At 44.5% G+C, this 72,089-nt stretch overlaps 1 protein-coding gene, 1 long non-coding RNA gene and 1 pseudogene across 3 annotated transcripts; 2 read left to right on the forward strand and 1 right to left on the reverse strand.

Moving 5' to 3' along the window:
* Positions 1 to 11,052: 11,052 nt before the first annotated feature.
* Positions 11,053 to 32,835, forward strand: LOC124046866 (annotated as a pseudogene).
* A 3,200-nt stretch (positions 32,836 to 36,035) lies between these two features.
* LOC124045083 lies at positions 36,036 to 38,144 on the reverse strand. The gene is made up of 3 exons (XR_006840780.1): positions 37,958 to 38,144; positions 37,297 to 37,436; positions 36,036 to 37,087 (listed from the first exon to the last, which is right to left on the reverse strand). It is a non-coding gene; the product is annotated as an uncharacterized LOC124045083 (long non-coding RNA).
* A 10,598-nt stretch (positions 38,145 to 48,742) lies between these two features.
* mad2l2 (mitotic arrest deficient 2 like 2) lies at positions 48,743 to 55,105 on the forward strand. Of its 2 annotated transcripts, XM_046364314.1 has the most exons (9): positions 48,743 to 48,845; positions 49,015 to 49,064; positions 49,175 to 49,293; positions 49,387 to 49,458; positions 49,600 to 49,700; positions 53,304 to 53,398; positions 53,699 to 53,772; positions 53,924 to 54,016; positions 54,155 to 55,105. In XM_046364314.1, exons 2-9 carry the CDS (start codon positions 49,025 to 49,027, stop codon positions 54,194 to 54,196), a joined length of 636 nt encoding a protein of 211 aa, XP_046220270.1. In that variant the 5' UTR covers positions 48,743 to 48,845; positions 49,015 to 49,024; the 3' UTR covers positions 54,197 to 55,105. The 2 variants fall into 2 exon arrangements, with proteins under 2 accessions (XP_046220270.1, XP_046220271.1); XM_046364315.1 differs by lacking the exon at positions 48,743 to 48,845 and having other exon boundaries at positions 48,852 to 49,064.
* Positions 55,106 to 72,089: the final 16,984 nt, after the last annotated feature.

Below are 72,089 nucleotides of genomic sequence, written 5' to 3' on the forward strand. Positions count from 1 at the left end.
CATGTCAATGAATGGACGACCAAAGGCCCAAATGTCAAACTATATCTTATGTTGTTCAACAGGACCGCATATGAAATAAAAAATAGTTAAGTTGTCATGTTTTGTCATTTATTATCTTGTCTTGTCCCTGTGCTTCCCATTCTATTCGTTTCCCTCTGCTGGTCTTATTAGGTTCTTTCCCTCTTTCTATCCCTCTCTCTCCCCCTCCCTCTCTCACTCTCTCGCTCTCTCTTCTCTCTATCGTTCCGTTCCTGCTCCCAGCTGTTCCTATTCCCCTAATCAATCATTTAGTCTTCCCACACCTGTTCCCGATCCTTTCCCCTGATTAGAGTCCCTATTTCTTCCTTTGTGTTCCGTTCCTGTCCTGTCGGTTCCTTGTCTAGAATTCACCGTGCTGTGTTTGTGTATCGCCCTGTCGTGTCGTGTTTTCCTCAGATGCTGCGTGGTGAGCAGGTGTCTGAGTCTGTCTGGTTCAAGTGCCTTCCCGAGGCAACCTGCTGTTCACCTGCTGTTCAAGATCGAGTCTCCAGTTTGTCCTCGTCATTTCGAGTGAAAGTTGTGTTTTTTTTGTATTTACTTTACTGGATTAAAGACTCTGTTTTCGCCAAGTCGCTTTTGGGTCCTCTTTCACCTGCATGACAGAAGGAACCGACCAAGGAATGGACCCAGCGACTTCAGACGCTCGTTACACTGCCGTCGAGATCCAAGGAGCCATGCTCGGCAGACACGAGCAGGAATTGTCTGCTGCTCGCCATGCCGTGGAGAACCTGGCCGCTCAGGTTTCCGACCTCTCTGGACAGTTCCAGAGTCTACGTCTCGTGCCACCTGTTACTTCCTGGCCTGCCGAGCCTCCAGAACCTAGGGTTAATAACCCACCTTGCTACTCCGGGCAGCCCACTGAGTGCCGCTCCTTTCTCACGCAGTGTGAGATTGTGTTCTCTCTCTCCAACCCAACACATACTCTAGAGAGAGAGCTCGGGTTGCTTACGTCATTTCACTCCTTACTGGCCGGGCTCGAGAATGGGGCACAGCTATCTGGGAGGCAAGGGCTGATTGCTCTAACAAGTTCCAGAACTTTAAAGAGGAGATGATTCGGGTTTTTGACCGTTCTGTTTTTGGTAGGGAGGCTTCTAGGGCCCTGGCTTCCTTATGCCAAGGTGAACGGTCCATAATGGATTATTCTATTGAGTTTTGCACTCTTGCTGCCTCTAGTGAGTGGAACGAGCCGGCGCTGCTCGCTCGTTTTCTGGAGGGACTCCACGCAGTGGTTAAGGATGAGATTCTCTCCCGGGAGGTTCCTTCAGATGTGGACTCTTTGATTGCTCTCGCCATCCGCATAGAACGACGGGTAGATCTTCGTCACCGGGCTCGTGGAAGAGAGCTCGCATCAACGGTGTTTCCCTGCTCCGCATCGCAACCATCTCCCTCCTCTGGCTCAGAGTCTGAGCCCATGCAGCTGGGAGGGATTCGCATCTCGACTAAGGAGAGGGAACGGAGGATCACCAACCGCCTGTGCCTCTATTGCGGAGTTGCTGGACATTTTGTTAATTCATGTCCAGTAAAAGCCAGAGCTCATCTGTAAGCGGAGGGCTACAGGTGAGCGCAACTACTCAAGTCTCTCCATCAAAATCCTGTACTACTTTGTCGGTCCATCTACGCTGGACCGGTTCGGGTGCTACATGTAGTGCCTTGATAGACTCTGGGGCTGAGGGTTGTTTCATGGACGAAGCATGGGTTCGGAAACATGACATTCCTTTCAGAGAGTTAGAGAAGCCTACGCCCATGTTCGCCTTAGATGGTAGTCATCTTCCCAGTATCAGATTTGAGACACTACCTTTAACCCTCACAGTATCTGGTAACCACAGTGAGACTATTTCTTTTTTGATTTTTCGTTCACCGTTTACACCTGTTGTTTTGGGTCATCCCTGGCTAGTATGTCATAATCCTTCTATTAATTGGTCTAGTAATTCTATCCTATCCTGGAACGTTTCTTGTCATGTGAAGTGTTTAATGTCTGCCATCCCTCCCGTTTCTTCTGTCCCTACTTCTCAGGAGGAACCTGGCGATTTGACAGGAGTGCCGGAGGAATATCATGATCTGCGCACGGTCTTCAGTCGGTCCCGAGCCAACTCCCTTCCTCCTCACCGGTCGTATGATTGTAGTATTGATCTCCTTCCGGGGACCACTCCTCCTCGGGGTAGACTATACTCTCTGTCGGCTCCCGAACGTAAGGCTCTCGAGGATTATTTGTCTGTGTCTCTTGACGCCGGTACCATAGTGCCTTCTTCCTCTCCGGCCGGGGCGGGGTTCTTTTTGTTAAGAAGAAGGACGGTACTCTGCGCCCCTGCGTGGATTATCGAGGGCTGAATGACATAACGGTTAAGAATCGTTATCCGCTTCCCCTTATGTCATCAGCCTTCGAGATTCTGCAGGGAGCCAGGTGCTTTACTAAGTTGGACCTTCGTAACGCTTACCATCTCGTGCGCATCAGAGAGGGGGACGAGTGGAAAACGGCGTTTAACACTCCGTTAGGGCATTTTGAGTACCGGGTTCTGCCGTTTGGTCTCGCCAATGCGCCAGCTGTTTTTCAGGCATTAGTTAATGATGTTCTGAGAGACATGCTGAACATCTTTGTTTTTGTCTATCTTGACGATATCCTGATTTTTCTCCGTCACTCGAGATTCATGTTCAGCACGTTCGACGTGTTCTACAGCGCCTTTTAGAGAATTGTCTCTACGTAAAGTCTGAGAAGTGCTCTTTTCATGTCTCCTCCGTTACTTTTCTCGGTTCCGTTATTTCCGCTGAAGGCATTCAGATGGATTCCGCTAAGGTCCAAGCTGTCAGTGATTGGCCCGTTCCAAGGTCACGTGTCGAGTTGCAGCGCTTTTTAGGTTTCGCTAATTTCTATCGGCGTTTCATTCGTAATTTCGGTCAAGTTGCTGCCCCTCTCACAGCTCTTACTTCTGTCAAGACGTGTTTTAAGTGGTCCGGTTCCGCCCAGGGAGCTTTTGATCTTCTAAAAGAACGTTTTACGTCCGCTCCTATCCTCGTTACTCCTGACGTCACTAGACAATTCATTGTCGAGGTTGACGCTTCAGAGGTAGGCGTGGGAGCCATTCTATCCCAGCGCTTCCAGTCTGACGATAAGGTTCATCCTTGCGCTTATTTTTCTCATCGCCTGTCGCCATCTGAGCGCAACTATGATGTGGGTAACCGTGAACTGCTCGCCATCCGCTTAGCCCTAGGCGAATGGCGACAGTGGTTGGAGGGGCGACCGTTCCTTTTGTCGTTTGGACAGACCATAAGAACCTTGAGTACATCCGTTCTGCCAAACGACTTAATGCCCGTCAAGCTCGTTGGGCGTTGTTTTTCGCTCGTTTCGAGTTTGTGATTTCTTACCGTCCGGGTAGCAAGAACACCAAGCCTGATGCCTTATCCCGTCTGTTTAGTTCTTCTGTGGCTTCTACTGATCCCGAGGGGATTCTTCCTTATGGGCGTGTTGTCGGGTTAACAGTCTGGGGAATTGAAAGACAGGTTAAGCAAGCACTCACGCACACTGCGTCGCGCGCGCTTGTCCTAGTAACCTCCTTTTCGTTCCTGTTTCCACTCGTCTGGCTGTTCTTCAGTGGGCTCACTCTGCCAAGTTAGCTGGTCATCCCGGTGTTCGAGGCACTCTTGCGTCTATTCGCCAGCGCTTTTGGTGGCCGACTCAGGAGCGTGACACGCGCCGTTTCGTGGCTGCTTGTTCGGACTGCGCGCAGACTAAGTCGGGTAACTCTCCTCCTGCCGGTTGTCTCAGACCGCTCCCCATTCCTTCTCGACCATGGTCTCACATCGCCCTAGACTTCATTACCGGTCTGCCTTTGTCTGCGGGGAAGACTGTGATTCTTACGGTTGTCGATAGGTTCTCTAAGGCGGCACATTTCATTCCCCTCGCTAAACTTCCTTCCGCTAAGGAGACGGCACAAATCATTATCGAGAATGTATTCAGAATTCATGGCCTCCCGTTAGACGCCGTTTCAGACAGAGGCCCGCAATTCACGTCACAGTTTTGGAGGGAGTTCTGTCGTTTGATTGGTGCGTCCGTCAGTCTCTCTTCCGGGTTTCATCCCCAGTCTAACGGTCAAGCAGAGAGGGCCAATCAGACGATTGGTCGCATACTACGCAGCCTTTCTTTCAGAAACCCTGCGTCTTGGGCAGAACAGCTCCCCTGGGCAGAATACGCTCACAATTCGCTTCCTTCGTCTGCTACCGGGTTATCTCCGTTTCAGAGTAGTCTGGGTTACCAGCCTCCTCTGTTCTCATCCCAGCTTGCCGAGTCCAGCGTTCCCTCCGCTCAAGCGTTTGTCCAACGTTGTGAGCGCACCTGGAGGAGGGTGAGGTCTGCACTTTGCCGTTACAGGGCACAGACTGTGAGAGCCGCCAATAAACGCAGGATTAAGAGTCCAAGGTATTGTTGCGGCCAGAGAGTGTGGCTTTCCACTCGCAACCTTCCTCTTACGACAGCTTCTCGTAAGTTGACTCCGCGGTTCATTGGTCCGTTCCGTGTCTCCCAGGTCGTCAATCCTGTCGCTGTGCGACTGCTTCTTCCGCGACATCTTCGTCGCGTCCATCCTGTCTTCCATGTCTCCTGTGTCAAGCCCTTTCTTCGCACCCCGTTCGTCTTCCCTCCCCCCTCCCGTCCTTGTCGAGAGCGCACCTATTTACAAGGTACATAAGATCATGGACATGCGTTCTCGGGGACGGGGTCACCAATACTTAGTGGATTGGGAGGGTTACGGTCCTGAGGAGAGGAGTTGGGTTCCGTCTCGGGACGTGCTGGACCGTTCACTCATTGATGATTTCCTCCGTTGCCGCCAGAATTCCTCCTCGAGTGCGCCAGGAGGCGCTCGGTGAGTGGGGGGGTACTGTCATGTTTTGTCATTTATTATCTTGTCTTGTCCCTGTGCTTCCCATTCTATTCGTTTCCCTCTGCTGGTCTTATTAGGTTCTTTCCCTCTTTCTATCCCTCTCTCCCCCTCCCTCTCTCACTCTCTCGCTCTCTCTTCTCTCTATCGTTCCGTTCCTGCTCCCAGCTGTTCCTATTCCCCTAATCAATCATTTAGTCTTCCCACACCTGTTCCCGATCCTTTCCCCTGATTAGAGTCCCTATTTCTTCCTTTGTGTTCCGTTCCTGTCCTGTCGGTTCCTTGTCTAGAATTCACCGTGCTGTGTTTGTGTATCGCCCTGTCGTGTCGTGTTTTCCTCAGATGCTGCGTGGTGAGCAGGTGTCTGAGTCTGTCTGGTTCAAGTGCCTTCCCGAGGCAACCTGCTGTTCACCTGCTGTTCAAGATCGAGTCTCCAGTTTGTCCTCGTCATTTCGAGTGAAAGTTGTGTTTTTTTTTGTATTTACTTTACTGGATTAAAGACTCTGTTTTCGCCAAGTCGCTTTTGGGTCCTCTTTCACCTGCATGACATAAGTCCTCCTTAAATTGTGGTTACTATGCAACAGTTCATTGCCATAACCCCAGAGCATCACGGTATTACATGGACGGAATTGTTAATGTTTACTAGCTGGTATCCCAAATGGCACCATATTTACTTTATAGTGCACTACTTTTGACCAGGGCCAATGGGGTAGTGCATTACATAGTGAATAGGATGCCATTTTTGACACAGGCCATAGGTTCCAGTAAGTCCAATGTGTAATTTTACTGGGAAATTTCATAGAACTGAGGGAGCTTGCTAGTCGGTGACTGGTAACACATATATTTATATAAGTTACTGGATTAGCTACTACTGTGACAGACAATTAGTAGTAGACATATTTCAAGTATGTGACAATATGAAGTAATATCTTTTTCTATCAATCCTGCATAGGTGTGAGTTAAGCCATCAACAAGCTATGGAGAGAGTTTCGGCTAGATCACCTTGGCAACAGCAGTGTATGTAATGCTAAGAGGCGTTTGGGTTGGAAAGAAACCGTTCTTTGGTTACAGGCTAGCGTCTGGTTTGTCACAACAAAGAAAAACACTCACTGGACTTCACCGCAGCTGGTGTGCTTATTAAGTATTCATGGTTGGTATGACGACCGAGTACACATAGGTGGTTGGTGACAGGAATCTGAACAATGTTTAATGACTACGATTACAGACACGGACAAAATCAGACTGCAAAATTGCAAATGAATAAGGAAGTGAAACAATCAAAAGATGAAGTGAAAGACTTGATATTGAGTATACTGTATGTGTACATTTGGAATGCAATGATAGTGTCTCTACACTACAGGATCAAAAGTATGTGGGCACCTGCTCATCAAATATCTCATTCCAGAATCGTGGGCATTAATATGGAGTTGGTCCCCCTTATGCTACTATAACTGCCTCCACTCTTCTGGGAAGGCTGTCCACTAGATGCTGGAACATTGCAGTGGGGACTTGCTTCCAGTCAGCCACAAGAGCATTAGTGAGGTCGGCCACTGATGTTGGGCTATTAGGCCTGGCTCACAGTCGGCGTTCCAATTCATCCCGAAGGGATGCGCTCTGCGCAGGCCAGTCAAATTCTTCCATACCGATCTCGACAAACCATTTCTTTGTGGACCTTGCTTGTGCACGGGGGCATTGTCATGCTGAAACAAGAAAGGGTCTTCCCCAAACTGTTGCCAGTTGGAAGCACAGAATCATCTATAATGTCATTGAACGCTGGTACGTTAAGATTTCCCTTCACTGGAACTAAGGGGCCATGAGAACCAGCCCCAGATCATTATTCCTCCTCCACCAAAACTGTACAGTTGGCAATATGCATTCGGGCAGGTAGCGTTCTCCTGGCATCCACCAAACCCAGATTCGTCTGTTGGACTGCCAGATGATGAAGTGTGATTCATCACTCTAGAGAATGTGTTTCCAGGGTCCAATGGCGGCGAGCTTTACACCCCTCCAGATGACACTTGGCATTGTGGATGGTGATCTTAGGCTTGTGTGTGGTTGCTCGGCCATGGAAACCCATTTCATGAAGCCCCCGACGAACAGTTATTACGCTGATGTTGCTTGCAGAGGCAGTTTGGAACTCGGTAGTGAGTGTTGCAACCGAGGACAGACGATTTGGACTTATCAGAGCAAAGGACAGATTTCCACCGGTCTAATGTCCATTGCTCGTGTTTCTTGGCCTTGCAAGTCTCTTCTTCATATTGGTGTCCTTTAGTAGTGGTTTCTTTGCAGGAATTCGACCATGAATGCATGATTCACGCAGTCTCCTCTGAATAGTTTATGATGAGATGTGTCTGTTATTTTGAACTCTGTGAAGCATTTATTTGGACTGCAATCTGAGGTGCAGTTCACTCTTAATGAACTCATCGTCTGGAGCAGAGGAAACTCTGAGTCTTCCTTTCCTGTGGCAGTCCTCATGAGAGCCAGTTTCATAATAGAGCTTGATGGTTTTTGCGACTGCACTTGAAGAAACGTTCAAAGTTCTTGAAATGTTCCATATTGACTGACCTTCATGTCTTAAAGCTATGATGGACTGTCGTTACTCTTTGTTTATTTGAGCTGTTCATGCCATAATATGGACTTGGTCTTTTGCCAAATAGGGCTATATTCTGTATACCACCCCTACCTTGTCATAACACAACTGACTGACTCAAATGCATTAAGAAAGAAATTCCACAAATTAACTTTTAACAATGCACACCTGTTAATTGAAATGTATTCCAGATGACTACCTAATGAAGCTGGATGAGAGAATGCCAAGAGTGTGCAAAGCTGTCATCAAGGCAAAGGGTGGCAACTTTGAAGAATATTAATTATAGAATACATTTTGTTAACAGTTTTTTGGTTACTACTTCATTCCATATTATTTCATAGTTTTGATTTCTTCACTAATATTCTACAATGTATATCTAACTATGCAATACATATTTTCAGATCTACACAAGTTCCATGGGGAAATGGGGTACTGGGTATTTTATTCCATTTCCACACAGAAAGACCCTAGAAGCACCTTCTGCAGGTCAGCGATTGCCTGTATGATTGTTTTGGCGAACTCTTATCTCTCCTGACGGACCATCCCCTGCTTCTTGTCATCCAGTAGGTGGATGATGTGGGCTACCTCGGGTCCTGGTACATGTCAAAAGCCAGGTCATCCAGAGGAGAGATGGACTCACACTTACTGAAAGAGACAATGGGATAGAGCTGCTTTTCATGCATAGAACATACTGTAGCCTCGTAGATTATTAGGTATTAGCCAAATTAGATATTCAAAATATTACCTGAAATTGTTTGATTAGGTAAACAAATATTCTGTACATTTGAAATGTACAGAGTCTTGTTAGTACAGTCATTTACATGTTGTTGATGTTTTTTATTTTTTATTTTTTTACCTCTATGGGATATTGCTATTTTTTTTATACATTTGAATGAGTCTCAGAGTAACTGTTTCACAACTGTTCAAATGTAAGTGTCATTTGTGTTTCTCTTTAGCCTGGATTCCTGGGCTTCTACGTTAGCCATTTCTATTAACAGACTGTAGCCCGAGCTAAAGAGAAAAACATAACAATCGAAATGGCAAACAGTGGTGATTTAGAGGTTTTCTCGTACCAAAAAACAATCTAGACCCGACTGACAATGTTTATACGCCATGTTGCTCTTCTGGTTAATGAAACTGTCTTTATATTTTGGCTAGCCCTTCTATAAGCTAATGAATTCACCTTATTAGCGTAAAATAAATATGCTACAGGCTATGCAGATCCGTGGTCGGGTCCATTCGGGTCTATCAGCTGTAGTCACATAGCTCCCGATGACAATCAAACCCGAGGGAAAAGTAACAATTTTGGACCCGGGCCTTGTGTCCCGGGGCGGGTCTCAGGTAGTTGGGTTCGGGTGGACCCGTGAAGACCTCTAGTAGCGATCATGTCAACTTCCAGGCTAATGTTTTTTATTTTTATTAAACAGCATTGTCACAAAGCACTTCACAGGCCAATGAGCTTTCAACCTTACCCCATGTATTCTGCAACCAAGGCTGTCACGTGCTGACTGCTGTTAAGGTAGTGCTCAATCAGCTTCTCTTTGCTTAGCTGTGGGCAAACAGAGGTACAATTAACCTCTCTCAATGACAGGTCTCAAAACACACAGCGAAAAGGTCATCTGCTCAGTAAAGCACAACAATCACAACCAACTGACTCATTATTATGGAAACCCAAATGGGGCATATTCCAAGTGGTAAATTAGAGAACTAACAGTAACATGGATGATATGAGGACTACTCAACTCTGTATATAATAGATGAGGCAAGTCATCAGAGCTAAGTGATCTACCACAAGTAGTCTCGTCAATTCACGTATATCTACACATCTCAATGATATGACCAGAACTAGTACTGCATGCAGCACTCAATATACTTCAATATGTCACTCTATAGGTTTCATGTGTACAATTACAACATACATGGAACAGTGAGAACACTAAAACCCTGAGAGATAACCAGGCCAGCTAACACTGTGGCCATGGTGGAGGTACTTATGCGTGGGTTTAGAGAGCAACAATGTGGAGCTTGTCCCGTGGAATCTGCCTTCCTGTGTGTTGGAGAGGTAAGGCTGGACCACTTGTTGTAGGGTGAAGTTACCCCTAGATGCTGATCTATAGTCAGTTTAGCATTTTCCTAATTAATGGTTAAGGTTAGGCTTGGGGGAGGGGAAGCTGATCTTGGATCTGCAGCTAGGGGAAACTTCAACCCTGAGCTGGGCCACTCTCCTCCAGGGGCTGTCCAATCCGCAGGTCTATCTGATTACACTGGCTAGGGCCTCCTCTGTGATTACTCTGCCCTCTGAGTCTGATTACCACATTCCTGTCCCATGTCCGTCAGGGCAAACACACACGCATACACACGGCAATACAGGCACACACAGTGACCACCATGGAACCAGGCAACATTCTAACAGAAGAAAAACTGTGTCTGTTTGCATACTGTAAACATACACTGACACACAGTTACATAAACAGTGGAACATTTATTTTTCTATCGTTTTTTTTTACATAAACACATTATGGATGCATATTATAACATCAATAATATTCAGAAATATCAACTATGATTATCTGCAGATCAATGTAGGCCTATAATGTGTATATGGTTATAGTTATATGAAACTCAAAATGTTTTTTGATTTTACTGTACCATAGACTAACACTTCATGTGCTATACTCACTGTCCTGGGTTAAATGCTTGTGGACAAGTCATGTAATCAGTCATGTCAATAAAAACATGTCTCATGTAAATGGCTGTGTCGGAATACACATACTAGAGTACGACATTTCTGTGTTTAATAATCACTTGTATTTTCCGACTTATGTACAGCTGATAATCAGATAAAGTTACGCGCTGTACCATAATGAACAAATGGTGAGAGTCAATGCAATCGCACATTAGATGATCCATTCAGATTACTATTTTCAAAATGTCAACATACTATAAAACATTATTTTTGGGAAAGTTGCACAAAAATACATTCAAACGAAATGTGTCTTCCGCATTTAACCCAACCATTCTGAATCAGAGAGGAGCGCGGGGGGGGGGGCTGACTTAATCAACGTCATCGGAGCCCGAGCCGTTGTTGTTGGGGGTTAACTGCCTTGCTCAAGGGTAGAACGGCAGATTTTTCCACCTTGCCGGCTCGGAACCAGCGACCTTTCGGTTACTGGCCCAACGCTGTTAACCGCTAGGCTACCTGCCACCCACTTAAGTACACTAGTATGGGTATTCGGACACAATAATGACTTCACATTGGCAACCTCACAAACACAGCAGCTCTATCTGGTGTGCCACAGTAGTACTGCACCTTAAATATCCAGTCAAATAAAACATGAAAGAACACGTACACACGTTAAAGAGCAGCCACTTACAATAGTGTCAATAGCATTGCCATCCACAAAATCTCCCAAAGCATTTATGGCAACCAATACAACCTGATAAACAAAAGCCTATGAAAAAATTGAATAAACAATGAAATTATATGAATGTGGTAGTACCTAAGTTCAATCAACAGGTTATGGGGAATTACTTCATGTGTAGTACTGGTAGGTAATGATTGACTGTGAGTGTGACATAGTGGAGTACCTGGTTGTGAAGGTTGTAGCGGTTGACATGGTTTCTGTGAAAGGTTACCTGGAGGTAAGTTCCAATGGCATCCATGTGAACAGACTATAGAGAAACATAGAGAAACATATGAAGAGAAACATACCTATGGCAACATGTGCATACCAATTCCTACTACTGTGAACATTTCTTGTAACAAAAATGCTGTAAATGATGAAAATGTAGACCTACACACTGAATGGACAAAACCTTTGGATAACCTGCGCTTTCCCATGACATAGACTAACCAGGTGAATCCAGGTGAAACTGTGGGAAGCATTGGAGTCAACATGGGCCAGCATCCCTCTGGAGCGCATTCGACACCTTGTAGTGTCCATGCCCTGATGAAATGAGGCTGTTCTGAGGGATAAAGGGTAGGAAGGTGTTCCTAATGTTTTGTACACCCAGTTACTTAGCAATAACCAATGCTGAAGTTCACCATGTTCAATCACTATATGTGCGTCAAGTGGGAATTGAACCTACAACCTTGGTGTTCCCACCACCATGCTCCATAGAATCATAACCACAACAACAACATAGAGAACAGCAGAAACAGACTGAAATCCAGGCTACATGTTCCATCCAAGTAAGCCAGACACATGTACATCAGGGGACACATTTTCTATGGGACAAGGTCAGGTAGTCCCTCCCTGTTTCAGTCAATTTTCTTCATTTTGGTACCTAATGGATATGACCCCTGTTCGTGTTGGTCAGACATCGCTGTTCGCTGATTCTACTGACTCACCCTAATCTACAGAGGGTTCCAAAGAGACTAGGTGAGTGGGCCTCTGGTAGCCTGTCACCGATGTGGAACTCTATCCTGCCTGAGATCAGGTACTGGTGGTCCAGCAGCTGCAACTTACGGACCCGACTCTGCCCTGCCAACTGCAGATTGACCTCCTGAGGACATGGACAGAACCTGTGGAAGAAACAAGTGAGGTTGGAACTTATTTTTATTTTTATTATTTTTTTAATTAAATAATACAAAACAACATACAGACGGGAAAAAAAAAATCAACACCACTCCTGCCCAGATCCACCTGTTCTCACCCGTATCTCCAGTGCGTCCGTATGACATCTCAAAATATACAGACAGATGGATTAAAAGTACATTTACATTGTAATACTTCTGACAGACAACTTTCGAACTCTGGCCAGAACTTTTCAACTTCATAACATTCCAAGAAGGCATGAATTATTGAGTCATTGTTAGTTTTACAATTACGACATGACTGTAGAATTTGTGAATTTTGTCTATTGTATAATACATTCATACATTAGTTTATACTGGATTAAGCATAGATTTTTGTTACCTGGTTTTTATTAGTTACTGTATGTTCAAGCATTCCCTCCATCTTGTGCTAATATCAGTTGTTTTTTATTCTTGGTTCCAATAGTTTATATTTTTTACTAAGAGATTGTCAGTTGGATAGGCTCTCTGCAAGGTTTTGTATATCTTACCTGTCATAGGAATATCCTTCTCTGACTCAAATAGGATTCCCTCAAGATTGCTCTGATGTCCAAAAGATTACAAATCAACATTTTGTGATATTAAAGTTTTCAGTTGCACGTATCTGAAAACATCTACAATGGTCAGTCCAAAATGTATTTTTAATTCTGCCGTGGAAATAATTGTATTTCCTGTTTCTATGCCTTTAGTTTTCCAAATGGACCAATTTATCAGGAACATTCTGAAAAGCTATGCAATGATTGTTCCATAGGGTTGTGTTCTTTGGGAGTGATATTGGTTCTTGTAGAATTCATTTTATTTTCTTCCATATTGTTAAAACCACCCTCAGACTTGGGGAGATGTAAAACTTCCCATTTTTATTCTGAGTTTTATTTTCCCATATAAAGTCTGTTATTTGCCCATAAATATTTGGAGGGGTAATTGGTATAAATATAAAACCTTTGGGAGCCAGGCCATTCTGAAGACGTTTATTCTACCTGTAAGATTTTTGGGAAGATTGCTCCATTTAAATAGATCTGCTTTCATATGGTTGAGTAATGGGATAAAGTTATCTTCATACACAGTGTACAAGACATTAGTGTCACGACTTCCACCGAAGGTGGCTCATCTTCCTGTTCGGGCGGCTCTCAGCGGTCTTCGTCACCGGTCTTGCCATAATCTGTAATAATATGAAGGCCTAAGCTTGTCGCCTGCATTCACGCCTTTGGGAGAAGGACTCTCATTGCTATGGCGGATAAATGAACATGTCATCATTATAGGCTTCTCCCAAAATAAATGAATGTTTTGACAAAATTATATAATTACTCCTGTCTAAATAAAATAATTCAAAATACCTTACAGGAGAGCTGGACTTAGCCACAGAAGATCATTAATTTCTTAAATGTATTTTCCTGTGGATTGTTTCAAATCACAAGTGCATAGGTCTATGCCTATTTGGGAAGCCAGCAATTTGGGCACCTCGCGTGGCAATAGGCCTAGCTGATTATTGAGTTGCAGCTGTCAGTGAAAAGCACCTTAAATGTGTTAAGATAATGTGTCTAGGGATATTATTATTATTTAATGTTGAGACAAGGAGGACTGTGTGGTGAAGATATGGGCGTCTCTCTCCAGAATGCATGCACGCAGCTCTCCAGAATGTGCTCCACTGTGGCACATTAATTGTTTAATAGTGAAATGTTTGCCCTTTTGATTATTAAAAAAAAAATAATAATCATTACGTGTGTAATCAGTGGGCCTAGTAAATATACCATTAAAACCCATCATTTTGTTACATTAATTTCTGGTATTCCAGCTCAGCCAAGCAGAATTGAGACAATTGTGTGTGTGTCTACCTGGCAGATCTCCAGCCATTGACAGTAGGTGCATGGACTATCAGCTCCTTGGCACTAAAGATATCTTTGTGATCGAAGGAGCTGACCACCGTGAATTCTATCTTCCGGGGCATCTTGCTGCTGCACACTATCAAATATGAAGAAACATTAACATAATCTACCACTGAATATCACCTGTGTTATCTGAAGCACCTTTCCCTATCAAATAGATAGGCTACACTTTAATTAGCTAGCTACTTAAACTCATAAACCATGGAAGTATAATCTTGCCATATTAAGTATATATCAAGTATATCTTGCCATGAACATTGAAATAAAAAAATACAGCTTGCTCATGTCCCATTTCATCTCTATAACCACCGCTAACAACAACTAGTCCACCTAGGTGCGTTTGGGACTGTAGTCCGTTGCATCTTCCAAAACATTTGGAGCGTCCAGTCTGCACGTGCCCTGTGCATTTTGATCTCCACTGCTGCTTTCATGTTTCACTGCGTCTTCCATTTGGCATATAAACGTTTTAAAGAGTCTGTGCACAAGTATTTCCGGGTGGCATGACTTCGCTTTCTTCCGGGTCTGGTATAGCATCATGGATGTTCAAGAGAGTTGACCAGAAATAGAGAAAGCCGCAAAAGAGAAGAGACGCGAACTGGTCCTGCAAGGTGCAGTTATCGATGAAAAGATATCCTCGAATGGAGGTCTGTGTTCCCCAATCTATTCTCTCAAGCTCCTAAATTACCTAGAAATCATCCAATGCCCGAGTTTGACAGAAATTCATGGAGACATAAAACATCTGACCACCCTTACAAGCTTGATTGTTTGTAGGAATAAGCTTTCCTCTATTCCAAAAATCATTGGAAATTTGAAGTGAATGAAAGTCCTCGACATTTCAGTCAACACCCTGAAAGCTTTGCCTGATGAGATAACCCAGCTAAGCGAGCTCAATACACTCAACGTGAGCTGCAACAATATCAGTCACTGCCAGGTGGACTGTGTCGTTGCACGGAGCTCTCCATCATCAACATATCAAAAAATGGCATCACTCGGTTCCCTGATGACTTCTATCGCCTGGATCTCCTCAGCACTGTCGTTGCCTCTGAGAATTGCATTGAAGACCTGAGTGGAAATGTTCACATGCTTTCTGCTCTAAATGTGTGTGACTAAAATAGATGGGTCATATATTGCACTGCTACCGAAAATATGCATTCTTGCATCTTGTCTATTCCTTCTCCATTATTATGGTCATGATTGACAAGGTACCTCTCAGTTCTACTCATCAACAATGCATTGAACGGATCTGAGACTGTTGTGACATTTCCTTGCACAAGGCCTTTCAGATGGTGAGACAACTGAGACCTGGATGAAGCACCGTTTGGTTATTCATCTTAGTTGAATGCAGTAACATGCATGTAACACTGAATGTAATAACATGAACTAAAAACAACAAAAATATTAAATGTTCCTCTCCAGGTGACATCCCATACGAGTTGAGCGACTGCTCCAGGCTGAAGGAGATCAACTTCAAGGGAAACAAACTAAAAGACAAGCGGCTGGAGAAGATGGTCAACGGTTGCCAGACCAAGTCCATCCTGGACTACCTTCGGGCTGGTGGCAGAGGCAAAGGTAGCAAGCAGGCCGACGGGGGCCGGAACGCAGAGAAGACCCAGACCAAAAAGCAGCACAAGCAGAAGAAGAAGAATGAGGAGGAGGACGAGGAGGAGGTGGATAAGTTGAACCGGCTGGTGGTGAAGGTGCTTCACATTTCTGACAACCCCGGGGTGTTCACTGTAAAGGTGGCCAACGAGCTGGGGGATGTGAGGCCATACTTGGTGTGGTCAGAGGCATGAACATCAGGTCCGGGAATGCGCTTAAGAGATTCCTGGCTGCTCAGGTAACGTTGTTTTGAGATGAGAACATGTTCATCTAGGAGCCAGTCTGTTTCTGCGTTAGCCGACTCTTACGTTGCTGTCTTTGACAGTCATATTTGGCAAGGTAACAATGTAGGCTCGAAGTTTCTTAGTGCAGTATGGGACCCAGATTAAGAAAAGTCTACAAAATAAACTCAAGCACATAAATGGACATAAACTCACCATCCTCAATAGCCTCTTTTGCATTATTCGCAACTCTTTCTCTCTTGTCTGTTGTGGTTCAGACCAAACTTCACGATGACCTATGTGGTAAAAGGACAACTGCAACCATCGCAACTCACGACATGCAGCTACTCAATGGACCTCTCATGTATGATGCCAGGCGTCCTCCCATATTAAAGGTATGATGCAACATTGCATGACATTTTCCTCATACCACGTTCGACAGCCACAAATATTCAAATCAACTCGCTTGAGCTATTTAGATATGCATTTCAAACTCTTTGCATTTGATTGGTTTATGATGACATTTCTCAGGACCTTGTCCCATGTCTTTGTTAAAGTAGTTTATGCAGACAGTCTTATAAAGGTGTCTAGAGAAGGCTGATTTTCTATTGGACATGGTAACTTGTTTTAGTAGAATCCAGTATTTTGAAGGACACTAATCAGCAATTGTGAGCCATCACATTATTCCTGTTATGCAGGTGAATGAGGACCCAAAAGCGACTTGGCGAAAACAGAGTTTTTAATCCAGTAAAGTTACTTTACAAACAAAAGGCATAATACTACTCGTAATGACGAGAACAGACTGGAGACTTGATCAAGAACTGCAGGTTGCCTCGGGAAGGCACTTGAACGTAGCAGACTCAGACACCTGCTCACCACGCAGCATCTGAGGGAAACACGACACGACAGGGCAATACATAGACACAGCATGGTGAACAATAGACAAGGATCCGACAGGGCAGGAACGGAAAACAAGGGAAGAAATAGGGACTCTAATCAGGGGAAAAGATAAGGAACAGGTGTGGGAAGACTAAATGATTGATTAGGGGAATAGGAACAGCTGGGAGCAGGAACGGAACGATAGAGAGAAGAGAGAGAGGAAGGGAGAGAGAAAAAGGGGAACGAACCTAAAAAGACCAGCAGGGGGAAAATGAACAGAGGAAAAGCAAAATGACAAGACAATCTAAGACAAAACATGACAGTACCCCCCCACTCACCGAGCGCCTCCTGGCGCACTCGAGGAGGAATCCTGGCGGCAACGGAGGAAATCATCAATAAGTGAACGGTCCAGCACGTCCCGAGACGGAACCCAACTCCTCTCCTCAGGACCGTAACCCTCCCAATCCACTAAGTATTGGTGACCCCGTCCCCGAGAACGCATGTCCATGATCTTACGTACCTTGTAAATAGGTGCGCTCTCGACAAGGACGGGAGGGGGGGAGGGAAGACGAACGGGGGTGCGAAGAAAGGGCTTGACACAGGAGACATGGAAGACAGGATGGACGCGACGAAGATGTCGCGGAAGAAGCAGTCGCACAGCGACAGGATTGACGACCTGGGAGACACGGAACGGACCAATGAACCGCGGAGTCAACTTACGAGAAGCTGTCGTAAGAGGAAGGTTGCGAGTGGAAAGCCACACTCTCTGGCCGCAACAATACCTTGGACTCTTAATCCTGCGTTTATTGGCGGCTCTCACAGTCTGTGCCCTGTAACGGCAAAGTGCAGACCTCACCCTCCTCCAGGTGCGCTCACAACGTTGGACAAACGCTTGAGCGGAGGGAACGCTGGACTCGGCAAGCTGGGATGAGAACAGAGGAGGCTGGTAACCCAGACTACTCTGAAACGGAGATAACCCGGTAGCAGACGAAGGAAGCGAGTTGTGAGCGTATTCTGCCCAGGGGAGCTGTTCTGCCCAAGAAGCAGGGTTTCTGAAAGAAAGGCTGCGTAGTATGCGACCAATCGTCTGATTGGCCCTCTCTGCTTGACCGTTAGACTGGGGATGAAACCCGGAAGAGAGACTGACGGACGCACCAATCAAACGACAGAACTCCCTCCAAAACTGTGACGTGAATTGCGGGCCTCTGTCTGAAACGGCATCTAACGGGAGGCCATGAATTCTGAACACATTCTCGATAATGATTTGTGCCGTCTCCTTAGCGGAAGGAAGTTTAGCGAGGGGAATGAAATGTGCCGCCTTAGAGAACCTATCGACAACCGTAAGAATCACAGTCTTCCCCGCAGACAAAGGCAGACCGGTAATGAAGTCTAGGGCGATGTGAGACCATGGTCGAGAAGGAATGGGGAGCGGTCTGAGACGACCGGCAGGAGGAGAGTTACCCGACTTAGTCTGCGCGCAGTCCGAACAAGCAGCCACGAAACGGCGCGTGTCACGCTCCTGAGTCGGCCACCAAAAGCGCTGGCGAATAGACGCAAGAGTGCCTCGAACACCGGGATGACCAGCTAACTTGGCAGAGTGAGCCCACTGAAGAACAGCCAGACGAGTGGAAACAGGAACGAAAAGGAGGTTACTAGGACAAGCGCGCGGCGACGCAGTGTGCGTGAGAGCTTGCTTAACCTGTCTTTCAATTCCCCAGACTGTCAACCCGACAACACGCCCATAAGGAAGAATCCCCTCAGGATCAGTAGAAGCCACAGAAGAACTAAACAGACGGGATAAGGCATCAGGCTTGGTGTTTTTGCTACCCGGACGGTAAGAAATCACAAACTCGAAACGAGCGAAAAACAACGCCCAACGAGCTTGACGGGCATTAAGTCGTTTGGCAGAACGGATGTACTCAAGGTTCTTATGGTCTGTCCAAACGACAAAAGGAACGGTCGCCCCCTCCAACCACTGTCGCCATTCGCCTAGGGCTAAGCGGATGGCGAGCAGTTCACGGTTACCCACATCATAGTTGCGCTCAGATGGCGACAGGCGATGAGAAAAATAAGCGCAAGGATGAACCTTATCGTCAGACTGGAAGCGCTGGGATAGAATGGCTCCCACGCCTACCTCTGAAGCGTCAACCTCGACAATGAATTGTCTAGTGACGTCAGGAGTAACGAGGATAGGAGCGGACGTAAAACGTTCTTTTAGAAGATCAAAAGCTCCCTGGGCGGAACCGGACCACTTAAAACACGTCTTGACAGAAGTAAGAGCTGTGAGAGGGGCAGCAACTTGACCGAAATTACGAATGAAACGCCGATAGAAATTAGCGAAACCTAAAAAGCGCTGCAACTCGACACGTGAACCTGGAACGGGCCAATCACTGACAGCTTGGACCTTAGCGGAATCCATCTGAATGCCTTCAGCGGAAATAACGGAACCGAGAAAAGTAACGGAGGAGACATGAAAAGAGCACTTCTCAGCCTTTACGTAGAGACAATTCTCTAAAAGGCGCTGTAGAACACGTCGAACGTGCTGAACATGAATCTCGAGTGACGGTGAAAAAATCAGGATATCGTCAAGATAGACAAAAACAAAGATGTTCAGCATGTCTCTCAGAACATCATTAACTAATGCCTGAAAAACAGCTGGCGCATTGGCGAGACCAAACGGCAGAACCCGGTACTCAAAATGCCCTAACGGAGTGTTAAACGCCGTTTTCCACTCGTCCCCCTCTCTGATGCGCACGAGATGGTAAGCGTTACGAAGGTCCAACTTAGTAAAGCACCTGGCTCCCTGCAGAATCTCGAAGGCTGATGACATAAGGGGAAGCGGATAACGATTCTTAACCGTTATGTCATTCAGCCCTCGATAATCCACGCAGGGGCGCAAAGTACCGTCCTTCTTCTTAACAAAAAGAACCCCGCCCCGGCCGGAGAGGAAGAAGGCACTATGGTACCGGCGTCAAGAGACACAGATAAATAATCCTCGAGAGCCTTACGTTCGGGAGCCGACAGAGAGTATAGTCTACCCCGAGGAGGAGTGGTCCCCGGAAGGAGATCAATACTACAATCATACGACCGGTGAGGAGGAAGGGAGTTGGCTCGGGACCGACTGAAGACCGTGCGCAGATCATGATATTACTCCGGCACTCCTGTCAAATCGCCAGGTTCCTCCTGAGAAGTGGGGACAGAAGAAATGGGAGGGATGGCAGACATTAAACACTTCACATGACAAGAAACGTTCCAGGATAGGATAGAATTACTAGACCAATTAATAGAAGGATTATGACATACTAGCCAGGGATGACCCAAAACAACAGGTGTAAAAGGTGAACGAAAAATCAAAAAAGAAATAGTCTCACTGTGGTTACCAGATACTGTGAGAGTTAAAGGTAGTGTCTCAAATCTGATACTGGGAAGATGACTACCATCTAAGGCAAACATGGGCGTAGGCTTGTCTAACTGTCTGAAAGGAATGTCATGTTTCCGAGCCCATGCTTCGTCCATGAAACAACCCTCAGCCCCAGAGTCAATCAAGGCACTGCATGTAGCACCCGAACCGGTCCAGCGTAGATGGACCGACATAGTAGTACAGGATCTAGATGAAGAGACCTGAGTAGTAGCGCTCACCAGTAGCCCTCCGCTTACTGATGAGCTCTGGCCTTTACTGGACATGAATTGACAAAATGTCCATCAAATCCGCAATAGAGGCACAGGCGGTTGGTGATCCTCCGTTCCCTCTCCTTGGTCGAGATGCGAATACCTCCCAGCTGCATGGGCTCAGTCTCTGAGCCAGAGGAGGGAGATGGTTGCGATGCGGAGCAGGGAAACACCGTTGACGCGAGCTCTCTTCCACGAGCTTGGTGACGAAGATCTACCCGTCGTTCTATGCGGATGGCGAGAGCAATCAAAGAGTCCACACTGGAAGGAACCTCCCGAGAGAGAATCTCATCTTTGACCACTGCGTGGAGTCCCTCCAGAAAACGAGCGAGCAGCGCCGGCTCGTTCCAGTCACTAGAGGCAGCAAGAGTGCGAAACTCTATAGAGTAATCCGTTATGGATCGATCACCTTGGCATAGGGAAGCCAGGGCCCTAGAAGCCTCCCTACCAAAAACTGAACGGTCAAAAACCCGAATCATCTCCTCTTTAAAGTTCTGGTAATTGTTAGAACAATCAGCCCTTGCCTCCCAGATAGCTGTGCCCCACTCTCGAGCCCGGCCAGTAAGGAGTGAAATGACGTAAGCAACCCGAGCTCTCTCGCTAGAGTATGTGTTGGGTTGGAGAGAGAACACAATATCACACTGGGTGAGAAAGGAGCGGCACTCCGTGGGCTGCCCGGAGTAGCAAGGTGGGTTATTAACCCTAGGTTCCGGAGGCTCGGCAGGCCAGGAAGTAACAGGTGGCACGAGACGAAGACTCTGGAACTGTCCAGAGAGGTCGGAAACCTGAGCGGCCAGGTTCTCCACGGCATGGCGAGCAGCAGACAATTCCTGCTCGTGTCTGCCGAGCATGGCTCCTTGGATCTCGACGGCAGTGTTACGAGCATCTGTAGTCGCTGGGTCCATTCCTTGGTCGGATCCTTCTGTTATGCAGGTGAATGAGGACCCAAAAGCGACTTGGCGAAAACAGAGTTTTTAATCCAGTAAAGTTACTTTACAAACAAAAGGCATAATACTACTCGTAATGACGAGAACAGACTGGAGACTTGATCAAGAACTGCAGGTTGCCTCGGGAAGGCACTTGAACGTAGCAGACTCAGACACCTGCTCACCACGCAGCATCTGAGGGAAACACGACACGACAGGGCAATACATAGACACAGCACGGTGAACAATAGACAAGGATCCGACAGGGCAGGAACGGAAAACAAGGGAAGAAATAGGGACTCTAATCAGGGGAAAAGATAAGGAACAGGTGTGGGAAGACTAAATGATTGATGAGGGGAATAGGAACAGCTGGGAGCAGGAACGGAACGATAGAGAGAAGAGAGAGAGGAAGGGAGAGAGAAAAAGGGGAACGAACCTAAAAAGACCAGCAGGGGGAAAATGAACAGAGGAAAAGCAAAATGACAAGACAATCTAAGACAAAACATGACAATTCCATTCTTAATAATACATTATCCTTTTTTCCGTATGTTATGCCAAAGCCAGGCAACGCACCACCTGTTAATAGTATTATCAGTCTTATTCAAAGACCTGCATATGTCTTCACAGCAACAGTTTGAACACAAAATAACATTGTTGATGGTTGTTGTCTATCACTCTTGGCAAATCATTGTATTCAAAAACTGCATTCAGGTTTGTGCCAATGCATTTCAGTTCCATTCAAGTTCATTCAAACAAGCAAGTAATATTTTGAAAGGAGCACAACTCTCTCATAAACTGTTGTTCACTAGATAGTCCCCCTGGCCCGTAAGGAGATGCCTGCGGTGGAGCAGTTGCAGCTGGAGTGGGAGAGGACCAGAGGTAACTGAGGAAGAGGCAGAATGTTTCTGGCCTCCACAAGTGAGGATTAGCACCTGTCTTTAAAGGAAAGATTCACCCATTTTTAATGTTATATTGTTCTTGTGCATCTCTGAACAATGTTCTGTCGATTCCCGGGGTCATTTCATGTTTTCATGTGTTCTGAGCTATTGCCACTCAAGTAGGCAGAAATTTGACAGGGATGATGTAGCATTGCGATAAAGTGTCACTCACTACACTGGAAGTTAATAGGAATACGACTTTTAGATTGCAAAAACGTCTATCATACATGTCAGATTTCAATACTGGGTGACGTCATAACACAGGATGTTGTCTTCTCTCGAATGAGCCATTGATCATATTTTTGCGATATTCCTACCTCGAGAAATGTGTAATTTAACGAGGTTTCACGACATTTGTCCTATTTGTCTGCCTCTTCAGTCCAAGGTGCATTGCATGGTGCCATTGCATGGTCATTGGGAATGTCAGAATCCACTCTGCGAGGCACATCGATCTGCAGGTTGAACATTTCGTATTTGGTCATTTATTTGGATCCCCATTACTCTTCCTGGGGTGCATACAAAACTTGAAACATGACATAATATAGAACATTAAAGGGATACTTTGGGATTTTGTCAATGAGGCCTTTACGTACTTCCCCAGTATCAGATGAACTAGTGGATACCATTTTTATGTCTCTGTGTCCAGTATGAAGGAAGTTAAAGTTTTGCGAGACAATGCTAACTAGCATTAGTTTAAAAAAACTGGAAGTCTATGGTAGATACCCATACTGTACGCTAGCGCTAGTTAGTAACTTCCTTGAAACTCATTGCCAATATTCCGAAGTATCCCTTTAATAGAAAAGAACAGCTCAAGGACAGCATGACATTTTGATAACCATGTAAATCTCTCAGGCATGGTGACTTTTATCAATATATTTGTCTCTCCAGCCGACACTCCACATCATTTTGCATAAAAAGTGTAGCTAGTTAGTGCTGTTTGTTTCGGCGATTTTACAGCTATCAATTTAGGAGTCTACAATCTCACCATGTTTTTACATGGTGAGATTGTAGACTCCTAAATTGATAGCTGTAAAATCGTGTTTACATGGTGAGATTGTCATTGACATGACATGATTGTCATGATTGACAATCATTATTTTAAGTGTTTTTCTAAAATCCTCTATGGGAAAAATGAATGGTGGAAAAATGATTGGAATCATTTCCCTGTTTCACCACCAGGTTTTATGGGTATTATGGCACCTCCGCTGTGGGGCTCTATAGGGCCGTGGTGGTCATGAAATTTTGTCAGCCGGTTACTGTCATGCAAAAGACTGCCGGTCTAACGGTAATTGATCATTCATTAACATGAACACATTTAGCATCTCGAGGCCTCTACGCATACAGGCTGTATACAAACAGCTGATGCGTGTCTTTGGAACAGCTACATTTAAAAAAAGGCGAATAAATCAATTGAATATACAACATCACAATAAATCCATTACTTATTTTAGGCAGGTCTAAAGAAACATAAAGAAAATGTATTTCAGAAGAACAGAATGAGTTGGCCTACTGTATGTTATCTGGTTATGTGCCATGCCGTAGGTGGTAGGCTTGTTATTTAGCAGACAAAATTTAGCAGACAAAATATGCTTATAATTCCGGTGCCATTATTGTATAGTAAGAAGAAAATAATTGAACTTGGCTGAATAAAATACAAAGGATGTGTTTCCTATTCCGGAGTGTGCATATGAAATGGCTATGTTGAGTATTAAAGTGATCATTTGAAACAGGTCATGTACGCTAGATTTAGAGATATGGCAAATTTAGTTGTGAATGATACAAACTAGAGGTCGACCGATTAATCGGCCTGGCCGATTTAATTAGGGCCGATTTCAAGTTTTCATAACAATCGGTAAATGGCATTTTTGGACGCCAATTACATTGCAATCCACGAGTAGACTGCATGGCAGGCTGACCACCTGTTACGCGAGTGCAGCAAGGAGCCAAGGTAAGTTGCTAGTTACCATTAAACTTATCTTATAAAAAAACAATCAATCATAACATAATCACCAGTTAACTACACATGGTTGATGATATTACTAGTTTAACTAGCTTGTCCTGCGTTGCATATAATCAATGTGGTGCCTGTTAATTTTTCATCGAATCACAGCTTACTTCGCCAAACGGGTGATGATTTATCAAAAGCGCATTCGCAAAAAATCACTATCGTTGTTGAATGTATAGTTAAAGTGACAATGCATATATGATAAACCGAGAGTAGCAGCAGCAAAAAAGAGGGGTGGGGGGGCACACAATGCAAATAGTCTGGGTAGCCATTTGATTACCTGTTCAGGAGTCTTATAGCTTGGGGGTAAAAACTGTTGAGAAGCCTTTTTGTCCTAGACTTGGCACTCCGGTACCGCTTGCCATGCGGTAGTAGAGAGAACAGTCTATGACTGGGGTGGCTGGGGTCTTTGACAATTTTTAGGGCCTTCCTCTGACACCACCTGGTGTAGAGGTCCTGGATGGCAGGCAGCTTGGCCCCAGTGATGTACTGGGCCGTACTCACTACCCTTTGTAGTGCCTTGCGGTCAGAGGCAGAGCAGTTGCCTTACCAGGCAGTGATGCAATCGATGTTGCAGCTGTAGAACCCTTTGAGGATCTCATGACCCATGCCAAATGTTTTTAGTTTCCTGAGAGGGAATAGACTTTGTCGTGACCCCTTCACGACTGTCTTGGTGTGTTTTGACCATTCTAGTTTGTTGTTGATGTGGACACCAAGGAACTTGAAGCTCTCAACCTGCTCCACTACAGCCCCGTAGATGAGCATGGGAGTGTGCTCGGTCCTCCTTTTCTTTTACTGTAGTCTACAATAATCTCCTTAATCTTGGTTACTTTGAGGGATAGGTTGTTATTCTGGCACCACCTGGCCAAGTCTCTGGCTTCCTCCCTATAGGCTGTCTCGTCGTTGTCGGTGATCAGGCCTACCACTGTTGTGTCGTCTGCAAACTTAATGATGGTGTTGGAGTCATGCCTGGCCATGCAGTCGTGGGTGAACAGGGAGTACAGGAGGGGACTGAGCACACACCCCTGGGGAGCTCCAGTGTTGAGGATCAGCATGGCAGATGTGTTGCTACCTACCCTCACCACCTGGGGGTGGCCCTTCAGGAAGTCCAGGATCCAGTTGCAGAGGGAGGTGTTTAGTCCCAGGATCCTTAGCTTAGTGATGAGCTTTGAGGGTACTATGGTGTTGAACGCTGAGCTGTAGTCAATGAATAGCATTCTCACATAAGTGTTCCTTTTGTCCAGGTGGGAAAGGGCAGTGTGGAGTGCAATCGAGATTGCATCATCTGTGGATCTGTTTGAGCGGTACGCAAATTGGAGTGGGTGTCGGGTTTCTGGGATAATGGTGTTGATGTGAGCCATTACCAATCTTTCAAAGCACTTCATGGCTACAGACGTGAGTACTTTAGGTCTGTAGTCATTTAGGCAGGTTGCCTTTGTGTTCTTGGGCACAGGGACTATGGTGGTCTGCTTGAAACATGTTGGTATTACATACTTAATCAGGGACATGTTGAAAATGTCAGTGAAGACACCTGCCAGTTGGTCAGCATAAACATTAATGCCTTTCTTTTTTAAACCTGCATATTTAGTTAAAATAAATTAATGTTAGCAGGAAATATTTAAATTGTGTCACTTCTCTTGCGTTCCAGTGCAAGCAGAGTCTGAGCGGTGGTAGGCAGCAGCAGGGTCGTAAGCATTCATTCAAACAGCACTTTCCTGCGTTGGCCTGCAGCTCTTCGCAATGTTTGAAGCACAGCACTGTTTATGACTTCCAGCCTATCAACTCCTGAGATAAGGCTTGCAATACTATAGTGCCTACAAGAACATCCAATAGTCAAAGGTATATGATATACAAATAGTATAGAGAGAAATAGTCCTATAATTCCTATAATAACTACAACCTAGAACTTTTTACCTGGGAATATTGAAGACTCATGTGAAAAGGAACCACCAGCTTTCATGTGTTCTCTTCTGAGTAAGGAACTTAACCGTTAGCTTTTTTATGGCACATAATGCACTTTTACTTTCTTCTCCAACACTTTGTTTTTGCATTATTTAAACCAAATTGAGCATATGTCATTATTTATTTCAGACTAAATGTATTTTATTTATGTATTATATTGAGTTAAATTAAAGTGTTAATTCAGTATTGTTGTAATTGTCATTATTACACACACACACACACATATATATATATATATATATATATATATATATATATATATATATATATATATATATATATATATATATATATATATATATATATATATATATATATATAAATCGGCTGATTAATTGGTATCAGATTTTTTTGGTCCTCCAATAATTGGTATTGGTATCAGCGTTGAAAAATCAAACCTTAGAATGTCTTAGAAATCAAAAGATATATGGGCTGCATGATGCGACTATAGGGTATTGATGATTTGAGAAGACACAAAAAAAGCTTGCACTCTGTTCCTTTCCTCAGGCTGCACACGCTGTTCTCTCATCAAGTGATCATATTTTCACCCATCAGACTATTATCAATGAATCTAGTCTTTACTAATATGTATAGTTAGTTTTGATTTAGAATGGCCATTATCAAATGGGAAGGAACAGAGGCAGGGGGTAAAAAGATGTCATCCGTAGGCACTAGAAAGGTGAATGGACGTGCTTTCCTGCTTGTTCGTTTTTCAATCATGCCTTGTAGGCTACTCCATTTTTATAGCAGAGCATTTGCTTAATATGAGCAAATGATAAATATAATAGCATCTTTTTAGTGACAACCATGAAAACTCTGCTTTCACACGGGATTGCATATAGAAATGTCTGGCCTTATAAAAACACGTATTTAACTCCATCAACCACTGTTTGAGGAGCATGCAGCTTCTCGGAGATGTAAACGCACGGTGGTGAGATATTCTGTAGTTAAAGGTAATGTGTCAGCCTATTAATTAGGAAAATATACAAAAATGCCCTATTACTAGGCTATTTCAAATCAAATACAAATTGCAGGTTAACTCTATGCCGCCCTGCACAATCAATGAACCAACAGCATCACTTAGGCCTATACATTCTCTCCCAGACTCACGGGTAGAACGTGTGGAGCGTAGCATAAGTATGTATAATATACAATCCACACTCAAAGGCGTTTATTTGTTTAATTTTGTACCAAAGCCATATTTTTAGGTTATTCTGACGTGCGTAATATGTGGCAGCCTATGTATTTCATAACTGCATAATCATTATTTTAATTCAGTTGTTTTCAGGCTTGGGCTCATAAGCTGCAATATGCATATGGGTGTTGAATGAATCATCACCTTAGAAAAGCGATGTCATTTTTTGTTAAGACTTTGAAACAACATCCACAACGACCATGTTTTCCACTCCGTTTCAACTTCTTTCTTCAAATTGATTGATCACAGTGAGGTAGGTGAGTTTTAAAAACACAATACTGTTTTCATGATAAGTGTTTGAAGTGATTTTACATTGGCATTGACGTGAGTGCTTAGAGGAACAATCAGGGCGGAGGACCAGACCACTAGTGACCTGATGGTCATTAGCGAGTTGGGTACTACCAACGGATGTCCAGAGTGCATAAAAGCAGATTACCGTGCGGTCACGTGGAATTTTACAGGGGTCATGACTGCTGGTGTGGGCATCATTCTTTCTTTTTATTATTAAAGGGAGATGGCAAATTCTTCTTAAATTAAACATTTATATTATTTCATTTTCCATTTACAGTATGTTGGTGTGGTTTCCTACTCATTTATACATCGTTTTTATCAAGCAATTCCTTAGTTTCAGTTAGATAAAGTAAATAAGATTAGATATGGTAAAAGGTAAGGTTGACTAAGTAAACAACTTGTAAATAACATGCCACAGTATTTTGGGCGGTTTAAAAAAAGCTCAAACCACTGTAACGTTCATTTGGTTTCAATCTGCACAATGAGTATAGGTGTGGTCCTTACAGAGATCACACTATGCTGTTATGAAAGGGTTATATTGGCTATTATAAACTATGTGGTTCGAGCCCTGAATGCTGATTGGCCGAAAGCCGTGATATATCAAACCGTATACCGTGGGTATGACAAAACATATATTTTTTTACTGATCTAATTACATTGGTAACCAGTTTATAATCGCAATAAGGCACCTTGGGGGTTTGTGATATATGGACAATATACCACGGCTAAGGGCTGTGTCCTAGCACTCCGCATTGCGTCGTGCGTAAGAACAACCCTTAGCCGTGGTATACTGGCCATATACCACACCCCCTCTGGCCTTATTGCTTTATTGTAGCCAGCGTTGGCATGAGAATAATTATTCAACTTATTTCTCAGCTTAAGTTACCTGGCTTTTTTATTTTACTCAGATACCTGCAGCTTATTGATGGAAAAGAACTCTACCCATGTCTGGTGGATGCAGAGGATCATGTGATCTCATTTCCACCAATCACCAACAGCGAGAAAACCAAGGTAAAGTGTGTGTGCGAGTGAGCATATTGCCCACGGGAAGTATGGGTGCTGAGGGTCCTGCAGTACTCCCAGATTTTTTCTTTTAAATTATATATTTAAAAATATATATACAGTACCAGTCAAAAGTTTGGACACACCTACTCATTCCAGGGTTTTTCTATATTTTTACTATTTTCTACATTGTAGAATAATAGTGAAGACATCAAACCTATGAAATAACACATATGGAATCATGTAGTAACCGAAAAAGTGTTAAACAAATCAAAATATATTTTATATTTGAGATTATTCAAAGTAGCCCTCCTTTGCCGTCATGACAGCTTTGCACACGCTTGGCATTCTCTCAGTCAGCTTTACCTGGAATGCATTTCCAACAGTCTTGAAGGAGTTCCCACATATGCTGAGCACTTGTTGTCACTGTGATTCAACTCATCCCAAACCATCTCAATTGGCTTGAGGTCAGGTGATTGTGGAGGCCAGGTCATCTGATGCAGCAATCGATCATTCTCCTTCTTGGTCAAATAGCCCTGACACAGCCTTGCGGTGTGTTGGGTCATTGTGCTGTTGAAAAACAAATGATAGTCCGACTAAGCGCAAACCAGATGGGATGGCGTATTGCTACAGAATGCTGTGGTAGCCATGCTGGTTAAGTGTGCGTTGAATTCTAAATAAATCACTGACAGTGTCACCAGCAAAGCACCATCACACCTCCTCCTCCATGCTTCACGGTGGGAACTACACATGCGGAGATCATCTGTTCACCTACTCTGCATCTCACAAAGACACAGTGGTTGGAACCAAAAATCTCAAATTTGGACTCATCAGACCAAATTACAGATTTCCACCGGTTTAATGTCCATTGCTCGTGTTTATTGGCTCTTCTTTTTATTGGTTTTTGTTGGTAGTGGTTTCTTTGCAGCAGTTCCACCATGAGGGCCTGATTCACGTAGTCTCCTATGAACAGTTGTTTAGATGTGTCTGTTACATGAACTCTGAAGCATTTATTTGGGCTGCAATTTCTGAGGCTGGTAACTCTTTTGAACTTATTCTCTGAAGCAGAGGAACCTCTGAGTCTTCCTTTCCTGTGGCGGTCCACATGAGAGCCAGTTTCATCATAGCGCTTGATGGTTTTTGCGACTGCACTTGAAGAAACCTTCAAAGTTCTTGAAATGTTCTGTATTGACTGACCTTCATGTCGTAGAGCTATGATGGACTGTCGTTTCTCTTTGCTTATTTGAGCTGTTCTTTCTATAATATGGGCGCGGTATTTTACCTAATAGGGTTATCATCTGTATCCCAATCCTACTTTGTCACAACAACTGATTGGTTCAAATGCATTAAGAAGGAAAGAAATTCCACAAATGGACATTTAACAATGCACACCTGTTAATTGAAATGCATTCCAGGTGACTACCTCATGAAACTGGTTGACAGAATGTCAAGAGTGTGCAAAGCTGTCATCAAGGCAAAGGGTGGCTACTTTGAAGAATATATTTTGATTTGTTTAATACATGATTTTGGTTTTAGTAAAAAATTAAGGAAAACCCTTTGTCAGGGGTTTCCTGTGGTGAAGTAGAGGAGGACCAAAACGCAGCGTGGTTATATTGACTCATGTTTAATAAAAATGGATAAACATGAACACTACAAAACAATAAACGTGGAAACCCAAAAACAGCCCTATCTGGTGCAAAACACAGAGACAGGAACAATCACCCACAAAACAGGCTACCTAAATATGGTTCCCAATCAGAGACAATGACTAACACCTGCCTCTGATTGAGAACCATATCAGGCCAAACATAGAAATAGACAAACCAGACACACAACATAGAATGCCCACCCAGCTCACGTCCTGACCAACACTAAAACAAGGAAAACACATACAAACAATGGACAGAACGTGACAGAACCCCCCCCCCCCAAGGTGCGGACTCCGAACGCACAACCTAAACCTATAGGGGAGGGTCTGGGTGGGCATCTCTCCGCGGTGGCGGCTCTGGCGCTGGACGTGGACCCCACTCCATAATTGTCTTAGTCCACCTCCTTAGTGTCCCTTGAGTGGCGACCCTCGCCACTAACCTTGGCCTAGGAAACCTAACAATGGGCCCGACTGGACTGAGGTAGCTCGGGACCGAGGGGAAGCTCGGGACCGAGGGGAAGCTCGGGACCGAGGGGAAGCTCATGCAGGTTGATGGATCTACCAGATCCTGGCTGGCTGGTGGTTCCGGCAGATCCTGGCTGACTGGCGGATCCTGGCTGACTGGCGGATCCTGGCTGAATGGCGGATCTAACTGATCCTGGCCGACTGGCGGATCCTGGCAGTTCTGGCGGATCCTGGCAGTTCTGGCGGATCCTGGCAGTTCTGGCGGATCCTGGCAGTCCTGGCAGACTGGCGGATCCTGGCAGACTGGCAGATCCTGGCTGACTGGCAGATCCTGGCTGACTGGCACTTCTGGCGGATCCTGGCTGAATGGCGGATCTAACTGATCCTGGCAGTTCTGGCGGATCCTGGCTGACTGGCGGATCCTGGCTGACTGGCACTTCTGGCGGATCCTGGCTGAATGGCGGATCTAACTGATCCTGGCAGTTCTGGCGGATCCTGGCCGACTGGCGGATCCTGGCCGACTGGCGGATCCTGGCCGACTGGCGGATCCTGGCCGACTGGCAGTTCTGGCGGATCCTGGCCGACTGGCGGATCCTGGCAGACTGGCGGCACTGGCGGCGCTGGGCAGACTGGCAGCTCAGGCGGCGCTGGGCAGACTGGCAGCTCAGGCGGCGCTGGGCAGACTGGCAGCTCAGGCGGCGCTGGGCAGACTGGCAGCTCAGGCGGCGCTGGGCAGACTGGAGAAAAAGGCTCTGGTAGCGCTGGACTGAGGAGCACTGGTGCCTCTGGAATGAGGGGCTCTGGCGCCTCTGGCATGAGGGGCGGTAGCCCTGACAGCGCCGGACAGGCGGGAGACTCTGGCTGCGCTGGAGAGGAGGAAGGCTCCGGCAGCGCTGGACAGGCGGGACGCACTGTAGGCCTGATGCGTGGTGCTGGCACTGGTATGCCGTGCATACTATGCCAAACCAACAGCTTTCTTTCTACTCTGTCCAATACATCCTCCACACTCTCAGACTCAGCACTCTGCTTCACCGACAGCTCCAATTCCATCAATGGCTCTGCCCAGGGTCCTTTTCCGTCAAGGATCTCCTCCCAAGTCCATTTATCCAAATATTGCAGCATCTCCCACTGATGCTGCTGCTCCTGTTGCCTCTGTTCCTTCTCCTGCTGCTGCTTTTGCCGTTGCCCATTACCCCGCTGCTTGGTCCTTGGTTGGTGGGTGATTCTGTCAGGGTTTTCCTGTGGTGAAGTATCATGTTTAATAAAAATGGATAAACATGAACACTACAAAACAATAAACGTGGAAATCCCAAAACAGCCCTATCTGGTGCAAAACACAGAGACAGGAACAATCACCCACAAAACCCAACACAAAACAGGCTACCTAAATATGGTTCCAATCAGAGACAATGACTAACACCTGCCTCTGATTGAGAACCATATCAGGCCAAACATAGAAATAGACAAACTAGACATGTAACATAGAATGCCCACTCAGATCACACCCTGACCAAACAAAACATAGAAACATACAAAGCAAACTATGGTCAGGGTGTGACATTTACATGATTAGCTCAATCAGGTAATATTAATTACGGATAAATTATTTTATAGAATAGCATGTCATATCACTTAATCCGGCATAGCCAAAGACACAACATCGTTCTACCTGATAATTAATTGCACACACCTGGTGTCCCACATCTGCATCAGTCCCTGACAATAAAAAAAAAGTGGAACTGGCTTTGAGATCCAAAGTTGAATATGAGGGCTCTAGGCGTTCCTTTCCACATAGGCCCTTCCTCAAATAGACCTTAACCACATTGTTCCAATGGTCAGCAATTAACACATCTGTCTCTGTTCCGTTCTCAGAAAATGGCGGAGCTGAACAAGTTCACGTTGGAGCACAGAGAGGAGGCTGGGTCAGAGGGGGAGTCAGACTTACCCCCAGACCCCGCCTCAGATGGTACCACCTCAGGAGAGCTGATCATCCAGCAGGTTCGCACCGTGGACCCTGATGGGAACCTCAAGGTTGTCTACCCGTCCAAAACGGACCTCTCCACGGATGTTGCAACCTGAACGTCATCTGGTAGTTGTGCCACAGTTGCGCCTTTTTTGATTAATACAATTATAGTCTCACACAGTTAAAATCACAGTACTGTATGTGAGATGTTCAATGTGTTGGGATTGCCAGGTTCTCTTTTGTAGCATTATCGATTACAGCCACTCATTTCTCAAACATGGAAATAGTGTATTATAGCCTTGCTTAATGTTCTTGCTTATTATTTGCAGCTTCTGCTATTTTAAGGTATAAAATAATTAAACTACCTACCCAACTTAAAATATGTTTTTTATACTTTTATATTGTTTCACACTAAAGGCAACTCGTTTGTTTAAGATTATTATTATTTTTGACATGTACAATAACTGTATACGCCTGTAGCGAGCCTGTGATCAGTAGAGTGTAGACATAATGACCATTGAAACAAGTGTAAAACCTTTTTCCTCTCTTTAATTAATTAAGGGCAGGGAATGTGTATAATGTTTAATATTTAAAAGATCTCTCAAATAAATTGAACCTTGAAGGCAGCAGTGGTTATGCGTTTCTTTATTGCACATGTTGAAAGCCAGTGCTTTGTTTTACGTAGAAACGTATTTGGCCTCAATAACACAGGAAACCCCTGAAAGTTGGTTTCATAAGTGCCTCCATGGTCAGTTACTGTGCATGCATTGTGCACGGCCATTTGACTGAATTGTAAAACATCTTGGGAATTTACAGGTTAACTAGAAAAGCACAGGGGTACTGTTACATATAAAATTGTATTTGATACATGCGCCAAATACAACAGGTGTAGATCTTACAGTGAAATGCTTACAAGCCCTTAACCAACAACGCAGTTTTAAGAAAAACAAGTGTTAAGTAAAAAATAAAGTAACAAATCATTAAAGAGCAACTGTAAAATAACAATAGTGAGACTATATAGGGGGTACCGGTACAGAGTCAATGTGTGGTGGCACCAGTTAGACGAGGCAATTGAGTCATGTACATGTAGAGTTAAATTGACTGCATAGATAATAAACAGAATAGCAGCAGTGTTAAAGGGGGGGGGGTGAAAATAGTCTGGGTAGGCATTTGATTAACTCTTCAGGAGTCTTATTTCATTTAAAAAATATATATATTTCATCTTTATTTAACCAGGTAGGCTAGTTCTCATTTACAACTGCAACCTGGCCAAGATAAAGCAAAGCAGTTTGACACATACAACAGCACAGAGTTACACATGGAATAAACAAACATACAGTCAATAATACAGTAGAAAAAGTCTATATACAGTGTGTGCAAATGAGGTAGGATAAGAGAGGTAAGGCAATAAATAGGCCATGGTGGCAAAGTAATTACCATTTAGCAATTAAACACTGGAGTGATAAATGTGCAGAAGATGAATGTGAAGGTAGAGATACTGGGGTGCAAAGGAGCAAGATAAATAAATAAATACAGTATGGGGATGAGGTAGTTGGATGGGCTATTTACAGATGCAGCTGGTGCTTAAAGCTAGTGAGGAAGATATGAGTATCCATCTTCAGTGATTTTTGCAGTTCGTTCCAGTCGTTGGCAGCAGAGAACTGGAAGGAGAGGCGGCCAAAGGAAGAAATGGCTTTGGGGGTGACCAGTGAGATATACCTGCTGGAGCGCGTGCTACGGGTGGGTGCTGCTATGGTGACCAGTGAGCTGAGATAAGGCAGGGCTTTATCTAGCAGAGACTTGAAGATGACCTGGAGCCAGTGAGTTTGAAGTGAGGACCAGCCAACGAGAGCATACAGGTCGCAGAGGTGGGTAGTATATGGGTAGTATATGGGGCTCCCTAAAACACTTCAGCGAGCAGGCCTTTCTAATCGACCTGGCTGGGGTATCCTGGAAGGATATTGACCTCATCCTGTCAGTAGAGGATGCCTGGTTATTCTTTAAAGGTGCCTTCCTCACCATCTTAAATAAGCATGCCCCATTTAAGCACCATGGTGCTTGCCTACGGAGCTGTGAGGGGAACGGCACCTCAGTACCCCCAGGCTCTGATCAGGCCCTACACCCAAACAAGGGCACTGCGTTCATCCACCTCTGGCCTGCTCGCCTCCCTACCACTGAGGAAGTACAGCTCCCGCTCAGCCCAGTCAAAACTGTTCGCTGCTCTGGCCCCCCCAATGGTGGAACAAACTCCCTCACGACGCCAGGACAGCGGAGTCAATCACCACCTTCCGGAGACACCTGAAACCCCACCTCTTTAAGGAATACCTAGGATAGGATAGGTAATCCCTCTCACCCCCCCCCCTTTAAGATTTAGATGCACTATTGTAAAGTGACTGTTCCACTGGATGTCATAAGGTGAATGCACCAATTTGTAAGTCGCTCTGGATAAGAGCGTCTGCTAAATGACTTAAATGTAAATGTAATGTAAATGTTTAAACAAATTAGAACCAGGAATAGATATAGCCCTTGGTTCTCTCCAGACCTGACTGCCCTTGACCAGCACAAAAACATCCTGTGGCATTCTGCATTAGCATCGAATAGCCCCCTTGATATGCGACTTTTCGGGGAAGCTAGGAACCAATATACACAGGCAGTTAGGAAAGCTAAGGCTATCTTTTTCAAGCAAAAATGTTCAGCCTAACTCAAAAGAAGTTCTGGGACACTGTAAAGTCCATAGAGAATAAGAGCACCTCCTCCCAGCTGCCCACTGCACTGAGGCTAGGAAACACTGTCACCACCAATAAATCCACAATAATTGAGAAATTCAATAAACATTCTACGTATCTTGGCCAAGTCACAGTTGTAAATGAGAAAGAACAAAATAGATGACAGATTTTTTATTTTTCACGGTCATCATTGACATTGTGGACATTACACTCTCTATATGAGCAGTCGCATAGGTTGACTTCAACATTGATGAGGGGACCATTGCAGAAGACAATTTTGCCTCTAATATTGAGAGGGGGGCCGTATCCCCACTTTCCCCCTGGAAATTACACCCCTGCTCCAGGGCTCAAATGCACAGGATTTTTAAAAATCTGCATGATAGGTTGATTATAAAGATATTTCTCTTTGCAGACTTGGCAGATTTTAAGTGAGAAAAGGCTGACACTAAACATATTAAATTGTATTTTTGTAAAGATGAGGTTTGATATTTGCAGATGATTACAATCAATTGTACATCTACCTGAATAACATTGTTTCCAGTCCTTTTCAAGAGGAAAACATCTTGTTTGAATAACACATGGAATCAAGATATTTTCAACTGCCTTTTTATTACTATTAGTATTCGCTGTTTCCTTTCATATAAATATTGAAGCCACACGACCTTGATGCACAGTTGAATAGGCTTACAAAACATGCCCAATAGTACAATCTTAAAACTACAGAAATTAATACAGTGCCCTCAAAGTATTCACACCCCTTGACGTTTTCCACATTTTGTTGTTATAGCCTGAATTTAAAATGTATTAAATTGAGATTCTGTGTCACTGGCTTACACAATAGCCCATAATGTCAAAGTGTATTTAGAAATGATCAACAAGCAAATTGAGGGAGCTTGAAGAATTTAAAAAATCCAGATGTTCATAGCTCTTTGAGACTTACCCAGAAAGACTCACAGCTGTCATCGCTGCCAAAGGTGATTCTAACGTATTGACTCAGGGGTGTGATACTTACCTAAATGAAATGTTTCTGTATTTCAATAAATGAGCACCATTTTGTCAAAACCTGTTTTCACTTTGTCATTATGTGGTAAAAATGTAATCCATTTTAAATTCAGGATGTAACACTACAAAATGTGGAATAGGTCAAGGGGTATGAATACTTTCTGAAGGCACTGTAATATCACTTACTGAGAAGAACATATTGAATACCAAAAGTCAAACATTTTGTTCATATTTTTGGACTTGCCCTGGCATTTCACATAAAAGACAAAGCTGTGGGGAAGCTGTAAAATCACTTTACAACAAGCAAACTGCAATCCCAACATTTCTAAAAAAGGAAACAAAACATCCTGACTATTATTGAAAGTGTGGCTCCAATAATCTTTGATTCTCTCATACAGCCATTATTTGGTCATTTAAAAAAACATATATAATTGATACATAACATATAATTGATACATAACATAATTCCATCCATTGAGGGTCCTTCCTCTCTGAACAAGGGTCCTTCGGTCAGTGGCTGATCAGCATTTGTGGGCGTAATATCCAATGAGGTATCCTATGATGTAAACAGCCACTAGTGCAGCCAAAGCTCCGGCCACCTTGATAGCTACGCCCAGGCTGCCAGTGCAGACCCTGTTGCCTTTGATAAGCAGAACATGTCATGTAATAAATATAGCCAGTGATTACTGTTGGGGTCAGTTACATACACTATCAGTAAACTCAAGAGGTCAGAATGTGGAGAAGTTAATCAAATGGGATTTAATGGAGGAAAAACAATGTGCACTGACTATCATTTTAATGTGATACACCTTAATTGAAAGTAAAGTAAGTGTCTTATTCACAGCTTACCCCGTTACACCTGTTCCAGCCACATTCAGGTTGATGTTGTCTTCATTCCAGCGGTTGTATTGAACACCAGCAGTGTTGGGGTCTGTTTCAGAAGTCATTCTTCCCTGAATGTTATATACTGCAAATACTTCTTCAACAGCCTGTGAAGAGAAGATAGTGATGGAGTTAGGCAATATGGACACAGAATAGGTAACAGCTTCATAAGACATTTTTACACATCTTTCAATTGTCTTATCACAATCAATTTAGACCAATTCAGTCCCTCCTCCCATTCAGGCCAACTTAAATGTCAATACATTTTGTGTATCTTATTATATGTAATTGTATCATAAAATAAGTATTTATATGACACATTAAAACTCAAAACAGGTGTCTGGAGCTGTGGGACATTGATCTGCTTGCTCAAAAATTATCCGCTGGAAATTATTCCTGTTGTTACAGTACATGCGGCCCAGACCGCTCGAGCGCGTCCGCATGTTGATTTTGTCCACCCACACCAGACGCGATCAGGACACTCAGGTTGAAATATCAAAATGAACTCTGAACCAACCATAATTTGGGGACAGGTCGAAAAGCATTAAACATTTATGGCAATTTAGCTAGCTAGCTTGCTGTTGCTAGATAATTTGTCCTGGGACATAAACATTGGGTGTTATTTTACCTGAAATGCACAAGGTCCTCCGACAATTAATCCACTGATAAAAGGATATAATTAATCCACAGATAAGTTTTTGTTTCTAGTAATCTCTCCTCCTTCAGGCTTCTTCTTCTTCTTTGGACTTTATATGGTGGTTGGCAAACAACGTTAAGGTGCATTACCCACACCAACTGGACTGGAGTTTGGACATCAGTTTATCTTCCAATCACCCAAGTGGATATATGCTCCTAAAAACCAATGAGGAGATGGCGCGTCGGTATATGTTCCTAAAAACCAATGAAGGGATGGGAGAGGCGGGACTTGCAGCCCTTCAAGAACCAAGTTCTATTTGAGCGCCTGGCTACGCAGACACTAGTTGACAAGCACAAGCAGTGTGGGTGCAATGATTGAATAACATGTGTGTACATTTATTTTTCAACGCTCGCTCACGTGACGCAAGCAGTGTGGTCAGCACGTTAGTCACTCAAATTAACCTGAAAATAACTGGAAGTCAGTTATTATATTATACAGTCAGCAGCACTGTGCTCTATCGAGGACTGAAGGCAGATAGTTTTGAAAAGTGTGCCTCTTGCTCTATAATTATGAAGCCTTGAACAAAGTTCATGATTTCATCAAGGTCAGCATTCATCACCTGGTCATAAATTGATAAGGCTTATGCGATAGTAGTTATATGGCTCTTTCCAATGATGATAAACATTATTTTATTCTTCTCGATGGTTTGAGTCGTTTTTTCACCATTCATTTTTCACATAGTGAACTTTACAAACACTTCAAACTAAGTATGTGTTTGGTGTAGGCTTAGCTTAGCGTGACGTTTTGATAATCGCTTTAATTATCTCTCAGGCAAGGTGAGTTTTATCAATATATTTGCCTCAATTTACTTTAAAACAAATGCTAATTAGCTACAGAGAAAACCTCAGTAAGACTACAAATTCCTGCAGGAAGCTCCTCACGTCATCTCTAGCCGACATTGTCAGATACCATTCACCAGCGCGATCAGAGACCTTTGCCCAATCTATGATGAATCCATGTGCTATATTAAAATTAATTTAATAAAGTGTTGAACCTCTTCTGTCTCCTTTCTCTGTCTTAGCTAGCCACTGACAACACTTTAGCTAGCTAGTTAGTAGAACAGTAGATCAAAAAAATAATATTGTATTACTTAGCCTAGATAATTGTTTGTACAGTATGTTGACTTTTATTTCAGACCTTATGACATTTTTCAAGGATGAGGATTAGAGCATTAAAAGGGGAAGACCACTAAAAGTCTGGCCATGGCCATGTGGAGAAGTGCAGCTATTGTGAGGGGCAACTTACCGGTTTAGTCAGAGCCAGCATGAGGGATAAAGTTTATCCTGTGTCGGTGAGTGTAGCTATTATGTTACGTTTGAGCATCTTAGCAATACAATGTGTTCTATACTGCTGTCAATATTCTACAAGGAAAGAGACACTTAATCAATGTTATTAATATTAACGAGACTACCCCGGATACCAGACTTAGATGAGTGTTAACTCAGTTCTAGAATGTTGTCATGGATCATAAGGGATCTAAAAATCTATTGACATTCAGAATGGTCTTTGTTTAGACATCCAACCTGTGTTGTAGTTTCATGACCAGAGACAAATATTCAAAGGAACTGTATTTGCTTATTTGAAGTGGTACATGCATTCACACAGTCTTAATTTGTAGGATCCTTCCCACTATATGATTTATATGTCAAGTGATAAAATCCCAAGTTATCAATTAGTTTATGGAAAAACTGCACTTGTCCTCTATTCTACTGCTGTAATGTCATCAATCAAATCAAACTTTATTTATATTGCACATTTCTTACAACAAATACATTTCAAGGTGTTCAAAGTCATGCATTGAAAGGCATGTGGAACTTAACATCCTTCCTCTTAGCAGGTCTCTATAGGTGACCAGGGGATTCTCTCTACCACATGAGAATGCCCCCATGGAGCTCAAAAGTGTAGTCATTTTTGTGCATTGGCTATTTTTGTGCGCTAATGATGGATATAACCCTGGATTGCTGATGCTATACAGTATATTGGCCATTGAGAGGCTTTGAAACAACCTGTCGGCCATAATTTGGCATTCCCCAGTAGGAGCAGTCCCCCATAGAAATTCATGGAATTATACAGTATTTCAAATCAATGTTTCAAGGACAAAATTATATCTATTTTAAGTATATATATTTTTGTGGTAGGGACAGTAACAGTAATCAAAAAAAAGTATACTTTAATTTAAATGGTTTTATACAAAACCTGCTCATTCAAGAGTTTTTCTTAATTTGTACTATTTTCTACCTGGTAGAATAATAGTGAAGACATCAAAACCCTTGACAAAAAATAGCACTGTGTCTCACTTTTTATTGATCTCTCTAAGGCTTTTGATACAGTTGATCATGCTATGCTAATGCAGAGATTGTCGAGTGTAGGTCTTTCAGAGCATGCAGTTGCATGGTTTGCTAACTATCTGTATGATAGAACTCAGTGTACTCAATTTGATGGGCTTATGTCTGTTAAATTGTCTGTCATTAATGGTGTGCCCCAAGGCTCTGTACTCTGTATTTATATAAATGATTTAGACAAAAATGTCCAAAATGCACAACTTCATTTTTATGCTGATGATACTGTTATTTACTTTTGTGCCTCATCTCTTACAAAAGCTTTCCAGAACTTACAAACCACTTTTTATACTGTTCAACATACCTTGTGTCAATTGAAGCTTATCCTCAATACTGACAAAACTACACTAACGGTGTTTTCTAAAGCAAGAAATAGACCTCTGCACCTTTCACCTATTACTACCTGTCAGGGCAAGGAGATTGAGGTTGTAACCTCATACAAATATCTTGGAATTTTAATTGATGGCGGCCTCTCTTTTAAATTGCATATTCAACAACTTACAAAAAAATTGAAGCTGAAATTGGGATTTTATTTTAGGAATAAGGCCTGTTTTTCATTTGAAGCCAGAAGGAGGCTATTATCAGCTACATTTAATACCCTTACTGGACTATTGTAACGGTCGTCGTATGAAGAAGGTGAGGACCAACGTGCAGTGTGGTACGTATTCATCCTTTTATTAATGGAACTGAACACTGATTAACAAAACAACGACCGAAACAGTTCTGTCTGGTGCAGACACAAAAACAGAAAGCAACTACCCACAAAACCCATGTGGGCAAGAGCTACCTAAGTATGGTTCTCAATCAGAGACAACGATAGACAGCTGTCCCTGATTGAGAACCATACCCGTCCAAAAACAAAGCAATACAAAAACATAGAATAAGGAACATAGAATGACCACCCTAGTCACACCCTGGCCTAACCAAAATAGAGAATAAAAGCCTCTTTATGGCCAGGGTGTGACAACTATGGAGATATTTTATATATGAATGCTTCCGCTCAGTGTTTGAGATCACTTGACACCCTTTACCATGGCACTTTGAGATTTATTTTAAACTGCAAAACCCTTACGCACCACTGCACTTTGTATACCAGGGTTGGCTGGCCTTCTCTAGTCACTCATAGGCTCAGGCACTGGTATACTTTCATTTACAAAGCCATTTTGTGTTTACAACCTTTTTATTTGTGCATTTCTATTGTTCAGAAATGTGGTGGGTAATCTCTTCGTTCGCTGGACTTTATCCTGCTAACTGTTCCAAATGTCCGAACTGAATTTGGTAAAAGGGCTTTTAATGTACTCTGCGCCATCGTCTTGGAACGCCTTACAAAATACTTTTCAACTGGAAGAACTTGTCCTGATTGGTATTTTTAAATCACTGATGAATGATCTTGAGACTGATACCCTGATTGTCATGCAGGTGAAAGAGGACCCAAAAGCGACTTAACAGAAACAGAGTTTATATAAGTCCAAACAGGGAATAACAGAAATCCTCTAGACTTGTAGAGGGGAAATAACTGGAGAAGCGGCCACAGACTGCAGGTCGCTTCGGGTAGGCGCAGGCCGTAGTCGACAGAGACACCTGCTCACACGCAGCATCTGATGAAGGCAAAAAAACACGACAGGACAGGGCGATACACAATCACAGCAAAAACACGACAGGACAGGGCGAAACGCAATCACAGCATGGTGAATACAATACAAGGAACCGACGGGACAGGAACGGATCACAAAGGAATAAATAGGGACTCTAATCAGGGGAAAGGATCGGGAACAGGTGTGGGAAGACTAAATGATGATTAGGGGAATAGGAACAGCTGGGAGCAGGAACGGAACGATAGAGAGAAGAGAGAGCGAGAGAGTGAGAGAGGGAGGGGGAGAGAGAGGGATAGAAGGAGGGAAAGAACCAAATAAGACCAGCAGAGGGAAACGAATAGCATGGGGAGCACAGGGACAAGACATGATAATAAATGACAAACATGACAGTACCCCCACTCACCGAGCGCCTCCTGGCGCACTCGAGGAGGAATCCTGGCGGCAACGGAGGAAATCATCGATGAGTGAACGGTCCAGCACGTCCCGAGACGGAACCCAACTCCTCTCCTCAGGACCGTAACCCTCCCAATCCACTAGGTATTGGTGACCCCGTCCCCGAGAACGCATGTCCATAATCTTATGTACCTTGTAAATAGGTGCGCTCTCGACAAGGACGGGAGGGGGGAGGGAAGACGAACGGGGTGCGAAGAAAGGGCTTAACACAGGAGACATGGAAGACAGGATGGACGCGACGAAGATGTCGCGGAAGAAGCAGTCGCACAGCGACAGGATTGACGACCTGGGAGACACGGAACGGACCAATGAACCGCGGAGTCAACTTACGAGAAGCTGTCGTAAGAGGAAGGTTGCGAGTGGAAAGCCACACTCTCTGGCCGCAACAATACCTTGGACTCTTAATCCTGCGTTTATTGGCGGCTCTCACCGTCTGTGCCCTGTAACGGCAAAGTGCAGACCTCACCCTCCTCCAGGTGCGCTCACAACGTTGGACAAACGCTTGAGCGGAGGGAACGCTGGACTCGGCAAGCTGGGATGAGAACAGAGGAGGCTGGTAACCCAGACTACTCTGAAACGGAGATAACCCGGTAGCAGACGAAGGAAGCGAATTGTGAGCGTATTCTGCCCAGGGGAGCTGTTCTGCCCAAGACGCAGGGTTTCTGAAAGAAAGGCTGCGTAGTATGCGACCAATCGTCTGATTGGCCCTCTCTGCTTGACCGTTAGACTGGGGATGAAACCCGGAAGAGAGACTGACGGACGCACCAATCAAACGACAGAACTCCCTCCAAAACTGTGACGTGAATTGCGGGCCTCTGTCTGAAACGGCGTCTAACGGGAGGCCATGAATTCTGAATACATTCTCAATAATGATTTGTGCCGTCTCCTTAGCGGAAGGAAGTTTAGCGAGGGGAATGAAATGTGCCGCCTTAGAGAACCTATCGACAACCGTCAGAATCACAGTCTTCCCCGCAGACAAAGGCAGACCGGTAATGAAGTCTAAGGCAATGTGAGACCATGGTCGAGAAGGAATGGGAGCGGTCTGAGACGACCGGCAGGAGGAGAGTTACCCGACTTAGTCTGCGCGCAGTCCGAACAAGCAGCCACGGCCGAAACGGCGCGTGTCACGCTCCTGAGTCGGCCACCAAAAGCGCTGGCGAATAGACGCAAGAGTGCCTCGAACACCGGGATGACCCGCTAACTTGGCAGAGTGAGCCCACTGAAGAACAGCCAGACGAGTGGAAACAGGAACGAAAAGGAGGTTACTAGGACAAGCGCGCGGCGACGCAGTGTGCGTGAGTGCTTGCTTAACCTGTCTTTCAATTCCCCAGACTGTTAACCCGACAACACGCCCATAAGGAAGAATCCCCTCGGGATCAGTAGAAGCCACAGAAGAACTAAACAGACGGGATAAGGCATCAGGCTTGGTGTTCTTGCTACCCGGACGGTAAGAAATCACAAACTCGAAACGAGCGAAAAACAACGCCCAACGAGCTTGACGGGCATTAAGTCGTTTGGCAGAACGGATGTACTCAAGGTTCTTATGGTCTGTCCAAACGACAAAAGGAACGGTCGCCCCCTCCAACCACTGTCGCCATTCGCCTAGGGCTAAGCGGATGGCGAGCAGTTCACGGTTACCCACATCATAGTTGCGCTCAGATGGCGACAGGCGATGAGAAAAATAAGCGCAAGGATGAACCTTATCGTCAGACTGGAAGCGCTGGGATAGAATGGCTCCCACGCCTACCTCTGAAGCGTCAACCTCGACAATGAATTGTCTAGTGACGTCAGGAGTAACGAGGATAGGAGCGGACGTAAAACGTTCTTTTAGAAGATCAAAAGCTCCCTGGGCGGAACCGGACCACTTAAAACACGTCTTGACAGAAGTAAGAGCTGTGAGAGGGGCAGCAACTTGACCGAAATTACGAATGAAACGCCGATAGAAATTAGCGAAACCTAAAAAGCGCTGCAACTCGACACGTGACCTTGGAACGGGCCAATCACTGACAGCTTGGACCTTAGCGGAATCCATCTGAATGCCTTCAGCGGAAATAACGGAACCGAGAAAAGTAACGGAGGAGGCATGAAAAGAGCACTTCTCAGCCTTTACGTAGAGACAATTCTCTAAAAGGCGCTGTAGAACACGTCGAACGTGCTGAACATGAATCTCGAGTGACGGAGAAAAAATCAGGATATCGTCAAGATAGACAAAAACAAAAATGTTCAGCATGTCTCTCAGAACATCATTAACTAATGCCTGAAAAACAGCTGGCGCATTGGCGAGACCGAACGGCAGAACCCGGTACTCAAAATGCCCTAACGGAGTGTTAAACGCCGTTTTCCACTCGTCCCCCTCTCTGATGCGCACGAGATGGTAAGCGTTACGAAGGTCCAACTTAGTAAAGCACCTGGCTCCCTGCAGAATCTCGAAGGCTGATGACATAAGGGGAAGCGGATAACGATTCTTAACCGTTATGTCATTCAGCCCTCGATAATCCACGCAGGGGCGCAGAGTACCGTCCTTCTTCTTAACAAAAAGAACCCCGCCCCGGCCGGAGAGGAAGAAGGCACTATGGTACCGGCGTCAAGAGACACAGACAAATAATCCTCGAGAGCCTTACGTTCGGGAGCCGACAGAGAGTATAGTCTACCTCGAGGAGGAGTGGTCCCCGGAAGGAGATCAATACTACAATCATACGACCGGTGAGGAGGAAGGGAGTTGGCTCGGGACCGACTGAAGACCGTGCGCAGATCATGATATTCCTCCGGCACTCCTGTCAAATCGCCAGGTTCCTCCTGAGAAGTAGGGACAGAAGAAACGGGAGGGATGGCAGACATTAAACACTTCACATGACAAGAAACGTTCCAGGATAGGATAGAATTACTAGACCAATTAATAGAAGGATTATGACATACTAGCCAGGGATGACCCAAAACAACAGGTGTAAACGGTGAACGGAAAATCAAAAAAGAAATAGTCTCACTGTGGTTACCAGATACTGTGAGGGTTAAAGGTAGTGTCTCAAATCTGATACTGGGAAGATGACTACCATCTAAGGCGAACATGGGCGTAGGCTTATCTAACTCTCTGAAAGGAATGTCATGTTTCCGAACCCATGCTTCGTCCATGAAACAACCCTCAGCCCCAGAGTCTATCAAGGCACTACATGTAGCACCCGAACCGGTCCAGCGTAGGTGGACCGACAAAGTAGTACAGGACCTTGATGGAGAGACTTGAGTAGTTGCGCTCACCTGTAGCCCTCCGCTTACAGATGAGCTCTGGCTTTTACTGGACATGAATTAACAAAATGTCCAGCAACTCCGCAATAGAGGCACAGGCGGTTGGTGATCCTCCGTTCCCTCTCCTTATTCGAGATGCGAATCCCTCCCAGCTGCATGGGCTCAGTCTCAAAGCCAGAGGAGGGAGATGGTTGCGATGCGGAGCAGGGAAACACCGTTGATGCGAGCTCTCTTCCACGAGCCCGGTGACGAAGATCTACCCGTCGTTCTATGCGGATGGCGAGAGCAATCAAAGAGTCCACATCTGAAGGAACCTCCCGGGAGAGAATCTCATCCTTAACCACTGCGTGGAGTCCCTCCAGAAAACGAGCGAGCAGCGCCGGCTCGTTCCACTCACTAGAGGCAGCAAGAGTGCGAAACTCAATGGAATAATCCGTTATGGACCGTTCACCTTGGCATAAGGAAGCCAGGGCCCTAGAAGCCTCCCCACCAAAAACTGAACGGTCAAAAACCCGAATCATCTCCTCTTTAAAGTTCTGGAATTTGTTAGAGCAATCAGCCCTTGCCTCCCAGATAGCTGTGCCCCATTCTCGAGCCCGGCCAGTAAGGAGTGAAATGACGTAAGCAACCCGAGCTCTCTCTCTAGAGTATGTGTTGGGTTGGAGAGAGAACACAATCTCACACTGCGTGAGAAAGGAGCGGCACTCAGTGGGCTGCCCGGAGTAGCAAGGTGGGTTATTAACCCTAGGTTCTGGAGGCTCGGCAGGCCAGGAAGTAACAGGTGGCACGAGACGTAGACTCTGGAACTGTCCAGAGAGGTCGGAAACCTGAGCAGCCAGGTTTTCCACGGCATGGCGAGCAGCAGACAATTCCTGCTCGTGTCTGCCGAGCATGGCTCCTTGGATCTCGACGGCAGTGTAACGAGCGTCTGAAGTCGCTGGGTCCATTCCTTGGTCGGTTCCTTCTGTCATGCAGGTGAAAGAGGACCCAAAAGCGACTTAACAGAAACAGAGTTTATATAAGTCCAAACAGGGAATAACAGAAATCCTCTAGACTTGTAGAGGGGAAATAACTGGAGAAGCGGCCACAGACTGCAGGTCGCTTCGGGTAGGCGCAGGCCGTAGTCGACAGAGACACCTGCTCACACGCAGCATCTGATGAAGGCAAAAAAACACGACAGGACAGGGCGATACACAATCACAGCAAAAACACGACAGGACAGGGCGAAACGCAATCACAGCATGGTGAATACAATACAAGGAACCGACGGGACAGGAACGGATCACAAAGGAATAAATAGGGACTCTAATCAGGGGAAAGGATCGGGAACAGGTGTGGGAAGACTAAATGATGATTAGGGGAATAGGAACAGCTGGGAGCAGGAACGGAACGATAGAGAGAAGAGAGAGCGAGAGAGTGAGAGAGGGAGGGGGAGAGAGAGGGATAGAAGGAGGGAAAGAACCAAATAAGACCAGCAGAGGGAAACGAATAGCATGGGGAGCACAGGGACAAGACATGATAATAAATGACAAACATGACACTGATCTATCAATGTTTTGAATTTGCTGTTTTTGATTTTGTTATACTCTTGTGAATTCTATGGTTTTTACTAGATTACTTGTAGTTTTTCTTGTTGTTTGTCTGTAATTTTTGTAATGACTTGGTGCTGCCTATCTTGGCCAGGACGCTCTTGAAAAATAGATTTTAAATCTCAATGAGCCCTTCCTGGTTAAATAAAGGTTAAATAAATAAATTTAAAAATGAAATAACACATATAGAATCATGTAGTAACCGTTGAAAAACAAATGATAGTACCACTAACCGCAAACCAGATGGGATGGCGTATTGCTGCATTATGCTGTGGTAGCCATGCTGGTTAAGTGTGCCTTGAATTCTAAATAAATCACTGACAGTGTCACCAGCAAAGCACCATCACACCTCCTTCTCCATGCTTCACGGTGGGAACCACACATGCGGAGATCATCTGTTCACCTACTCTGCGTCTCACAAAGTCACGGCTATTGGAACCAAAAATCTCAAATTTGGACTCATCAAACGAAAGGACAGATTTTCACCGTATTTCTTGGCCCAAGCAAGTATCTTCTTCTTATTGTTGTCTTTTTAGTAGTGGTTTCTTTGCAGCAATTCAACCATGAAGGCCTGATTAAGGGCAGTCTACTCTGAACAGTTAATATTGAGATGTGTTTGTTATTTGAACTCTGTGAAGCATTTATTTGGGCTGCAATTTCTGAGGCTGGTAACTCTTAATGAACTTCTCCTCTGCAGCAGAGGTAACTCTAGGTCTTCCATTCCTGTGGCGGTCCTTCGAGAACCAGTTTCATCATAACGCTTGATGTTTTTTTCACTTGAAGAAACGTTCAAAGTTCTTGAAATGCTCCGTATTGACTGACCTTTATGTCTAAAAGCTATGATGGCCTGTGATTTTTCTTTGCTTATTTGAGCTGTTCTTGCTATAACATGGACTTGGTCTTTTACCAAAATAGGACTGTCTTCTGTATACCACCCCAACCTTGTCACAACACAACTGATTGGCTCAAATGCATAAAGAAGGAAAGCAATTCCACAAATGAACTTTTAACAAGGCACACCTGTTCATTGAAATGTATTCCAGGTGACTTCTCATGAAACTGGTTGACAGAATGCCAAGAGTGTGCAAAGCTGTCATCGATGCAAAGGGTGGCTACTTTGAAGAATCTCACATATAAAACATATTTGGATTTGTTTAACACTTTTTGGGTTACTGGATAATTCCATATGTGTTATTTCATGGTTTTGGTGTCTTCACTGTTATTCTACAATGTAAAAAATAGTGAAAAATCATTGAATAAGTAGGTGTGTTCAAACTTTTGACTGGTACTGTATATATGTGAGCTAAGCATATGCATATGCTTAGATCACATACTATAATTTTAAGGTATGCATTAATTAAGGGATCTGTAATATAATAAATGTGGCAAAACGAATGTAGAAATTAATAAATGTATTCTATAGCTTCCGAAATATGTCTTTACAGTGGTGGGGGAGTGCCAAGATGGGGGAACGGAGGTTTCAACACAGCGCACACAATACGTCAACTAGTGTGTTTTCAAGATATCAGTGTGCGCCATTTAAACGTCATAACCAAGCGACGACAAGAAGCATTGGATGTAAACAAATATACAGACGTTGCAGGTATTATTCGCATCTTTGCTGTATATTATGATTAAATTCTGAGAACAGATTTACAAACGACAGTCTTACGTTTTTCAGAGGTTGAATTGTTCCATGTTGCAATTCCTTTTTTTGACGTTTGAAACGTTCGCCTCATATCATTGACATTATTTGTGTTCTCATCTCTCAGCCACCAGAAAATGACAACGCTAACAAGACAAGACCTCAATTTTGGACAAGGTAGCTAGCTATATAAATTATTTTACATCGACCTGTAAAATGTGCATTTCAATTAACAATTTCATTTTCATATAGACTCAAGCTTCGTTACTGCTTGTCTTATTTTGCAGTGGTGGCTGACATCTTGTGTGAGTTTTTGGAAGTGGCTATTCATCTCATCCTCTATGTACGAGAGGTGTACCCATCTGGAATATTCCAGAAGAGAAAGAAATACAATGTACCTGTACAGGTAAGGTTATAATATCACCGGGGTAATAACTATTCAGCTACTATTAACGGTTATCTGCAAAATATCCATCACTTATGTTGCATTACCTTCTAGATGTCATGCCACCCAGAGCTGAACCAATACATCCATGATACTCTTCACTGTGTAAAACCCCTCATTGAGAAGGTGAGAGAATACATTAGTCTACATATGATTGACATAGTTTTGCAAACCCAATGGCTCACCATGCTAAATATGTTATTGCATGAGGGCACACCTTTTTTTGAGTACATATTACTCGCATGAAGTTCTACATTTCTCCCTCAGAATGATGCAGAAAAAGTGGTTGTGGTCATCATGGACAAAGAGCATCATCCAGTTGAGAGATTTGTCTTTGAGATTTCACAGCCTCCTCTTTTATCCATCAGGTGAGTGTATATATCTTCACTGACATGTTCAACTTCTCTGATAGGGTTGTCACGATACCAGTATTGCGATACTCCGATGTGTCATGGCAAGGGAAAAAAACGTGAAACGGGCAACAGTTTCTGAGGAAAATAGTCTTAATGTTGGAAAGCTTTATGTTGTCACCCAGAATCACATTCATTTTCCAAGATATAGAACATAATATTTTATGTACAGTAGATTTTTTTTTAAAGGACCAAAGTGTTTCGTCTGCTTTGTGTTTTCCTTTTTGCCATGGAAAATCCAGTATCGTTGTATCACGATAATGGCATCATGACAACCCTAGTCTTTAATACCTACATGTTTCAAGCAGACCACCGTAGTCCCTGTCCCCAAGAACGCCAAGGTAATGTGTCTAAATTACTTTTTGTCCAGTAGCACTCACATCTCCCTAAAACACTTCAGCGAACAGGCCTTTCTAATCGACCTGGCCGGGGTATCCTGGAATGATATTGACCTCATCCCGTCAGTAGAGGATGCCTGGTTATTCTTTAAAATTGCCTTCCCCACCATCTTAAATAAGCATGCTCCATTAAAAAAGATTTGAACCAGGAATAGATATAGCCCATGGTTCACTCCAGACCTGTCTGCCCTTGACCAGCATAAAAACATCCTGTGGCGTTCTGCATTAGCATCGAATTGCCCCGGTGATATGCAACTTTTCAGGGAAGTTAGGAACCAATATACACAGGCAGTTAGGAAGGCTAAGGCTAGCTTTTTCAATCAGAAATGTGCATCCTGTAGTACAAACTCAAAAAGGTCCTGGGACACTATAAAGTCCACGGAGAATAAGAGCACCTTCTCCCAGCTACCCACTGCACTGAGGCTAGGAGACACTGTCACTACTGATAAATCCACAATAATTGAGAATTTCAGTAAGCATTTTTCTACAGCTGGCCATGCTTTTCACCTGGCTACCCCTACCCCGGTCAACTGCCCTGCGCTCTCCACAGCAACTTGCCCAAACCTCCCCACTTCTCCTTTACCTAAATCCAGATAGCTTATGTTCTGAAAGAGCTGCAAAATCTGGACCCCTACAAATCAGCCGGGCTAGATAATCTGGATCCTCTCTTTCTAAAATTATCTGCCGCAATTGTTGCAACCCCTATTACTAGCCTGATCAAACTCTCTTTCGTATCGTCTGAGATTCCCAAAGATTGGAAAGCTGCCGCGGTCATCCCCCTTTTCAAAGGGGGAGACACTCTAGACCTAAACTGCTACAGACCTATATCTATCCTACCCTGCCTTTCTAAGGTCTTTGAAAGCAAAGTTAACAAACAGATTACCGACTACTTTGAATCTCACCGTACATTCTCCAATATGCAATCTGGTTTCAGAGCTGGTCATGAGTGCACCTCAGCCACGCTCAAGGTCCTAAACAACCTTCTTTAAACGATATCATAACCGCCATCGATTGTTGCAAATGAGAATTTGTACTCAACTAGCCTACCTGGTTAAATAAAGGTGAAATAAAATAATCTGTAGCCATAAAATACTTTGAAAGGCTGGTCATGGCTTACATCAACACCATCATCCCAGACACCCTAGACCTACTCTTATTCGCATACCGCCCCAACAGATCCACAGATGATGCAATCTCTGATGCAATCTATATTGCACTCCACATTGCCCTTTTCCCACATGGACAAAAGGAACACCAATGTGAGAATGGTGTTCATTGACTACTGCTCATCACGTTCAACACCATAGTTCTCCTTTAAGCTCATCATTAAGCTCAGGACCGCGGGACTGAACATCTCCCTCTGCACCTGGATGGGCAGCCCCTGATGTGTAGCCCCCAGGTGATGACCCTCAGGGGTGCATGCTTAGTCCCCTCCTGTACCCCCTGTTCACCCACGACTGTGGCGCGCACAACTCCAACACCATCATTCGGTTTGCAGATGATACGATTGTGGTAGGCCTTATCACTGACAATGATGAGACCACCTACCGGGAGGAGGTCAGACACCTAGCAGTGTGGTACCAGGACAACAACCTCTCCCTCAACGTCAGCAAGACAAAGGAGCTGATCATGGACTACAGGAAATGGAGGACTGAGCACACCCCCATTCACATCAACAGGGCTGTAGTGGAGTGGGTCGAGAGCTTCAAGTTCCTCTGTGTCCACATCACTAAGGACCTATCATGGTCCAAACACCAACACAGTTGTGAATAGGGCATGACAACACCTCTTCCCCCTCAGAAGGTTGAAGGTTGAAATACATCCTCAAAAGGTTATACAGCTGCACCAATGAGACCATCTTGACTGGCTGCAATGGCTTGGCATCCGTCCGTAATGCGCTACAGAAGGTAGTTCGTACGGCCCAGTACATCACTGGGACCAAGCTCCCTGCCGTCCAGGACCTCTGTACCAGGCGGTTTCAGACGAAGGCCCAAACCTTTTTCAAAGACTCCAGCCACCCAAGTCATAGACTGTTCTCTCTGCTACTGCACAGCAGCGGTACTGGAGCGCCAAGTCTGGGACCAAAAGGATCCTGAACAGCTTTTACCCCCAAGCCATAAGACTGTTGAACAGTTATTCAAATGCCCACCTGGACTATTTGCATTGTCCCCTTTTTTAGTTTCACTGACTCTGGTGCACTGGCTCTATGTACACTGGCTCTATGTACACTGGCTCTATGTACACTGGCTCTATGTACACTGGCTCTATGTACACTGGCTCTATGTACACTGGCTCTATGTACACTGGCTCTATGTACACTGGCTCTATGTACACTGGCTCTATGTACACTGGCTCTATGTACACTGACTCTGGTACACTGGCTCTATGTACACTGACTCTGGTACACTGGCTCTATGTACACTGACTCTGGTACACTGGCTCTATGTACACTGGCTCTATGTACACTGGCTCTATGTACACTGGCTCTATGTACACTGGCTCTATGTACACTGGCTCTATGTACACTGGCTCTATGTACACTGGCTCTCTGTACACTGACTCTATGTACACTGGCTCTGGTACACTGGCTCTATGTACACTGGCTCTATGTACACTGGCTCTATGTACACTGGCTCTATGTACACTGACTCTGGTACACTGGCTCTATGTACACTGGCTCTATGTACACTCACTGGAATCTACTCACACACTACTCTGCCACTCCAACAAACACACACGCGCACTACATATGCTCACACACACAAAACACATGCATATTGACGCCACATACTCACACATAGACACACTCTTCACACACTCTAATGCTACTATCTATCCTGATTGCCTAGTCACTTTTACCCCTATCTACATGTACATATTACCTCAATCACCAACTACCTTGTACCCCAAACACATTGACTCTGTACCATTACTCCTTGTATGTAGCCTTGTTATTTTAATGTGTTACTATTTTCCGTTATGTTTTTTTTCTCAAATGTTCATACTTTTTAGGGCTCGTAATTAAGCATTTCGAGGTGAAGTCTACACCTGTTGTATTTGTCACATGCGCCGAATACAATTGTATTTGATTTAATATGGTTTGTTGTTGGATTGCCCTTTTCGATACCTTGAGCTTATACTAGTTACTCTTCTGGCTCTACAGCTCTGATACATTGCTGTCACACGTGGAACAGTTACTGAGGGCGGTTATCCTGAAGATCAGTGTATGTGATGCAGTTCTGGAAAACAACCCACCGGGTAAGATGGAAGAATGGAGAGACACTCAGTGAGAAACATCTCTGTGTGAAAATCGATAGCTGGAGGTCTGCTGCTATATAAGTCTTGCGTTCCCAAACAAATGTTTTATATATATATATATAATTTACCTTTGTTTTGACAGGGAAGTCATATTGAGACCTAGGTCTCTTTTCCAAATGTGCCCTGTTATTATACAATATAATAATACACATTATACATACAGTATACAATTTCTGTTAAGTTGTTGTCTAGCAGCAGTCATAGTATTGTAATATGTCTATTTACTTTCCACTGTCCCAGGATGTACGTTTACAGTGCTGGTCCACACCAGGGAGGCTGCCACCCGCAACATGGAGAAGGTGCAGGTCATCAAGGTCAGTGTTGTCACAAACATGACGTTTCAATACTGTATGTGTTTATTGTAATACACTGACTTGTTTGTGTACCTGCATTCAATCATATATGTTGTATTCTAGTGTGTGGGCCTGTACACTCCACATGTGATGTTGTCATGTTCCCCTCCAGGATTTTCCATGGATAGTTGCAGATGAGCAGGAAGTACACATGCAGGAGCCCAGGCTCATACCCCTGAAGACCATGACATCAGACATTGTGAAAGTAAGCAATGGCATGGTTCTTTGTGAAGATTACGACACTTGTATGAAAGCCCATACTAATAGACGGTAATATTGTTTGAATGTGAATAATTTCATGTTGTGTAAAATTTGTATGTCACAACATATTTTCTTTGTTTAGATGCAACTGTATGTGGAGGAGAGGGCACAAAAGGCTTCATAGATCAAGCTCGACTTAAAAAGATGGCAATCTCTGCACTGCAGCTGCCACAATAATCAACTAGTTGAGGTGCGCATTTGGGAAAGTGGGGATCTCTGGATCTTCATTCTAATGCTTGAACTGTGAAAACTTTGAGAAAAATACTGTTTTTTTGTCATAGTTTGACTTGGCAAGAGGGGATATGCAGAGTCAGTTATCGGTTCAGCACTGTATCATTGCTCATCACAATGAAAATCATTTAGTATGTACATAGTTATTACAGCAAAGCCTAAGGGGAATGATCTGTGGTATAGTGGGCACTTTTGTTCCCATTCTATTTGTTTCCAGTTGGTGTATAAAGCAATGTTTAAATGTACCATAGGCTGCGTTTACACAAGCAGCCCAATACTGATATATTTTCCCCTAATTGGTCTTTTGACCAATCACATCTCTTGACAGATCTTTTTTCAGAGCTGATCTGGTTAAACAAAAGAGCAATTAGTGACAAAAAGATCTGCATTTGGCTGCCTGTCTAAATGCAGCCCTTTTGTGTTGTATGAAGCTATGTTTACACTATGATGTTAATTATTGTGTTCACTAAAACATGTTTTTTGGGGCAGTCTCAGGTGGATACGGTCTACCTGGTTAAAGTTCTAGACCAGGGCTCTCTAACCCAGTTCCTGGACGGCAGCTCTCGATGAACAGAGTTGGATAGCCCTGATTCTAGACAGTCAATAACAGGGATGACCAAACAGGTTGCATGGTTTGATATTGTAAGTGTTGAACATTGACATGGTCCATGAGAAAGTACTCAACCCAAACTGCAAAAATGCTTTGTGAATAAATGTAGATTTAGCGTTTTTGATTTTAATATTTGAGTTTTGTTTTTTCATAATGCATTCTACTTAAATAAATATGTTTAGTAGACTGTAATACTTTTGTTGTCAAGTTATGTTCCATTGCACTGTAATGCACCTTACAAAACAGTTCCTTAAATCTCGGATACTGATTAGAATTGCTTAACACAAGGAGGGTTTGTAAATCTAATGGACGGACTGAGTACAATGCAAACAACATTTGACTTGACAGAAGTGCACTTGCTCTGTTTATTATGTGATGGAGAATACAGGTAGGGGTATCTACAATACCATTGAGGGTTGTATATCAAACACGCCTTCTTTCAATCATTTTATTGTTCTTTGGTTTTACTGTTTTATTGTATTAGCTTTTCATCCTGTTCATTTAAAATGAACGTTAATTCCTATATTCATGTGTCTATATTTTGTCTACTTTATGTAGTGTGTTACAATATTAGATGCACTGTAGATGAAATTATTTCGATTAGTGACTGCAAAAAGACTGCTAATGATTAGGGAACGGTTTATAAGGACCTATATTAAACATCTTTATAAATTATCTTATGTTACGAATCATTAATACGTAATTTAAACGTGTTTGTGTAAATAACTAGCTTAACATTTGGTGAGAACTCTGCATGCCTAATAAATGTTTTAACTTTATTATGAAGTGTTACCCATGCTAGGGTCTAAAGCATCTAGTGTACAGTCGTGGCCAAAGGTTTTGAGAATCACACAAATATGAATTTCCACAAAGTTTACCGCTTCAGTGTCTTTAGATATTTTTGTCAGATGTTACTATGGAATACTGAAGTATAATTACAAGCATTTCATAAGTGTCAAAGGCTTTTTCAAAGGTCTTTTTCAAGCCTTCTGCAATCCGCCCAGGCATGCTGTCAATGAACTTCTGGGCCACATCCTGACTGATGGCAGCCCATTCTTGCATAATCAATGCTTGGAGTTTGTCAGAATTTGTGGGTTTTTGTTTGTCCACCCGCCTCTTGAGGATTGCCCACAAGTTCACAATGGGATTAAGGTCTGGGGAGTTTTGTTCCCTGAGCCACTTAGTTATCACCTTTTCCTTACGGCAAGGTGCTCCATCATGCTGGAAAATGCATTGTTCGTCACCAAACTGTTCCTGGATGGTTGGGAGAAGTTGCTCTTGGAGGATGTGTTGGTACCATTCTTTATTCATGGCTGTGTTCTTAGGCAACATTGTAAGTGAGCTGAGAAGTAACCCCACACATGAATAGTCTCAGGATGCTTTACTGTTGGCATGACACAGGACTGATGGTAGCGCTCACCTTGTCTTCTCCGGACAAGCATTTTCCGGATGCCCCAAACAATTGGAAAGGGGATTCATCAGAGAAAATGATTTTACCCCAGTCCTCAGCAGTCCAATCCCTGTACCTTTTGCAGAATATCAGTCTGTCCCTGATGTTTTCTTTGCTGCCCTTCTTGACACCAGGCCATCCTCCAAAAGTCTTCGCCTAACTGTGCGTGCAGCTGGACTCACACCTGCCTGCTGCCATTCCTGAGCAAGCTCTGTACTGGTGGTGCCCCAATTCCGCAGCTGAATCAACTTTAGGAGATGGTTCTGGCGCTTGCTTGACTTTCTTGGGCGCCCTGAAGCCTTCAGAACAATTTTTTTTCCACCTTTATTTAACCAAGTAGGCAAGTTGAGAACAAGTTCTCATTTACAATTGCGACCTGGCCAAGATAAAGCAAACCAGTTCGACAGATACAACGACACAGAGTTACACATGGAGTAAAACAAACATACAGTCAATAATACAGTATAAACAAGTCTATATACGATGTGAGCAAATGAGGTGAGAAGGGAGGTAAAGGCAAAAAAGACCATGGTGGCAAAGTAAATACAATATAGCAAGTAAAACACTGGAATGGTAGTTTTGCAATGGAAGAATGTGCAAAGTAGAAATAAAAATAATGGGGGGCAAAGGAGCAAAATAAATAAATTAAATACAGTTGGGAAAGAGGTAGTTGTTTGGGCTAAATTATAGGTGGGCTATCTACAGGTGCAGTAATCTGTGAGCTGCTCTGACAGTTGGTGCTTAAAGCTAGTGAGGGAGATAAGTGTTTCCAGTTTCAGAGATTTTTGTAGTTCGTTCCAGTCATTGGCAGCAGAGAACTGGAAGGAGAGGCGGCCAAAGAAAGAATTGGTTTTGGGGGTGACTAGAGAGATATACCTGCTGGAGCGTGTGCTACAGGTGGGAGATGCTATGGTGACCAGCGAGCTGAGATAAGGGGGGACTTTACCTAGCGGGGTCTTGTAGATGACATGGAGCCAGTCGGTTTGGCGATGAGTATGAAGCGAGGGCCAGCCAACGAGAGCGTACAGGTCGCAATGGTGGGTAGTATATGGGGCTTTGGTGACAAAACGGATTGCACTGTGATAGACTGCATCCAATTTGTTGAGTAGGGTATTGGAGGCTATTTTGTAAATGACATCGCCAAAGTTGAGGATTGGTAGGATGGTCAGTTTTACAAGGGTATGTTTGGCAGCATGAGTGAAGGATGCTTTGTTGCGAAATAGGAAGCCAATTCTAGATTTAACTTTGGATTGGAGATGTTTGATATGGGTCTGGAAGGAGAGTTTACAGTCTAACCAGACACCTGGTTGTATTTGTAAGTATTTGTAGTTGTCCACGTATTCTAAGTCAGAGCCTTCCAGAGTAGTGATGTTGGACAGGCGGGTAGGTGCAGGTAGTGATCAGTTGAAGAGCATGCATTTAGTTTTACTTGTATTTAAGAGCAATTGGAGGCCACGGAAGGAGAGTTGTATGGCATTGAAGCTTGCCTGGAGGGTTGTTAACACAGTGTCCAAAGAAGGGCCAGAAGTATACAGAATGGTGTCGTCTGCATAGAGGTGGATCAGAGACTCACCAGCAGCAAGAGCGACCTCATTGATGTATACAGAGAAGAGAGTCGGTCCAAGAATTGAACCCTGTGGCACCCCCATAGAGACTGCCAGAGGTCCGGACAGCAGACCCTCCGATTTGACACACTGAACTCTATCAGAGAAGTAGTTGGTGAACCAGGCGAGGCAATCATTTGAGAAACCAAGGCTGTCGAGTCTGCCGATGAGGATGTGGTGATTGACAGAGTCGAATGCCTTGGCCAGATCAATGAATATGGCTGCACAGTAATGTTTCTTATCGATGGCGGTTAAGATATCGTTTAGGACCTTGAGCGTGGCTGAGGTGCACCCATGACCAGCTCTGAAACCAGATTCCATAGCAGAGAAGGTATGGTGAGATTCGAAATGGTCGGTAATCTGTTTGTTGACTTGGCTTTCGAAGACCTTAGAAAGGCATGGTAGGATAGATATAGGTCTGTAGCAGTTTGGGTCAAGAGTGTCCCCCCCTTTGAAGAGGGGGATGACCGCAGCTGCTTTCCAATCTTTGGGAATCTTAGACGACACGAAAGAGAGTTTGAACAGGCTAGTAATAGGGGTGGCAACAATTTCGGCAGATAATTTTAGAAAGAAAGGGTCCAGATTGTCTAGCCCGGCTGATTTGTAGGGGTCCAGATTTTGCAGCTCTTTCAGAACATCAGCTGTCTGGATATGGGTGAAGGAGAAATGGTGTGGGCTTGGACGGGTTGCTGTGGAGGGTGCAGGGCAGTTGACCGGGGTAGGGGTAGCCAGGTGGAAAGCATGGCCAGCCGTAGAGAAATGCTTATTGAAATTCTCAATTATAGTGGATTTGTTAGTTGTAACAGTGTTTCCTAGCCTCAGAGCAGTGCGTAGCTGGGATGAGGTGCTCTTATTCTCCATGGACTTTACAGTGTCCCAGAACTTTTTTTTTGAGTTTGTACTGCAGGATAAAAATTAGTGTTTAAAAAAGATAGCCTTAGCTTTCCTAACTGCCTGTGTATATTGGTTCCTAACTTCCCTGAAAAGTTGTATATCACCGGGGTGACAGTGTTTCCTATCTTCAGTGCAGTGGGCAGCTGGGAGGAGGTGTTCTTATTCTCCATGGACTTTACAGTGTCCCAGAATGTTTTTGAGTTAGTGTTGCAGGAAGCAAATTTCTGCTTGAAAAAGCTAGCCTTGGCTTTTCTAACTGCCTGTGTATAATGGTTTCTAGCTTCCCTGAACAGCTGCATATCTGATTGAACCGCTCTCCTTGAAGTTCTTGATGATCCGACAAATGGTTGATTTAGGTGCAATCTTACTGGCAGCAATATCCTTGCCTGTGAAGCCCTTTTTGCCTGTGAAGCCCTTAGACTATTCCTCCATACAGAATCTTTCCAGATCATTGATGTGTGCTTGGTGTTATTTTCTTGCTGGAAGATCCACTTCTGACCAAGTTTCAGCCTCCTATCGGAGGCAAACAGGTTTTTGGCTGAAGTTCATGATGCTGTTTTATTTTTTTATATTTAACTAGGCAAGCCAGTTAAGAACAAATTCTGATTTACAGTGACAGGCTGGGAACAGTGGGTTAACTTTCTTGTTCAGGGGCAGAACGACAGATTTTTACCTTGTCAACTCGGGGATTCAATCTAGCAACCTTTCGGTTACAGGCCCAACGCTCTAACCACTAGGCTACCTGCCACCCCCGTTGACATTAACAAGAGCCCCAAGTACAGTGGAAGCAAACTAGCCCTATAACATCAAAGATACACCACCATATTTTACAGGAGGGATGAGGTATTTTCTGCATACGCATTTCTCTTTCAAAGACCAAACCCAGAAGTGGTGTGTGTGGCCAAAGACCTCTATTTTTTGTGTCATATGACCACAGCACTGGTTTCAATCCAAGTGCCAATGCCGTTTAGCAAACTCCAGGCAGTGCTATGGTTAGCCCCCCACCCCCCTTAAACACAATGTCAATGATAAGGAATACACATAATGACTCTGTAATAGCCATAACAAAGGGCCAGGGTGTGGAGCTGACATGAGCTGTGTATGGGAAATGTCCGTGGCCTCTGTAGGGAGAGGCGGGGAGCCTGTGACTCAGGGTCCTGCTTCTGGGCTCTGCAGCTGGAGGAGCTAGAGCATGAAGAGGTGGTGGTCTGGGAACATCTGTGGGATCAAACAAAGACTCCATTGTTGAGATTTCAGTTTCGCAATAAAAACCATTGAGGACAATGTTGATGGACAGCCTTGAAACAGAGGATGGCAGACAGCGACCTATTAGTGACGGTGGGTTTGGGAATGTCGGGATAGGTAATGAGGATGTTGGCAAAGCGCAAGGCAGGCGGCTCCTTCACGATGCCGTTTCGGGACAAAGATCAGCAAAATGTGCTCCACTGCTTCTGCTGGTGGGGATATCTGCCAAATGTTGTGCTACGTTAGGCCAAACATTACCTCAGCTCTGTTCCACACACTGGCCAGTGCCATTGAGGCTATGATCTAACAATCTAACCGTGCCAAAGAAATGTAACATGGAGTAAAATAGATCTAACACATCTGATTACACAACACTCCTTCATTAATGAAGGAATAGTTGTGTTTAACCTTTAACTGCAGTGGGCTAAATCAGGGTCACACACAGTGTTTCTTGGTAGTCTTTAACAAATCTACTTTGAAACAGAAGTATACACCACACATGGTTATGGGCTTAAAGAAAAGAAGACAACTGTACATTGTCAGATATGGAGATGAAATGTGTTCAGTTTACATCCCAAAATTACACTTTATATACAGACATCACAGAAGACTGAAATATAAAAAACAGAAACACCAGATTTTCTGCATAAAAAAGTCAGTTTAATTATGATATTATGAAAAATATGAATAACATTCCACCCATGAGTCCACTAGGTCATTTGACTGCAGGAAAGGGCTACTGGTCATTATCCTGTTAGTAAAAAGGAAAAAGTGTTAGTACCGTGACTGGTGATTGGAGGAATGTGGGAGGTTGTTCCTCTTTCTCAGAATCTGGTCGCTCTACTTGTAATGCACTCTGATTGAATGCTACATGCAGCAGCCATCTGTAGGATTTCTGATTGGACCTCCCAGGAAAACAAAGATTCATTAGCATCATTATCTTTCTCAACATCAGGTCTGGGAAGATGTTTACTGTGATAACAGCAATGAGTTGGTGCTCATGTTTTGGGTACTCTACTGTGCCACATCAATGCTAAGGCATAAGGCGATCATTAAAGTATGCCTTTACGACTCATAAGCGGAGAGCACAACCATAGATTGACAATATAGTTTGAACATGAAACACATCTTTAAAGTGTACCTTTATATAATCTACTGAAATGTACAAAGTAAATAGTACACTGAACAAAAATATAAATGCAACATACAATTTCAAAGATTTTACTGAGTTACAGTTCATATAAGGAAATTAATCAATTTAAATATATTAATTAGGCCCTAATCTACGGATTTCACATAACTGGGCAGGGGTGCAGCTATGGGTGGGCCTTGGAGGGCATAGGACCCGCCAATCAGAATGATTTTTTTTTGCTATAGAAGGGCTTTATTATAGAGAAATACTTAGTTTCATCAGCTGTCCGGTTGGCTGGTCTCTGACAATCCTGCAGGTGAAGAAGCCAGATGTGGAGGCCCTGGGCTGACGTGGTTACACAAAATCTGCGGTTCTGAGGCCGGTTGGATGTACTACCAAATTCTCTAAAATGACACTGGAGGCAACTTATGGTAGAGAAATTAACATTTAATTATCTGGTAACAGCTTTGGATGGACATTCCTACAGTCAGAATGCCAATTGTGCGCTCCCTCAAAACTTGAGATATCTGTGGCATTGTATTGTGTGACAAAACGGCACAAAACTGCACTGTCCCCAGCATGAGGTGCACCTGTGCAATGATCATGCTGTTTAATCATCTTATTGATATGCCACACCTGTCAGGCGGATGGATTATCTTGGCAAATAAGAAATACGCTTTTTGTGCGAATGGAACAATTCTGGGATATTTTTATTTCAGCTCATGAAACATGGGACCAACACTTTACATGTTTGTATAGATATACAGAACCAGTCAAAAGTTTAGACACATCTACTCATTCAAGGGTTTTTCTTTATTTTTTATTATTTTCTACATTATAGAAAAATAGTGAAGACAAACCTATGAAATAGCATGTATGGAATCATATAGTAACCCAAATAAGTGTTAAACAAATCAAAATAGATTTTAGATTTTAGATTCTTCAAAGTAGCCACCCTTTACCTTGATGACAGCGTTGCACACTCTTGGCATTCCCTCAACCAGTTTCACCTGGAACAGTCTTGAGTTCCCACATATGCTGAGCACTTGTTGGCTGCTTTTCCTTCACTCTATGGTCCAACTCATCCCAAACCATCTCAATTGGGTTGAGGTCGGGTGATGTTGGAGGCCAGGTCATCTGCTGCAGCACTCCATCACTCTCCTTCTTGGTCAAATTGCCCTTACACAGCCTGGAGGTGTGTTGGGTCATTGTCCTGTTGAAAAACAAATGATAGTCCCACTAAGAGCAAACCAGATGGGATGGCGTAACTCTGCAGAATGCTGTGGTAGCCATGCTGGTTAAGTGTGCCTTGAATTCTAAATAAATCACAGACAGTGTCACCAGCAAAGCACCCCATACCATCACACCTCCTTCTCCATGCATCACGGTGCTTGGAACCAAAAATCGCAAATTTGGAATCATCATACCAAAGGATGGATTTTTGTGATCATTCAATTTGAATTCAAATTTTTATTGCTCGTGTTTCTTGGCCCAAGCAAGTCTCTTCTTATTACTGGTGTCCTTTAGTAGTGGTTTCTTTGCAGAAATTTGACCACGATTGCCTGATTCACCCAGTCTCCTCTGAACAGTTGATGTTGCGATGTGTATGTTATTTGAACTCCGTGAAGCATTTATTTGGGCTGCAATTTCTGAGGCTGGTAATTCTAATGAACTTCACCTCTGCAGCAGAAGAAACTATGGGTCCTCTTTTCCTGTGGTGATCCTTATGAGAGGCAGTTTCATCATAGCGCTTTATGTTTTTTTGCGACTGCACTTTCAAAGTTCTTGAAATATTTCCGTATTGATTGACCATGTCTTAAAGTAATGATGGACTGTCATTTATCTTTGCTGATTTCAGCTGTTCTTGTCATAAAATCGACTTGGTCTTTTACCAAATAGGGCTCTCCCTGTATACCCCTACCCTCACAACACAACACATTAAGAAGGTAAGTAATTCCACAAATTAACTTTTAACAATGCACACCTTTTAATTTAAATGCATTCCAGGTGACTGCCACATGAAGCTGGTTGAGGGAATGCCAATATTGTGCAAAGCTGTCATTAAAGCAAATGATGGCTACTTTGAGGAATCTCAAATATAAACTATATTTTGATTTGTTTAACAATTTTTTGGTTACTGCATGATTCCATATGTGTTATTTCATAGTTTTTGTCTTCAATATTATTCTACAATGCAGAAAATAGTCAAAATAAAGAAAAAACAATTAAATGAGTAGGTGTGTCCTAACTTTTGTCTGGTACTGATATATTTAAAACACCATCTAAATCTGTGCGAGATCAGTGGTGAACTGTCCAGGTGTGAGGAGCAGGGCTCTGAAGGACAGTTGTGGACTGTCCAGGTGTGAGGAGCAGGGCTCTGAAGGACAGTTGTGGACTGTCCAGGTGTGAGGAGCAGGGCTCTGAAGGACAGTGGTAGACTGTCCAGGTGTGAGGAGCAGGGCTCTGAAGGACAGTTGTGGACTGTCCAGGTGTGAGGAGCAGGGCTCTGAAGGACAGTTGTGGACTGTCCAGGTGTGAGGAGCAGGGCTCTCAAGGCAGGTCAGTGGTAGACTGTCCAGGTGTGAGGAGCAGGGCTCTGAAGGATAGTGGTAGACTGTCCAGGTGTGAGGAGCAAGGCTCTGAAGGACAGTTGTGGACTGTCCAGGTGTGAGGAGCAGGGCTCTGAAGGACAGTTGTGGACTGTCCAGGTGTGAGGAGCAGGGCTCTGAAGGACAGTTGTGGACTGTCCAGGTGTGAGGAGCAGGGCTCTGAAGGACAGTTGTGGACTGTCCAGGTGTGAGGAGCAGGACTCTGAAGGACAGTTGTGGACTGTCCAGGTGTGAGGAGCAGGGCTCTGAAGGCAGGACAGTTGTGGACTGTCCAGGTGTGAGGAGCAGGGCTCTGAAGGACAGTTGTGGACTGTCCAGGTGTGAGGAGCAGGGCTCTCAAGGCAGGTCAGTGGTAGACTGTCCAGGTGTGAGGAGCAGGGCTCTGAAGGACAGTGGTAGACTGTCCAGGTGTGAGGAGCAGGGCTCTGAAGGACAGTTGTGGACTGTCCAGGTGTGAGGAGCAGGGCTCTGAAGGACAGTTGTGGACTGTCCAAGTGTGAGGAGCAGGGCTCTCAAGGCAGGTCAGTGGTAGACTGTCCAGGTGTGAGGAGCAGGGCTCTGAAGGACAGTGGTAGACTGTCCAGGTGTGAGGAGCAGGGCTCTCAAGGCAGGTCAGTGGTAGACTGTCCAGGTGTGAGGAGCAGGGCTCTCAAGGCAGGTCAGTGGTAGACTGTCCAGGTGTGAGGAGCAGTGCTCTCAAGGCAGGTCAGTGGTAGACTGTCCAGGTGTGAGGAGCAGGGCTCTGAAGGACAGTTGTGGACTGTCCAGGTGTGAGGAGCAGGGCTCTCAAGGCAGGTCAGTGGTAGACTGTCCAGGTGTGAGGAGCAGGGCTCTGAAGGACAGTTGTGGACTGTCCAGGTGTGAGGAGCAGGGCTCTCAAGGCAGGTCAGTGGTAGACTGTCCAGGTGTGAGGAGCAGGGCTCTGAAGGACAGTTGTGGACAGTCCAGGTGTGAGGAGCAGGGCTCTGAAGGCAGGTCAGTGGTAGACTGTCCAGGTGTGAGGAGCAGGGATCTGAAGGACAGTTGTGGACAGTCCAGGTGTGAGGAGCAGGGCTCTGAAGGACAGTTGTGGACAGTCCAGGTGTGAGGAGCAGGGCTCTGAAGGCAGGTCAGTGGTAGACTGTCTAGGTGTGAGGAGCAGGGCTCTGAAGGCAGGTCAGTGGTAGACTGTCTAGGTGTGAGGAGACAGACAGACAGACAGACAGACAGACAGACAGACAGACAGACAGACAGACAGACAGACAGACAGACAGACAGACAGACAGACAGACAGACAGACAGACAGACAGACAGACAGACAGACAGACAGACAGACAGACAGACAGACAGACAGACAGAGGGAGAATTCAAACAACCTCCTGCCCATCCTCCTAAGAGAAATATGGGCCCTCTAGTGGCTGAAGAGTGAAATGGCTAGTGAAGTCAAACTGATGTTCACTCATACAATGTCATTTTCTATGTCAATAGGATCCATCTCCTTCCTTAACTTCTTATTGTCGGTCAAGCAGGGATTCTGTGATGTTGCAAACAGACAGTGTTTTGGGGAAATTACATGTTGGTTGTTCCAGAAGAACCAAAGCACAGATCAATACCATTGTTCATATGTGAGTGAGGTCTGTGAGGCAGAGGACTTCCTGAGGGTTGAGTGCAGCAGGCGATGGTGGGACAGTCTGAAGAGGTTGAAGCCCACTAGCAGGTCTTCCAGGGGGTTGAGGAAACAGGCACAGATCAGAAAGGAGTCCAGCAGCACCTCAGCCAGCAGAGAGCGCTGTTCATCCCACAGCTTGATCAACTAAAATAAAATTGTATTTGTCACATGCCTCGAAAACAACATTTGTAGACTAAGTGAAATGCTTACTTACGGGCCCTTCTAGCAATGTAGAGAGTAACATAGAATAATTATAGAAATATAGTAACATGAGGAATAAATACAGAGTAAATAACGATAACTTGGCTATTTACACAGGGTACCAGTACCAAGTCAATGTGCAGGGGAGGAGGTCATTTAGGTGGATACAGTATTTACACACACAATACATTAGCAAATTTGTGGTTTGGGCTATTTCAGCGACACCGGTTGCTGACAGGTGTATAAAATCAAGCACACAGCCATACAATCGCCATGGACAAACATTAGCAGTAGAATGGCGGATACTGAAGAGCTCAGTGATGTTCAACGTGGCACCCGTCAAATTTCTGCCCCACAAGCTCACAGAACTGGACTGCAGAGTGCTGAAGCGCGTAACGCGTAAACATTTTGAAAAAGCACGCTGCCATTGGACTCTGGAGCAGTGGAAACGCGTTCTCTGGCGTGATGAATCACACTTCACCATCTGGCAGTCCGACTGACACATCTGGGTTTGGGGGATGCCAGGAGAACTCTACCTGGAAAGTTTGATGGTGGAGGATTACTGGTCTGGGGCTGTTTTTCGTGGTTCAGGCTAGGCCCCTTAGTTCCAGTGAAGGGAAATCTTAATGCTACAGCATACAATGACATTCTAGACCATTCTATGCTTCCAAATTTGTGGCAACAGCCCTTTTCTGTTTCGGCATGACAATGCCCCGTGCACAGAGCAAGGTCCATACAGAAATGGTTTGTCGAGATTGGTGTGGAAGAACATGACTGGCCTGCACAGAGCTCTGACTTCAACCCCATTGAACACCTTTGGGATGAATAGGAATGCCGACTGCGAGCCAGGCCTAATTGCCCAACATCATTGCCGACCTCACTCATGCACTTGTGGCTGAATGGAAGCAAGTCCCCGCAGCAATGTTAGTGGAAAGCCTTCAACTAGTGGAAAGCCTTCCCAGAAGAGCAGCAAAGGAGGGACCAACTCCATATTGTTGGACATGATTTTGGAATGAGATGTTCAACAATTAGGTGTCCATATCCTGTTGGCCATGTACATGTAGTGTAGGTAGGGGTATAGTTAGGGGAACAATGACTAAGCAACAGGATAGATAATAAGATAATAATGTGATGAGTCAAAAGAGGGGGGTCAGTACAGATAGTCCGGGTAGCTATTTAACAGTCTTATGGCTTGGGGGTAGAAGCTGTTTACGGTCCTGTTGGTTCCAGACTCGGTGCATCGGTACTGCTTGCCGTGCGGTAGCAGAGAAAACAGTCTATGACTTGGGTGGCTGGAGTCTTTGGCAATTTTAGGGTCTTCCTCTGACACAGCCTGGTATAGAGGTCCTGGATGGCAGGGAGCTCAGCCCCAGTGATGTACTGGGTGATACTCACTACTCTCTGTAGAGCCTTGCAGTCAGATGCCAAGCCGTTGCCATACCAAGCGGTGATGCAACCAGTCAAGATGCTCTCATTGGTGCAGCTGTATCATTTTTTTTAGGATCTGAGGGCCCATGACACATCTTTTCAGTCTCCTGAGGAGGAAGAGGCATTGTCGTGCCTACTTCACGATTGTGTTGGTGTGTGTGAAGCTCTCAACCTATTTCACGACAGCCCCATCAATGTGTAAGGGGGTGTGCTCGGCCTTCTGTTTCCTGTAGTACACGATCAACTCCGTCCCACTGTCGTGTCGTCAGCAAACTAAAGGATGGTGTTGGATTCGAGCACGTCCACAGAGTCGTGGGTGAATAGGGAGTGCAGGGAGGGACGCTGTGTTGATGATCAGCGTGTTGTTGCCTACCCTCACCACCTGGGGGAGGGAGGCCCGTCAGGAAGTCCAGGATCCAGTTTTAGAATGAGGGGTTCAGTCCCTGGGTCCTTAGCTTAGTGATGAGCTTGGAGGGCACTATTGTGTTGAAGGCTGAGCTGTAGTCAATGAACAACCTTTTCACATAAGTGTTCCTCTTGTCCAGATGGGACAGGGCAGTGTGGAGTGCAAAAGAGATTGCGTCATCTGTGGGTGGTATGTGAATTGGAGTGGGTCCAGGGTGTCTGGGATGATGGTGCTGATGTGAGCCATGACCAGCCTTTTAAAGCATTTCATGGTTACAGATGTGAGTGCTAAGGGGCGATAATCATTTGGACAGGTTACCTTGGCATTCTTGGGCACAGGGACTATTGTTGTCTGCTTGAAACATGTACAGTTCCTTCAAAAAGTATTCATACCCCTTGACACATTCCAACTTTTTTTATGGTACAACCTGAATACAAAATATATGTTTTTTCTCCCACCATCTACACACAATACCTCATTATAGAAAAGTGAAAACATGTTTCTAGAATTGTAAAAAAAAGACAATTAAATACAGATATATCTAATTAACATAACTATTGACAGCCCTTAGTCAATACATGTTAAGTCAATACATGTTAGAATCACCTTTGTCAGCAATTACAGATGTGAGTCTTTCTGGGCAAGTCTCTAAAAGCTTTGCAAAACTGGATTGTACAATATTTGCCCATTATTGGTTGTAAAAGTCTTGCCATAGACTTTCAAGCCGATTTCATTCAGAACTTGGTCACTCAGGAACATTCAATTTCGTCTTGGTAAGCAAAATTGAAAAGTCTGGCTATGTGTTTCAGGTTATTGTCCAGATGAAAAGTGAATTTGTGTAACGGCTGTTGGTGTAAGAAGGTGAGGACCAAAGCGCAGCGTGGTACGTGTTCATGTTATTTATTAAACTGAACACTAAATACAACAAGTAACAAAAGAACAACCGAAACAGCTCCGTCAGGTGCAAAACACAAAACAGAAATGAACTACCCACACCACACAGGTGGGAAAAGGCTACCTAAGTATGGTTTTTAATCAGAGACAACGATAGACAGCTGCCTCTGATTGAGAACCGCACCCGGACAAACAACACAGAAATCCAAAACATAAAAAATGAACATAGAATGCCCATCCTAGTCACATCCTGGCCTAACCAAAATAGAGAATAAAAGCCTCTCTATTGCCAGGGCTTGACAGTACCCCCCCAAAGGTGTGGACGCCGGCCGTGTAACCTGACTCTAAAGGGGAGTGTCCGGGTGGGCCTTCTTTATGGGGGCGGCTTTGGTGCGGGACGTGGACCCTGCTCCACCTTAGGCTTGGCCCAATTAGGTGGCACCTCTGGAGCGGAAGACCCTCGCAGCGGGCCCTGGACAGGCGGGTGACTCTGGCAGCGTCGGACAGGCGGGCGACTCTGGAGGGAGAAGACGGAGAGGTAGCCTGGTCCTTGGAGGAGGCACAGGATAGACCGGGCCGTGGAGGCGCACTGGAGGTCTCGAACTAAGGGCCTGCACAACCCGTCCTGGCTGGATGGTAATTTTAGCCCGGCACGTGCAGGGTGCAGGCATAGGACGCACTGGGCTGTGCAGACACACAGGAGACACAGTGTGCAGAGCCGACGCAGGATATCCTGGCCCGAGGAGACGCACTGGCAGTCTGGAGAGCAGGGCTGGCACCATCCGTCCTTGCTGGATCCTCACCCTAGACCGGCAGATGCGTGGAGCTGGAATGTAGCGCACCGGGCTCAGAGCACGTATTGGAGAGCTGTAGCGCCGAGCTGGCCCAGGACGTGCAGGGCTAGGGAGGCGCACAGCAGGCCTGGTGCGTGGGGCTGGCACAGTCTTCACCAGATGGCTTGCACGCACCTCAGGACGAGTATGGAGAGCTGACTCAGGTGACATCAAATCGCGGACACGCTCCGTCGGGCGGATGTCTTGCCTCATGCACCAACACAGCAGCTCTCTCATTGCTCTCTCCACCAATCTCCCCATTAACTCCTTCACAGTCTCGGCTTCGCTTCCTTCGCTCACCTCTTTGGGGCTGCCTCTCGGGCTTCCTTGCCAGCCATGTTAACTCCTCGTAGTGTTGCCGCTCAGCCTTAGCTGCCTATAGTTCCTCCTGTGGACGGTGATACTCCCCAGCCTGCCTCCAGGGTCCCTTACCGTCCAGGATCTCCTCCCAAGTCCATGTATCCTGAACACGCTGCTCCTCCTTACCACGCTGCTTGGTCCGTTGTTTGTGGTGGGTTGTTCTGTAACGGCTGTTGGTGGAAGAAGGTGAGGACCAAAGTGCAGCGTGGTACGTGTTCATGTTATTTATTAAGCTGACCACTAAATACAACAAGTAACAAAATAACATAGAATGCCCACCCTAGTCACACCCTGGCTTAACCAAAGTAGAGAATAAAAGCCTCTCTGTGGCCAGGGCGTGAAAATTTGTCTCAAAGTGTCTGTTAAAAAGCAGACTGAACCAGGTTTTCCTCTAGGCTTTTGACTCAGCTTAGCTCTACTCCGTTTATTTTTATTCTAAAAAACTCCCTAGCCCTAGCCGATGACAAGCATACCCATTATGTGATGCCACCACTATGGTTGAAAGTATGGAGAGTGGTACTACTCCATGATGTATTGCACCAAACATAACGCTTTGTATTCAGGACATGAAGTACATTTTGCAGTTTTACTTTTATTTATTTTTATTCTATGCAGGCTTCCTTCTTTTCACTCTGTCATTTAGGTTAGTATTCTGTGGAATAACCACAATGTTGGTTATAACTACAAAGTTTTCTCCTATCACAGCCATTAAACTCTGTAAAGGTTTTAAAGTCACCATTGGCCTCATGGTGAAATCCCTGACCCGTTTCCTTCCTCTAAGGCAACTGAGTTAGGATGGACACCTGTGGCTTTGTAATGACTGGGTGTATTGATACACCATCCAACATGTAATTAAGAACTTCACAATGCTTAAAGGGATCTTATCTTATTTTCTATTTTTATACCCACTTACCAAAAGGTGCTTTCTAAGAACTTACGATGATCAGCTGGCAAGTGTCTTAAAGTGACCAGTGTTCAATGACTATGCACATAGGGCAGGAGTCCCTAAGGTGCAGGGTAGAGTAACCGGTGGTAGCCGGCTTGTGACTAATGGGCAGAGGAGGGTATGGTTGGAGGCTGTCTAGTGGTGGCTGATTAACAGTCTGATATAGAAGCTCTTTATCAGTCTCTCAGTCCCAGCTTTGATGCACCTGTACTATCTCTAACTTTTAGATGTTAGTAGGGTGAATAGGCCATGGCTTGGGTGTCTGAGGTCCTTGATGATGTTCTTGGCCTTCCTGTGACAACGGGTGCTGTAGATGTCCTGGAGGGAAGGCAGTGTGCCCCTGATGGTGCTTTTGGCTGACAGCACCATTCTCTGGAGAGCCCTGTGGTTGCGAACAGTGCAATTGCCGTACCAGGCGGTGACACAGCCTAACAGAACGCTCTCAATGGTGCATTTGTAGACATTAGTGAGGGTTAAAACGTGTCCACATGCTTCCCATCCGAAACCTAAACCCCAAATCCTAATAAAGACATTTGAAGTAAAAGATGATATATATATATACTGTATATATATATATATTTTTATTAAACAAAAGTGGCTTATTTAACAGAAACTCAGATTTGATGTGTGCAAAAATATGTGAACCCCTTCAGTCAATAGCTTGTGGCACCTCTATTAGCAGCGATAACTTGGAGTAAACGTCTCCTATAGCCAGTAATCAGACTCTGACATCTGTTTTGAGGGATTTTTACCCACTCCTCCTTACAGAACTCAGCTAATTGAGTGAGGTTTGAGGGGTGTCTGGAATGAGCTGCCAGTTTCAGGTCCTGCCACGGCATCTCAATTGGATTTAGGTCAGGACTTTGACTTGGCCAATCCAAAAACACAAATGTTCTTTCTCCTGAGCCATTATTTGGTAGATTTGCTTCAGTGCTCTGGGTCGTTGTCTTGATTGAAGACCAATTTTCGGCCCAGCTTTAGCTCCTTGACTGATGGCCTGACATTCTGTTCCAGAATCTCCTGGTATACCTCAGAATCCATGGTTCCCTTAATGATGCTGAGTCATACAGGTCCAGAGGAGGAAAAGCAGCCCCAGATCTTGACATTCCCACCACCAAGCTTGACTGTTGGGATAAGGTTCTTTTGGAGGTAGGCAGTGTTTTCACTTTTTTACTGATTTATTATTGTTCTTGTGGCTGTTGGGGATATTTTGGAAGGGCGTCCACTTCTAGGCCAAGTTGCTGTCATGTTAAATGCTTTCCATTTGTAAAGGATTTGCCTCGCAGTGGACTGATGGAGCTCAATGATTTTATAGCCTTCCCCAGACTGATGTGCTCTCACTACCCTAGTCCCGATGTCCTCTGAGATCACCTTTCCTCTCGGCATGGTGTGCTTTGGGTAACACCAAACTGACCAGAGTCCCACCTAAACTCTTTCCTAACAATCTCTCCGTTGATTGCTTCATTTGGTACCTAATTATTTACCCACCTGATTCTACTTACCTACTTGATTTAACCAATGCAACT

This window comes from Oncorhynchus gorbuscha, linkage group LG10 (assembly GCF_021184085.1).
Source record: "Oncorhynchus gorbuscha isolate QuinsamMale2020 ecotype Even-year linkage group LG10, OgorEven_v1.0, whole genome shotgun sequence".
Lineage (NCBI taxonomy): Eukaryota > Metazoa > Chordata > Actinopteri > Salmoniformes > Salmonidae > Oncorhynchus > Oncorhynchus gorbuscha.

Excerpts from the sequence above, each read along its gene's own strand:
- mad2l2 (XM_046364314.1), top strand. The coding sequence starts at position 49,025 with ATGACAACGCTAACAAGACAAGACCTCAATTTTGGACAAG. Across the intron at positions 49,294-49,386 it reads AATACAATGTACCTGTACAG|ATGTCATGCCACCCAGAGCT; the intron begins GTAAGGTTATAA and ends ATTACCTTCTAG. Across the intron at positions 54,017-54,154 it reads TGACATCAGACATTGTGAAA|ATGCAACTGTATGTGGAGGA; the intron begins GTAAGCAATGGC and ends TTCTTTGTTTAG.